The following is a 72,089-nucleotide window of genomic DNA, read 5'->3' on the forward strand; positions in this document are numbered from 1 at the left end:
CGCAGGTCATCAATCACCGCTTGTACCTTCTGGAGATGAGTTTCCCAGTCCATGCTGTAAATTACGATGTCTGTTATGAAAGGCAATTCAGTAACACAATGTACATAGCGATCAGAGCACATACAGTGATCTGACAATAACCCAAAATAATAGAACGAGCTCTGAGACGTGGAAACTCTGTAGACCGCAATTCCTGATCCTCTCCAAACACAACTAGAGGCAGCTGTGGATTGCGCCTAACGCTCCCTATGCAACTCGGCACAGCCTGAGAAACTAACTAGCCTGAAGATAGAAAAATAAACCTACCTTGCCTCAGAGAAATACCCCAAAGGAAAAGGCAGCCCCCCACATATAATAACTGTGAGTAAGATGAAAAGACAAACGTAGGGATGAAATAGATTCAGCAAAGTGAGGCCCGATATTCTAGACAGAACGAGGATAGGAAAGATAACTTTGCGGTCTACACAAAACCCTAAAGAAAACCACGCAAAGGGGGCAAAAAGACCCTCCGTACTGAACTAACGGCACGGAGGTACACCCTTTGCGTCCCAGAGCTTCCAGCAAAACAAATAGACAAGCTGGACAGAAAAAATAGCAACAAATAGCAAAGAAGCACTTAGCTATGCAGAGCAGCAGGCCACAGGAATGATCCAAAGAAACACAAGTCCAACACTGGAACATTGACAGGAAGCATGGATCAAAGCATCAGGTGGAGTTAAGTAGAGAAGCAGCTAACGACCTCACCAGATCACCTGAGGGAGGAAACTCAGAAGCTGCAGTACCACTTTCCTCCACAAACGGAAGCTCCCAGAGAGAATCAGCCGAAGTACCACTTGTGACCACAGGAGTGAACTCTGCCACAGAATTCACAACAGTACCCCCCCCTTGAGGAGGGGTCACCGAACCCTCACCAGAGCCCCCAGGCCGACCAGGATGAGCCACATGAAAGGCACAAACAAGATCGGGAGCATGGACATCAGAGGCAAAAACCCAGGAATTATCTTCCTGAGCATAACCCTTCCATTTAACCAGATACTGGAGTTTCCGTCTTGAAACACGAGAATCCAAAATCTTCTCCACAATATACTCCAATTCCCCCTCCACCAAAACCGGGGCAGGAGGCTCAACAGATGGGACCATAGGTGCCACGTATCTCCGCAACAATGACCTATGGAATACGTTATGTATGGAAAAAGAATCTGGAAGGGTCAGACGAAAAGACACAGGATTAAGAACCTCAGAAATCCTATACGGACCAATAAAACGAGGTTTAAACTTAGGAGAGGAAACCTTCATAGGAATATGACGAGAAGATAACCAAACCAGATCCCCAACACGAAGTCGGGGACCCACACAGCGTCTGCGATTAGCGAAAAGTTGAGCCTTCTCCTGGGACAAGGTCAAATTGTCCACTACCTGAGTCCAAATCTGCTGCAACCTGTCCACCACAGTATCCACACCAGGACAGTCCGAAGACTCAACCTGTCCTGAAGAGAAACGAGGATGGAACCCAAAATTGCAGAAAAACGGCGAAACCAAGGTAGCCGAGCTGGCCCGATTATTAAGGGCGAACTCAGCCAAAGGCAAAAAGGACACCCAGTCATCCTGATCAGCAGAAACAAAGCATCTCAGATATGTTTCCAAGGTCTGATTGGTTCGTTCGGTCTGGCCATTAGTCTGAGGATGGAAAGCCGAGGAAAAAGACAAGTCAATGCCCATCCTACCACAAAAGGCTCGCCAAAACCTCGAAACAAACTGGGAACCTCTGTCAGAAGCAATATTCTCTGGAATGCCATGCAAACGAACCACATGCTGGAAGAACAAAGGCACCAAATCAGAGGAGGAAGGCAATTTAGACAAGGGTACCAGATGGACCATCTTAGAAAAGCGATCACAGACCACCCAAATGACTGACATCTTTTGAGAAACGGGAAGGTCAGAAATAAAATCCATAGAGATATGTGTCCAAGGCCTCTTCGGGACCGGCAAGGGCAAAAGCAACCCACTGGCACGAGAACAGCAGGGCTTAGCCCGAGCACAAATCCCACAGGACTGCACAAAAGTACGCACATCCCGCGACAGAGAGGGCCACCAAAAGGATCTAGCCACTAACTCTCTGGTACCAAAGATTCCAGGATGACCAGCCAACACCGAACAATGAAGTTCAGAGATAACTCTATTCGTCCACCTATCAGGGACAAACAGTTTCTCCGCTGGGCAATGATCAGGTTTATTAGCCTGAAATTTTTGCAGCACCCGCCGCAAATCAGGGGAGATGGCAGACACAATTACTCCTTCCTTGAGGATACCCGCCGGCTCAGATAAACCCGGAGAGTCGGGCACAAAACTCCTAGACAGAGCACCGCCTTCACATTTTTAGAGCCCGGAAGGTACGAAATCACAAAGTCAAAACGGGCAAAAAACAACGACCAACGAGCTTGTCTAGGATTCAAGCGCTTGGCAGACTCGAGATAAGTCAAGTTCTTATGATCAGTCAATACCACCACGCGATGCTTAGCTCCTTCAAGCCAATGACGCCACTCCTCGAATGCCCACTTCATGGCCAGCAACTCTCAGTTGCCCACATCATAATTTCGCTCAGCAGGCGAAAACTTCCTGGAAAAGAAAGCGCATGGTTTCATCACTGAGCAACCAGAACCTCTCTGTGACAAAACAGCCCCTGCTCCAATCTCAGAAGCATCAACCTCGACCTGGAACGGAAGAGAAACATCTGGTTGACACAACACAGGGGCAGAAGAAAAACGACGCTTCAACTCTTGAAAAGCTTCCACAGCAGCAGAAGACCAATTGACCAAATCAGCACCCTTCTTGGTCAAATCGGTCAATGGTTTGGCAACACTAGAAAAATTGCAGATGAAGCGACGATAAAAATTAGCAAAGCCCAGGAACTTTTGCAGACTTTTCAGAGATGTCAGCTGAGTCCAATCATGGATGCCTTGGACCTTAACCGGATCCATCTCGATAGTAGAAGGGGAAAAGATGAACCCCAAAAATGAAACCTTCTGCACACCAAAGAGACACTTTGATCCCTTCACAAACAAAGAATTAGCACGCAGGACCTGAAAAACCGTTCTGACCTGCTTCACATGAGACTCCCAATCATCCGAGAAGATCAAAATGTCATCCAAGTACACAATCAGGAATTTATCCAGGTACTCACGGAAGATGTCATGCATAAAGGATTGAAACACTGATGGAGCATTGGCAAGTCCGAACGGCATCACTAGATACTCAAAATGACCCTCGGGCGTATTAAATGCAGTTTTCCATTCATCGCCTTGCCTGATTCTCACCAGATTATACGCACCACGAAGATCTATCTTAGTGAACCAACTAGCCCCCTTAATCCGAGCAAACAAATCAGATAACAATGGCAAGGGGTACTGAAATTTAACAGTGATCTTATTAAGAAGGCGGTAATCTATACACGGTCTCAGCGAACCATCCTTCTTGGCTACAAAAAAGAACCCTGCTCCTAATGGCGACAATGACGGGCGAATATGCCCCTTCTCCAGGGATTCCTTCACATAACTGCGCATAGCGGTGTGCTCAGGCACGGATAAATTAAACAGTCGACCTATTGAGAATTTACTACCAGGAATCAAATTGATAGCACAATCACAATCCCTATGCGGAGGTAGGGCATCGGACTTGGGCTCATCAAATACATCCCGGTAATCAGACAAGAACTCTGGAACCTCAGAAGGGGTGAATGACGAAATTGACAGAAATGGAACATCACCATGTACCCCCTGACAACCCCAGCTGGACACCGACATGGATTTCCAATCTAATACTGGATTATGGGCTTGTAGCCATGGCAACCCCAACACGACCACATCATGCAGATTATGCAACACCAGAAAGCGAACAACCTCCTGATGTGCAGGAGCCATGCACATGGTCAGCTGGGTCCAGTATTGAGGCTTATTCTTGGCCAAAGGTGTAGCTTCAATTCCTCTCAATGGAATAGGACACTGCAAGGGCTCCAATAAAAACCCACAACGTTTAGCATAATCCAAGTCCATCAAATTCAGGGCAGCGCCTGAATCCACAAACGCCATGACAGAATACGACAACAAGGAGCATATCAAGGTAACGGACAGAAGAAATTTTGACTGTACAGTACCAATGGCGGCAGACCTAGCGAACCGCTTAGTGCGCTTAGGACAATCAGAGATAGCATGAGTGGAATCACCACAGTAGAAACACAGCCCATTCAGACGTCTGTGTTCTTGCCGTTCAACTCTGATCATAGTCCCATCGCACTGCATAGGCTCAGGTTTAATCTCAGGTAATACCGCCAAATGGTACACAGATTTACGCTCACGCAAGCGTCGACCGATCTGAATGGCCAAAGACATAAACTCATTCAAACCAGCGGGCATAGGAAATCCCACCATGACATCCTTAATGGCTTCAGAGAGACCCTTTCTGAAAATGGCTGCAAGCGCAGATTCATTCCATTGAGTGAGCACGGACCGTTTTCTAAATTTCTGGCAATATAGCTCTATCTCATCCTGAGCCTGACAAAGAGCCAGCAAATTTTTTTCTGCCTGATCTACTGAATTAGGCTCATCGTACAGCAATCCAAGCGCCAGGAAAAACGCATCGATATCACTCAATGCAGGATCTCCTGACGCAAGAGAAAATGCCCAGTCCTCAGGGTCGCCACGCAAAAAAGAAATGACGATCCTAACCTGTTGCGCTGGGTCACCAGAGGAGCGAGGTTTCAAAGCCAGAAACAGTTTACAATTATTCTTGAAACTCAGAAATTTAGTTCTATCTCCAAAAAACAAATCTGGAATAGGAATTCTCGGTTCTAACAAAGAATTCTGAACCACAAAATTTTTAATATCTTGAACTCTTGCCGTGAGCTGATCTACACATGAAGACAGACCTTTAATGTCCATTGTAACACCTGTGTCCTGAACCACCCAAATGTCTAGGGGAAAAAAAAGACAAATCACAGTGCAAAGGAAAAAAAATGGTCTCAGAACTTCTTTTTTCCCTCTATTGAGAATCATTAGTACTTTAGGCTTCCTGTACTGTTATGAAAGGCAATTCAGTAACACAATGTACATAGCGATCAGAGCACATACAGTGATCTGACAATAACCCAAAATAATAGAACGAGCTCTGAGACGTGGAAACTCTGTAGACCGCAATTCCTGATCCTCTCCAAACACAACTAGAGGCAGCTGTGGATTGCGCCTAACGCTCCCTATGCAACTCGGCACAGCCTGAGAAACTAACTAGCCTGAAGATAGAAAAATAAACCTACCTTGCCTCAGAGAAATACCCCAAAGGAAAAGGCAGCCCCCCACATATAATAACTGTGAGTAAGATGAAAAGACAAACATAGGGATGAAATAGATTCAGCAAAGTGAGGCCCGATATTCTAGACAGAACGAGGATAGGAAAGATAACTTTGCGGTCTACACAAAACCCTAAAGAAAACCACGCAAAGGGGGCAAAATGACCCTCCGTACCGAACTAACGGCACGGAGGTACACCCTTTGCGTCCCAGAGCTTCCAGCAAAACAAATAGACAAGCTGGACAGAAAAAATAGCAACAAATAGCAAAGAAGCACTTAGCTATGCAGAGCAGCAGGCCACAGGAATGATCCAGAGAAACACAAGTCCAACACTGGAACATTGACAGGAAGCATGGATCAAAGCATCAGGTGGAGTTAAGTAGAGAAGCAGCTAACGACCTCACCAGATCACCTGAGGGAGGAAACTCAGAAGCTGCAGTACCACTTTCCTCCACAAACGGAAGCTCCCAGAGAGAATCAGCCGAAGTACCACTTGTGACCACAGGAGTGAACTCTGCCACAGAATTCACAACAGATGTCATCCAGGTAGGCAGAAGCGTGCTGTCTGTGAGGCCTCAAGACTCGATCCATCAATCTCTGGAACGTTGCGGGAGCTCCGTGAAGTCCAAACGGCATATAGACATACTGGAACAGACCTTCCGGTGTAGCAAATGCCGTCTTCTCTCTGGCCGCCTCGGCCAGAGGAATCTGCCAGTACCCCTTTGTTAAATCCAGGGTCGTAATGTATCGAGCTTTACCAAGCTGGTCGATCAACTCATCGACCCGGGGCATAGGGTACACATCAAATTTAGAAACCGCATTCAGTTTCCTAAAGTCATTACAAAACCGGATGGAGCCATCCGGTTTAGGTATCAACACAATTGGACTGGACCAGGCGCTGTGCGACTCCTCAATGACTCCTAAGTCCAACATTGCCATCACTTCCCGGGAGACGGCTTCACGGCGGGCTTCCGGAATCCGGTAGGGCTTCACATGAACAGTGACGCCAGGCTCTGTGACAATCTCATGTTTCACCAACTTAGTCCGGCCAGGTTTTTCGGAGAAAAACTGTCGGTTCTGTAACAAAAATTGCTTAACCTCAGATTTTTGTCGTTCTGAGAGAGTCTCGGCAACCTGCTCCTCCGGTATGGTAGGTGAACAAACCGGACGGGGCAGATCCGCCGTTAGGGCAGAGCGGTCTTTCCAGGATTTTATCAGATTCACATGATAAATCTGTTCCGGTTTTCTCTTACCCGGCTGGTACACTTTATAGTTCACTTCACCAACTCTTTCTCGGACCTCAAATGGGCCCTGCCATTTCGCCAGGAATTTACTATCCACCGTAGGGATTATTACCAACACCCTATCGCCGGGTGCAAACGTACGGACCTTAGCGCCTCTTTCATAACTTTGCCTCTGGGCTCCCTGGGCCTGTAACATATGGTCCCTAACAATGGGCATGACAGCGGCAATACGATCCTGCATTTGTGTTACATGGTCGATCACTGTTTTAAAGGGAGTGATTTGACCTTCCCAGGTTTCTTTTGCGATGTCCAGCAGTCCCCGGGGTCGACGGGCGTACAACAGTTCGAAAGGCGAAAACCCTGTGGAAGACTGGGGAACTTCCCTAATGGCAAACAGCAAATAGGGTAACAAGTAATCCCAGTTCTTCCCATCTTTGTCTATCGCCTTCCGGAGCATCTGTTTTAAGGTTTTGTTGAACCGCACAACCAGGCCATCTGTTTGAGGGTGATAGACAGACGTACGCAACGGGTCTATTTGTAAGAGCCTGCAGAGCTCCTTCATTACCCTCGACATAAAGGGAGTCCCCTGGTCGGTGAGTATCTGTTTTGGAATTCCCACCCGACTAAACACTTGTACCAATTCCTTGGCGATCGTTTTGGTAGCTGTGTTACGCAAAGGGACGGCTTCCGGGTAACGAGTGGCATAGTCCACGATGACAAGGATATGTTGGTGCCCACGTGCGGATCGGGGAAGGGGCCCAACCAAATCCATCCCAATTCTCTCAAAAGGGACCCCAATGATAGGAAGGGGTACCAAAGGGCTACGGAACCAAGATTTAGGGGCCGCAATTTGGCACTCTGGACAGGACTCACAATAGTTACGCACATCATAATGTATTCCAGGCCACACAAAACAATGCAATATCCTCTCTGTGGTTTTCTGTACCCCAGATGTCCCCCCATTATATGTCCGTGGGCCAAATCCAGTACCTTCCACCGATAAGGTTTGGGTACCACTAACCGTTGCACTGTGTCTTCCCCTTTTTTTTCTATCTGGTAGAGCAAATCATTTTCAAGAACCATATACAGGTACGCTAGCCTAGTGTCAGGTTCTACGGGTACCCCATCTATCATTTTTACATTTTTCCTAGCCGGAGTCAGGGTAGGATCTTTCATTTGCTTGCTGTGGAAGTCATCCACCTGGACCCCCAAATCTGGCAGGCAGGGTGCCGGATGGCTATCTGCCACCGCCTCTCGCTGGGGTTCCTCAGTTTCCTCCGTTTCCCCCGCCATGACGGAAAAGGGGTACGGAAGGTTAGATTCACTAACCTCCCCAGCAACATCTTCCTGTGGGGTCTCCTCTAGGGACTCGGGACCTCCAGATGGCATGGGAGAAGATTCACGGGTACAGCTACCGTGAAGGAGCAACTGATTCTCCCACAACTGCCAGAAGTAGGGAAAATCCCTGCCCAGGATTACATCCTGTAACAATGTGGGAACGAGTCCCACTTTGTGCTGCACTGACCCATAGGGAGTAGAAATCCATATGACCGCTGTTAAGTATGAGCAGGTGTCACCATGCACACACGTTACAGAAAACTTGTCAGACGGACCAGATGGAAGTGCCACCAGACTAGCTTTCACCAGAGTCACCACGCTTCCAGAGTCTAGTAATGCCACAACATTTTTTTCCATTAATAGATAATTCACACAGGTGTTTCGCTGTATCATTTTGACCCGCATTCACACTCACTAGCTGTGTAACCAAAGACATGCGTTTTTTAGAGTCTATAACGTCGCACTGCATGGGTTCAGCGGTAACAGGACAGTTCGCAGAAACATGACCCTTCTCATGGCAGCGGAAACACCTAACAGGTCCCCTACTGAGACCACCGTCCAATACTCTTGGTCTCGGAGTGCGAGCAGTCCCGGGCTCCTCCCCCACAGTTTTAAGCGATTTTCCGGTTCCACGAGGAGGAGGCACAGACCGGGGGTTGGCGGTGTCGTCGGGAAGTCCTTCTGCCAAGGAATAACGCTCGACCAACTCCACAAGTTGATCCACTGTCGTGGGATTTCCTTGGCTTACCCACCTTTTCAGCGCTGGGGGTAGTACTCTCAGGTACTCGTCCAGGACAACCTGCTGGATTATTTCGGGTATTGTCAGTACCTCGGGTTGCAGCCATTTCTTTGTCAAGTAGCTCAGGTCGAACATCTGAGACCGCGCCGGTTTATCTTGCAGGTATGTCGACTGATGTACCCTCTGTGCCCGGACAGCTGTCATCACACCGAGCCGGGCCAGGATCTCAGCTTTCAGCTTCTCAAAGTCCTGAGCGACCTCTGGGTCCAAATCATGGTAAGCTTTTTGGGCCTTGCCGGAGAGAAACGGGGCAATCAAATCGGCCCACCGTGCCTTCGGCCACTTCTCTCTCAATGCCGTCCGCTCAAACGTTGTCAGGTATGCCTCGACGTCATCTTCTGCAGTCAGCTTTTGCCAGTATCGACTCACATGGATCCTTCTGGACTCTGCTTCCGGGTCTGCATCAGGCATGCTCACCAGGCGCTGCGCCACCTGTTGGAGAAGTTGGCGGTCTGCAACCGTCATGTCGACTATCTCTTTCAGCTGTGCGGCCATCAAGCGATTAGCTTCGTGCTGTGCGGCAGTGGCCTGCTGCTGTACGGCAGTGGACTGTACTAAGGCTTTTACCACGTCTTCCATGCTGTCGCCTGTGCCACGGTATGCCCGCATTCTCCACCACAATGTGACGCAACAGTCTGGGATCGCCTTTGCTGGGGTCAAAGGCCACGTGGTTTGTGCATTTAATGTGAGGCATACAGCAGGTTTCTCAGCAAGCTGACCTCAGGTCAGATTTATTAACGTGAAAGCAACATGGAAAAACAAAACATAAAAATAAATCCTAGCCTGTCCGGCACTAACTAAACCAACACGTTGCTATCTCAACAGCTGGGGGGGCTTCTCCCACCCAGCTAACATTACACAATTCCTGAACACAGCTCTCACTCACGTTTGTCTCACACAGACAGGCAATCTGTGTGCCCCAGGCTGACGCTGGAAGCCCCCAGCTGGTCATCTTTTATTCCTGCACTTATTAACCCATTAGCACCCTGAAGATACTGAGTGGCCTAATTCACATAGGACAAACACCTGGGCGAGATATACCTGCCTCCAACTACCACACCAGCATGAGTCTTACACAACAAAGAAAGCATCATCAAAGTGCTGTAGAGTTCTGAAGTGGCCAGAAATGAGTCCAGATCTAAATTCCATTGAACACCTGAGGAGAGATATTTTTGGGAGAAGGCATCTTTCAAATATGTGAGACCTGGAGCAGTTTGCAAAAGAAGTGTAGTCCAAAATTCTGTGAGATGGAAGAATCTCATTGATGGTTAAATAAAGCGATTGATTGCAGTTATTTATTCCAAATGGTGTGCAACCAAATAGTAAGTTGAGGTTGCCAACAATTTAATTTGGCCTATTTTGTGTGAAATTCTTTCCAATTTTCCGTTTTTCTCTGTTTTTTTTTTTTGCATTGTCCCAATACACACAAAGGAAATAAATCTGCATGTACAAAAACATGTGTACCGTAATCGCAATAATTTTCTGGGAGAAATATTTAATTTTCTCTAACAATTTCAAGGGTGCCAACACTTTTGGTCATGACTATATATGGGAAGCTGTTGGGTCATTATACTGTCTCTTGAGGTACTGAAGGAACAACACAATGTAACATAGTAACATAGTTATTAAAGTTGAAGGAAGACTTTAAGTCCATCTAGCTCAACCCATAGCCTAACCTAACATGCCTTAACATGTTGATCCAGAGGAAGGCAAAAAGAATGTGGCAAATAGTAAGCTCCACACTAGGGAAAAAAATTCCTTCCCGACTCCACATAGGGCAATCAGACTAGTTCCCTGGATCAACGCCCTATCAAGGAATCCAGTATATATACCAATGTGTATAGGGGTACTCAGGGGACATCATACTGTATAAGGGGGGATGGAGGGGTCATCATACTATATACAGAGGTTTTGGATCCATCATACCATATGTAAGAGCTGTCATGAACATCATAATATATATTGAAGCTGCGGGGTTATTATACTATATATAGGGGCTTTAGGGACATCATAATGTATATAAGGAGCTGTTGGACCATCATCTATATATATAATTGTGTAAGGGTTTTTCCGTCTGTCTGTCTTTCTGTCTGTCTGTCTGTCTGTCCTGGAAATCCCACGTCTCGGCCTCGATCGATCAGCGACGGGCACAGCATCGACGTAGAAATCCCGCATCTCTGATTGGTCGAGGCTTGGTGGCCTCGACCAATCAGCGACGGGCACAGCGACGATGATGTCATAAAGGACGTAGACATCCCGCGAATCTGATTGGTCGAAGCCGCCAGGCCTCGACCAATCAGCAATGGGCACAGCGACGATGATGTCATAATGGTTGCCATGGCGACGATGATGTCATAAAGGTTGCCTCGACCAATCAGCGACGGGCACAGTCTGCCGCGAATTCTGGAATCATCATTGTCCATATACTACGGGGACATGCATATTCTAGAATACCCGATGCGTTAGAATCGGGCCACAATCTAGTACTGTATATTGGCTGTGAGACTTTTATAATGTATATGTGGTGGTAAGACTTGTCATGGACATCATGCTGTATAGAGGGCCTGTGGGGCCATCATACTAGATACAGAGGCTGTTTTGACTATCATACTGAATATAGAAGCTGTGGGGGCATCATACTATATTTAAAGAGCTGTAGGGACATTATAATGTATATAAGGAGCTGTAGAGAGATTATCTATATATATAATTGTCTAAGGGTTTTTCTGTCTGTCTGTCTGTCTGTCTGTCCTGGAAATCCCGCGTCTCTCCAATCAGCGACGGGCACAGCATGGCGACTATGATGTCATAAAGGTTGCCTCGACCAATCAGCGACGGGCACCGTCTGCCGCGAATTCGCCTCGACCAATCAGCGACGGTCACAGTATCGATGTAGATGTCATAATGGTTGCCATGGCGACGATGATGTCATAAAGGTGGCCTCGACCAATCAGCCACGGGCACAGTCTGCCGCGAATTCTGGAATCATCATTGTCCATATACTACGTGGACATGCATATTCTAGAATACCCGATGCGTTAGAATCGGGCCACAATCTAGTATTATATCATTGTACATTATGCCATCCCACAATATAATCCTGGGACTAGAACCAGTGTGATGTTCCATGTCGATGCCGGCTCATTCAAATGACCTCATTGATGGCATGGCAAGGTTGTAAGTGGGTGTACCTCTGTGTATTGTGCTCAAGCTTGATATTGATTAAATTAAGATTTTTTGAATGATTTGTTCTCATTTTTGTTTACAACTTTCATTTCATGTCTAGCAATCCTGTGTTTTCCATAACTCAATGACTTTTCTATCTTAGTTTTGAAATTTTAGTGTTAAGGAGTATAGACACACTCACTTTTCTTTGGCCTTCCACATTCTATTCTAAAAGCAATAATTGTTTGATTTGCAATTTTTGTTTTTAGCTCAATGATACATGTGTGCAGTGGCGCAACTTGAAGCTCATGGATCCCAATACAAAAACTACAACGGGGCCCCCAATAATTACAAGTATTTAATAGTATTGGTCTTTTCATATAAGCTAAAGGGATTTTTTGGACCCTTTAGGCTCCAGGACCCTTGTTTGATTGCAACCCCATGGATCTATTTGTGTTTTATAGATATGTTGTTAATAGATTTACCCATATTTTTGCTTATTGACAATTTGGAACAAAAAGAAAAAGATTTGTTTGCTACAAGCTTAGGCATATCAAACGTGTACTATTCTGTTTTTATCATTGTCATTGGGGCCTGACAATAAATTAATTGGCTTCATATAAATATCTATATTTGAGACAAAGAAATTAGATTGCTGGGTAGGGCTGATATGAGTATCGACAATATCTGTATAGAGTTGCTTTCTTCACTTTATTTTTATCCTACACAATAAAATAAGTATTGCATAAATCCTCACACAAGCTGAAAAAGGAAACATATTTGGATCAATTGAGTGGAATTTTTTAGCAGTAAGGTAAGTCATTCATCAAATCTAATTTACAAATGTTTTTGCTTATTTCATATGATTTTAAAAATACAACAATAAAGAATACAACACTAAATTTATGAAAAATCTCTGTCTGATTTATAAATGAAGAAACATAGTGCCCATGGTATTGAAATTGATATTTGATCCATCATGAATATACACAAATGTGGACAAGCCCTAATTACAACATTCCCAAAGGTACACTTTTTCCTACAGCTGCAATTTTGAATTTATGCCAGGAGTAGGGAACTCAATACTGCGTAATAAAATGGTTCGCTAACAAGAAAATGAATCACAAATGCATGGCTGAAAACATGACAATTATGTCCAGTTACCTAAAATATGTAGCATGTAGTTAGTGTCAAACAGTAGGTCAGGTAACAAAGTCAAAAACAAATATAACCTTTAGAAGGTGCTTTTTCTTTGTAGAGACCCTCGTAGTGTAGAAAATATTATAGGCAATCCATTGTAAATAAAAAAATATGTGGACTAGCTTATCTTTCTCTAGTGCACTTATAAGTCATTGTGTGACAGCCTTGAAGCAAAACTAGGAATACTGTAACAGTGAAACCAGAAACAGCACAGTTTAGTTTTTGCTCCTCATTAGTACAAAGTATGGTTATAGATGGTTGGCTGAGATACCTTTAAAGAAGTTGTTGGAATGTGTTCTTTGACCTTGTGGAGACCAAGCTGGTGTAGCGAGTCTTCAGTTAAATTATTCCCAATCGGGCAAAATAGCTCCTCAGGAAGTACCAAAACCAGTGCCACCTTTAGGTAACTTACCTGCAACTCAAGGTTCAACCATTAGTGGAGACTTGAGATATGACTAGTAATATCAACAATACTATAGACACTCATCTCTAGACAGGACTCTTAAGGTACCTTCACACATAACGATATCGTTAACTATATCGTTACTTTTTGTGACGTAGCAACGATATCGTTAAGGAAATCGTTATGTGTGACAGCGACCAATGATCAGGCCCCTGCTGGGAGATCGTTGGTCGCTGAACAAAGTCCAGAACTTTATTTTGTCGCTGGATCTCCCGTGGACATCGCTGGATCGGCGTGTGTGACACCGATCCAGCGATGTCTTCACTGGTAACCAGGGTAAACATCGGGTAACTAAGCGCAGGGCTGCGCTTAGTAACCCGATGTTTACCCTGGTTACCAGCGTAAAAGTAAAAAAAAACAAACACTACATACTTACCTACCGCTGTCTGTCCCCGGCGCTGTGCTCTGCACTCCTCCTGTACTGGCTGTGAGCGTCGGTCAGCCGGAAAGCAGAGCGGTGACGTCACCGCTCTGCTTTCTGGCCGCTGTGCTCACAGTCAGTGCAGGAGGAGTGCAGAGAAGCACAGCGCCGGGGACAGACAGCGGTAGGTAAGTATGTAGTGTTTGTTTTTTTTTACTTTTACGCTGGTAACCAGGGTAAACATCGGGTTACTAAGCGCGGCCCTGCGCTTAGTAACCCGATGTTTACCCTGGTTACCTGGGGACTTCGGGATCGTTGGTCGCTGGAGAGCTGTCTGTGTGACAGCTCTCCAGCGACCAAACAGCGACGCTGCAGCGATCCGGATCGTTGTCGGTATCGCTGCAGCGTCGCTTAATGTGAAGGGGCCTTTAGTGTTTTTGCTCCATATTAGAGCATGAAGACACTTCTTACACTAACCAGAGCTGATGGAATGCAGAGATAACAGTAGCTCCTAGGCTTTGGTGCCCGAGGTAGATAAATGATTCATCTTCTATATTGCTAACAGTTGTGATGGAGCACAAAGTAGCTGGCTCCATCACTTACCCCAGCAGGCCGCGGGCATCCCTTCTGCCTGCGATCTGCTGTAGGACAGCATCAACAGGGGTCATTGGCAGTGAAATGTTATCACTTCATCGTGCCACCAGCATCCACTGTGAGAATGGATAGAAGAGGAGACAGACGCTGCAGAGGACGAAGTGTCTGGGTTAGGAAATTATAGGGATTTTTTAAAATTTTTTGTGGGGTTGTGGGGGACTATCACACTATATGGGGTGTTCTAACTTGGACCATCATAGTATATAAGGGGCTGTGGATTGGACCACCATGCTATATAGTATACTGTTGGGGGGACCATCATACTACATAGGGACTTTTGGAACATGATACTATATGGGGAACTGTGAGGTTGACCATCACACTATATAAGGGGCTATGAGGTCATCTATCATAATTAGTGATGAGTGAATACTTACTCGAGATTTCCCGAGCACGCGCGGGTGTCCTCCGAGTATTTTATAGTGCTCGGAGATTTTTTTTTCTTCACCGCAGCTGAATGATTTACAGCTATTAGCCAGCTTGATTACATATGGGGATTCCCTAGCAAACAGGCAACCACCACAAGTACTTAGCCTGGCTAATAGCTGTAAATCATTCAGCTGAGGCAATAAAAACGAAATCTCCAAGCACTAAAAAATACTCAGAGGACACTGGAGCGTGCTCGGGAAATCTCGTGTAACGAGAACGAGTATATTTGCTCATCACTAATCATAATATATGGAGGTCTGTTGGGGTACCATCATACTATAAAGGGGGCTGTTGAAGGGACCATCATACTATATGGGGGCTGTTACAAGAACACTCACAAAGGCACAGATATTACTTGCTTATATTATAAAGGATATAAATATATACAGTATATATATACACACATATATGCGTATATATCTCTTCTATTGTGCCAGTGAGAGAAAAAAGAAAAAAGTGGAACCCACTTAACCTATGTGTATAACACCAAAGATGAGCAGTGGATAAACAAGGGACCCAGTCGAGAATAAAGGTGATGTTTAAAATTTACATTTTATTTTAATGAAATATGGTAATCAATAATCCACAATAAAAATAAAAATAAAATACTACATACAAACTGCGCACGTATGCTGGACCAAAAAGAACGTGCCAATTACATAAATATATATAGGCAAAATTAATACAGAAAAACCCCTGAAGGTAAAATGAATATAATATATTTCATAAAAAATCCATATGCTGTGTAAAAACGAAAAATGGGGAGGAAGAGGTAAAAAACGTGTAAAATATAAAAGGAATTATTTCCACATATAGGAAAGTGAGACCTAAAAAATATATATATAAAAAACACATAAGCCACAAAAAGTGCACAGTGTCAGATAATCAATAGATTAATAATAATAGTGTAATTTAAAGTGGGGGTCCGCTGGCCCAAAAAGGGTCATTACACCTCCAGAGCACATAAAGTGAACAAGTGTGGAGCGCTCCCAGACACAGGGCCACAAGTCACTCGGTACCGGTCCCTTCTCCTTCGGTTCTGCGGTTGTCACGGTGGCTGGACCCGGTCGTGACCCTGCTAAGGGGCGTCCAATGAAGGTGGTAGTACAGTCTGTCAGGGGTTCGTGACGCCACCTGTGGTGTTAGGTCAGGGTGACCGACGCTGCTTAGGGGTCCGCTGGGATGATGGAATGGCAGCTGGATGGTGTACCTTCCCACAGGTGAAGTATATCCCCAGGGCTTCCCAGTAAGGTGGATGGTGATGGTGTGAGGTGCAGGCAATAACGAGGACACAAGGTTGCAGTCTCTTTACCTTTTTACTGAAGGCTTCAATATACTCAGTCCAGAGCACGTTCATCCAGGCTATCAGAGACTGGCCGGTCCGATGGGCACATCCAGAGTTTCCTTCGCAGATGGAAATTGTTGCCTACCAATAACGCCTGTGTGTTGTAGTCCTACCCTGCTGAGCATTCGGAATAGTCCTCACAACTGCTGCTCTCATTCGATCGTTCTCTACAGCTTTCTCTCTCTCTCGTTCTTTGGTTCCAGATGTTGCTAGTTTCTAACGTCCCCCAGATATGTTATGGCTAGGACGCCACTCGTTTGACAGGAAGGCTTGGAGGTCTTCCGGGACCCTAGAGACGCCCCTCTCCCAATGTTGCCCAATATGTCTTCGTAGGTGTAGAAGGTAGACAGCCAACCTATGATTAACTGTCCAGCGGAATTTGAAGTAAGGCCTGAAGTCAGTTACTCCTACGGTGATCCGGCCACCGACTACGCGCCTCAGTAAGATGTTGCCTTCCTCTCTCGGCACGACTCTTACTGGCTCTCCTTTGTCCTGATTTTGCTTACACGTTTCCACAATATCCTTCCCTTCGTGTCTCTCTCTTAGGATACCGCCGCAAGGTGTGCAGGCGTGGTTCCGTTACGTTCTGTTCTGTTCGCTAGGCACCTGCCAGGTTCCCACGCCTGACAGGGACCCCCCTGTGCCTTCTCCCTGCAACACCCCCTGCCACGGGATGTTGCCTGGTTCCAACCCAGTCAGCTTCTGACTAACTTCCTCCCCAGCCCCTAGTTTTACCAGTGTGAGGAGTGGCCCAATAAATAAAGCCTTTTTCTCCCCCTAGTGGCCGGAGTGTGAAGTGTAATGTATTCTGGTGATACCTGGTCAGGAGAACTCTTTTGTGCCATCAGACGTACCGCTGCTCCCCTTAGCAGCAGAGTGCCATACTGCAACGACCAGGTCTCTGGGGCGCTGCAAGTGCATATATTGAAAAACAATAGGGATCGTTTACACAATGAATAGGGTATACCTTTCAGGGGTTAATAGGTCCAGTAGTACGTGCGCCCCGACGCGCGTTTCGGAATGAGTCCTTCGTCAGGGGGTACGTACACTGTCCTAGATGGCCATATTTATACTAATACTAATTAGCGCCAATGTCCACCGTCCGGGTGTTCACGGTGTGTGCGCCGCCAGGAGGTCCCGGAAGTCCGTGATGTCCACATCATGTGATCGGACGCACGGCATTATAGTCCGGCGTTGCCTAGATCACAGACGCGGTGAGTCAGGACTATGAGACGCAAGCGGCGCATGCACACAACCAAGGACCCGACATTAGACGGAAGGGGGCAAATGAAAGTGCGAAAGGAACTTGAACAGTTTCATACAGAAACATGACCCTGGAGTATGGAATACATATAATCATACAGGGGCAAATACATATGCGATCTGGACCATACATGGTAAGAGAGAATATATATATATATATATATATATTATTATTATTATTATTATATATATATATATATATATATATATATATATATACCCCGAACAGAAGAACATATATATATATAAGAGGATAACATAAATAAATAATAACTAAATAAAAATAATATATTAATATACACATGAACATCAATGATAATAATAAATGCATAATCAATAAATACATACAAATAATCATATATATGTGTGTATAACTGTTAGTATACTATATATCTCAATACACATGTAATGTAAGCATACAATATATAATAAAAATAAATACAGATGAAATTAATATAGCAGACTTAATAAAAAATAATAATACTAACACAGACATAAAAATAATAATAAATGATTAAATAATAATAATGAAAATAAAAATATATAAAAATAAATCATAAATAAAAAGTAAAAAATAATAATAAATAATAAGTAATAATTATAAAAATAAATAAAATAATGAATGAAAAATAATAATAAAAAATATATAAAAAAGAAAAAGAAAAAGAAATAAATAAAAATAAATATAGAAAATAAATGATAATAAAAGTTAAAGAAAATAATCAAAAAATAAATAATAATATGTCACATTGGAAATGCATATAACATTAATTTGCTGCTGATGAGTAGTCCAAATTGGGGTACCAAAATTCAACAATTGGATCCTCGTAAAGTTCCCTTCATCTTGGAACCTTATAGGAATAAATTCAAGTATAAAGATAAAGCACCCTATAAAAATAAAAGAATACGAATTAAAAGAACAGTATAAAAACATTAAAAAGGTGGATATAAAAGGTGGATCTAAAATTAACAAGGGCAATTTACATATATATTAAAGGAAAGGGGCAAAACTCAAATTTTCATTCAATCCCCTAGGGGTAACAGTATCTAACGTCCAAATCCATTTGGTCTCCTTCTGCAATAATTGTGTGATAATTCTACCACCACGTTCGTTTTGCTCAACCATGTCAATCCCCATCACTTTTAAAAGGGAGGAGTCACATCCATGATGTAATTTAAAATGTTTAGGGATGGTCTTCAATAGGGCAATATCCTCAATTTCTTTTGCTGCTTCTATCCCTAAGACATGCTCTCGTACTCTAATTTTAAATTGACGAGTAGTCATTCCGACATAAATCAATGAACAGGGACACGTGGCATAATATATTACGGCCTTTGAAGTACAAGTTATGGTGTGTTTGATATTGAAAATAGTTGTCCCCATAGAGTTACAAAAGTTCTGACTCCTTACTACATTGGGACAGGCTACGCACTTGCCACAAGCTCTACAGCAAGATAAAGGTTTTGAATTAGATAAAAAAGAAGGGACAGTGGAATTATGGGCATAGTGACTCCTGACAAGATGGTCCTTGAGGTTCCTAGATCTTCTAAAGGTAATACTTGGTTTATTGCCAATATATTGGCATAGGACAGGGTCAGCCTGAAGGATTGCCCAAGATTTAGTTAAGCATAACCTCATCCTCTCAGTTTGGCCATGGTATCTCGTAATGTACCTAACCATATTGTCATTTTTAGGTGTCTTTGTTTGATACAAGGCCTGATGTCGAGTTGTGTGTTTGGCGCGAAGATATGCCTTTTTGACAGAATGTCTACTATAGCCGCGATCCCAACATTTTTGTTTTAGCCCCATGGCCTGTCTTTCGAAATCCTCCTCGCTAGAGCAGATTCTATGGAGTCTTAAGAATTGACCAATAGGAATGGAGCAAATCATAGAGGGCGGATGTGATGAAGTTGCGTGAAGGAATGAATTTGTTGCCGTTGGCTTACAGAATAAATCTGTACGAAGGCAGTTATCCTCACCTCTAATGACCTTGACATCAAGGAAATCAATCGAGCTCCTTCCATATTTATAAGTTAAATGTATATTTTTTTAATTCTGATTGAGTGAGGTCATAAACGTTTGAAGTGAATCGGCTGAACCCTGCCAAATTAAAAATATGTCGTCAATAAATCACACCCAGAATGGGATGCGATCAATTGATGGTACATCAGCAGAGAAAAGGTCCTTCTCCCACAGCCCAAGGAAAAGATTTGCGTAAGCCGGCGCAAATGACGCCCCCATTGCTGTGCCCTGGAGCTGCAGGTAGAAGGACCCTTTAAATAGAAAAAAATTATGAATGAGTGAAAACTGAAGGAGTTCAATGGTAAACTGGTTCATGGATGTAAGTGAGGATGATGATGACAGAAAATATTGTACAGCTCCAATTCCATCGCTATGCCTTATGCTCGTATAGAGTGACTCCACTTCACAAGTAACCAACAGTGTATCCTGGTATATGTGGAGTCCGTCAATCTTTTTGAGGAATTTGTTGGTATCCTTTAATATATATGTAAATTGCCCATCTATCTATCTAGATAGCGGACCCCACAGCAGCGTCGGTCACCCTGACCTAACACCACAGGTGGCGTCACGAACCCCTGACAGACTGTACTACCACCTTCATTGGACGCCCCTTAGCAGGGTCACGACCGGGTCCAGCCACCGTGACAACCGCAGAACCAAAGGAGAAGGGACCGGTACCGAGTGACTTGTGGCCCTGTGTCTGGGAGCGCTCCACACTTGTTCACTTTATGTGCTCTGGAGGTGTAATGACCCTTTTTGGGCCAGCGGACCCCCACTTTAAATTACACTATTATTATTAATCTATTGATTTTCTGACACTGTGCACTTTTTGTGGCTTATGTGTTTTTTATATATATATTTTTTAGTCCTCACTTTCCTATATGTGGAAATAATTCCTTTTATATTTTACACGTTTTTTACCTCTTCCTCCCCATTTTTCGTTTTTACACAGCATATGGATTTTTTATGAAATATATTATATTCATTTTACCTTCAGGGGTTTTTCTGTATTAATTTTGCCTATATATATTTATGTAATTGGCACGTTCTTTTTGGTCCAGCATACGTGCGCAGTTTGTATGTAGTATTTTATTTTTATTTTTCTTGTGGATTATTGATTACCATATTTCATTAAAATAAAATGTAAATTTTAAACATCACCTATCTTCTCGACTGGGTCCCTTGTTTATCCACTGCTCATCTTTGGTGTTATACATATATGGGGGCTGTAAATTGGCCATCATACTATTTACGTGGCTGTGATGTGGACCATCATACTATATTGGGGCTATGAGGCTAAACATCATACTAGATGGAATGTTGTTGTGGGTACCATCATACTGTATAGGAGCTGTGAGGTGTACCATCCTAATATATGGGTGGGTTGTTGGGGGGCCATGATACTATACAGGGGGGTGTTGGAGGGACCATCATACCATATGTGGGTTATGAGGTGGACCATTATACTATATGGGGCAGATGGAGGAATCATCATACTATATGGGGGGCTGTGATGTGGACCATCATAATATAGGGGGCTGAGGGTCAACTGACATACAGTATTGGGGCTATGGGAGATCTCCATAGTGTATGAGGGATCTATCATACTGTGGAGAGACCATCTTACTGTGTAGGGTGGTTGTGGTGAACATCATACTGTGTGGGGTGGCTTTGGTGGACATTGTACTGTTTGGAGGTCTATGAGATATGTTATAATATGTTGGGAGTGTGGTGACCATCATACTGTATGGGATGGTTATGGGGTTCCTCATACTGTATTGGAGAGTTTGGTGGATATCACACTTTATATAGGGGCCTGTGATAGACATCATATTGTGTGGGGGTCTGTGGTGCCTTTCATACTGTATATGTATATGTGGTGGATACCATACTGTATGGGAAGCTATGGTGACAATCTTACTATATGGAGTGCTATGGGGCATCATACTTTGTGCAAGGTTTGTGAGGCAATAATACTGTGCTAGACACTGCAGGAGCGATTACACTCCTGTCAATGTGAGCCAGCTGACAGGGAGAGCAGTAACTGGTGTGACTGCTCTCCAAATAATCTGGATCGACGTGGGACAGGGATATGGTTGATTATTACTTTCTGTTTTTCCAGGGGAGATGGGCATATGTGGATTAGGTGTAAGGTGAGTATTATGGGTGTTTATTATTTTATGTTTTTAACATGTGACATGGGCTTCAATGGATTAGCTGTAAGGTAACTATAACTGAGATTTTTTATTTTAACTTCAAATAAAAGAGTCTGTGTCATTGTTTCAATTACATGATTTTATTCTGGCTGTGTCTTTATCCCATTACTAACTATGGGGTTAGTAATGGGGGTCTGTCTTATAGATGCCTCTCCATTAATAACCTGTTAGCTTGATGCCAGCTGCAATAAAACAGCTGACATCAACCCAACAATCATTACCCCACTTGCCACCACACCAGAGCCAGTGGGAAGAGGCGGGCAAAGCTCCAGAATTGGCACATCTAATAAATGCGCCTTTTTTGGGGGCAAATGTGGGCAGCTAGCTTTAGGCTGGAGGTGGCAATATACATTGCCCCTTACTAGTCTGAGAATAACAGCCCATAGCTTTTTGCTTTAGCTTGGCTGGCTGTCAAAAATTGGGGACCCATCTATTCTTATGAATTCTCTCATCAGCAATGCCTGTTCCTGCTGTTGTCATGGACAGCAGATGTAGGCTGATGTGAGTAGTACTCTCTCATCTACCAACGCCTGTGACAGGCAGTAATCTTTTTACCACTGATCACAGCTGCTTGCTCATGCTGTCATCTGACGGTGTTGGAGCCATAGCTCTCTTACTAGCAGTAATGATCTTATCGTCGATCAGAGCCTGTGTTTGCCTCTCTGTTATGCAGATGACAGTGTGGCAAACAATGGATGTTCAGGCTCCCCATTCATCTGAATGAGGTCCGAGTACCATTCTGGTACCCTAACCATACATTTTTTAGATGTTCGTCCGGACCCGAACATCCACGGGTACGCCCATCACTATCAAGGGGACGAAAACATGATTATATTATAGTTAATATGAAAAAATCAATTAGCATAAGGACCCTTCTATGAAGCTCTGACCATACAGGATAATACGATGTAAGACACCGAATATATAAGGAGGACCCCTACCCAAGTTTCAAAATAAAGTGCAATGTGTATTAGCACCAATACCCACCAACACTTGCCATCAATAAAGTGTAATATGGTTGACCACCAATGCCCAGCACCCTATCTCGTGTTTTGTGTATTTGTTACATCAAGTGACCCTCCTGTTTTTCAAAAAAGAAACAAGCATGCAGCCAAATAAGTGAAACATTGATTGAATAAGGGTCTCTATTAGTGATGAGCGAGTATACTCGTTGCTCGGTTTTCCCAAGTACGCTCAGGTGGTCTCCGATTATTTGTTAGTGCTCAGAGATTTGTTTTTTCTAGACGAAGCTGCATGATTTACAGCTGCTAGCCAGCCTGAGTACATGTGGAGGTTGCCTGGTTGCTAGGGAATCCCCACATGCATTCAAGCTGTCTAGCACTCGCAATCGCAAATCATGCAGCTGCAGCAAGAAAAACTAAATCTCCGAGCACTAACAAATACTCGGAGACCACCAGAGCGTGAGCGGGAAAACCCAAGCAATGAGTATACTCGCTCATCACTAGTCTCTATACTTGCTTCATACTGCTCTCAGATGGGGAGCAAAACCAGGTGACAGATTACACTGGTCAACGCAATTTTTCTGGCAAAAGGTTTTAAAACATATTTTAAGTCAATATTGGCTGCTGATTACGAATATGAACTCCGTTTTTGGCTATCACATCACGATTTCGAAATATTTTACATTTTTGATAAAAATTACTCCTATCTAATGTTTTATGATAAAAACACATGTTTTTCAATAATACATTGTATATTTTTAATATGAATGACAAAAATTACAAAGTCTATGTACAGCAAATCAAATATACTTGCAGAATTAAACTACAAAATATAAAAACACATATATATGGCTCACAGATGAATGACAAATGGCAGTTATTTGAACTTTCTTTTCTTGGCTGATCTGTGATGTACAGCTTCTGGGTTGTCTCTCATCAAGCTCCAGCAATAGTCAGCCATCATATGTGAGTCCCACCGGCCTTGATACCGTTCTTCCATTGTTTTAATGTCCTGGTGAAAACGCTCCCCTTGTTCCTCGCTCACATCCCCAAGGTTCTCTGGAAAAAAAAGTCCAAATGGCTGTGTAAATAGTGGATCTTGATACTCATTCTACATCCAAGATTTTGTAGACTCATTAGTAGCTCTTCCACAATCTCTTCATAGTTGTCTGCTTTCTTATTCCCTAGAAAATTCTGCACCACATTACAAAATGCATTCCAAGCTCTTTCTTCTGTCTCATTCATTGATGTGATAAAATTTGGGTCTCTCATAAGTGTTCTTATTTGAGGTCCATCAAATATTCCAGCCTTTTTCTTCTCTTCACTAAGACCAGGAAAAGTTGAACATATATAGATAAAGCATTCTCCACTGTGATTGAGAGCTTTGACGAACTGCTTCACCAATCCAAGTTTTATGTGTAAGGGAGGAAAGACAATGTCCTTCCTATCCACTAGAGGATCATCGATGACATTCTTATCGCCAGATGCCAAACTCTGTCGCTGAGGCCATTCAGTTTTCACCCAATGCTCTGCTGTAGCTCTCCTGTCGCAGTAGCACAGAAAACAAGGGTGTTATCATAACAAATGGGAGTTATGCATGTTCAAAGAAAACAAAGATATTCTCACATTGATTGGGAGCCTAAATGAAAACTAAATTTACCTTAGTGAACTGTATAAACCGGCACTTTTCATACACTACTTATATTTATCATGGAATTCATGAAAATGGGTTATATACCTATAGTGCAAAATTGTGATGTGATAGAGAAATTATACGATCAGATTTGAATTCAGCACCCTCAAATTAGTCTAAAACTGTTCTTAAAGTCCATGCCAGAAATTTTTTTTTGTAGACCAGTGTAATCTTTAATGGGTAAATGCTGTGTAAAAGGGAGAGGAAATGAACCCACCACAAAACTACCTGTCATTTTATAAAAATCCAGTACCTTAAAAAAGTTTGCCGAAAATATGGTAAACTTACTCAGGTTTGATATTTGGTGATATGTTTCGCTTTCATTACCACTCCTACTGTGGGCTCATGAGGATAGATAGATAGATAGATAGATAGATAGATAGATAGATAGATAGATAGATAGATAGAATGATAAATAGATAGATAGATAGATAGATAGATAGATAGATAGATAGATAGATAGATAGATAGATAGATAGATAGAAAGATATGAGATAGATAGAAAGATATGAGATAGATAGATAGATATGAAATAAATAGATATGAGATGGATAGATAAATAGATAGATAGATAGATAGATAGATAGATAGATAGATAGATAGATAGATAGATAGATAGAATGATAAATAGATAGATAGATATGGGATAGATAGAAAGATAGGAGATAGATAGAAAGATATGAGATAGATAGATAGATATGAAATAAATAGATATGAGATAGATAGATAGATAGATAGATAGATAGATAGATAGATAGATAGAGAGATAGATAGATAGATAGATAGATATGAGATAGATAGATAGATAGATAGATAGATATGAGATAGATAGATAGATAGATATGAGATAGATAGATAGATAGATATGAGATAGATAGATAGATATGAAATAGATAGATAGATAGATAGATAGATAGATAGATAGATCGATATGAGATAGATAGATAGAATGATAAATAGATAGATAGATATGGGATAGATAGAAATATATGAGATAGATAGATAGATAGATATGAGATAGATAGATAGATAGATATGAGATAGATAGATAGATAGATAGATAGATAGATAGATAGATAGATAGATAGATAGATAGATAGATAGATATGAAATAAATAGATATGAGATGGATAGATAGATAGATGATAGATAGATAATAGATTTGAGATAGATAGATAGATATGGGATAGATAGATAGATAGATAGATAGATAGATAGATAGATATGAGATAGATAGATAGATAGATAGATATGAGATAGATAGATAGATAGATAGATAGATAGATATGGGATAGATAGATAGATAGATAGATAGATAGATAGATAGATAGATATGAGATAGATAGATATGGGATAGATAGATAGATAGATAGATAGATATGGGATATATAGATATGAGATAGATAGATAGATAGATATGAGATAGATAGATAGATAGATAGATAGATAGATAGATAGATAGATATGAGATAGATAGATAGATAGATATGGGATAGATAGATAGATAGATAGATATGAGATAGATAGATATGAGATAGATAGATATGAGATAGATAGATAGATAGATAGATAGATAGATAGCTATGAGATAGATAGATAGATAGATATGGGATAGATAGATAGATAGATATGAGATAGATAGATAGATAGATAGATAGATAGATATGAGATAGATAGATAGATAGATAGATAGATAGATATGAGATAGATAGATAGATAGATAGATAGATAGATAGATAGATATGGGATAGATAGATAGATAGATAGATAGATAGATAGATAGATAGATAGATAGATATGAGATAGATAGATAGATAGCTATGAGATAGATAGATAGATAGATAGATATGAGATAGATAGATAGATAGATATGAGATAGATAGATAGCTCCGCCCACCATTCCCAGGAGTAAGCTGCATTTGACATGAGCTCCTGAAATTTAAGCAATTTATACCTTGTAATGGGCAACCTGTAAGACGAAACTTGGAAAATACGTGCTCCATGGAAGGCAAAAGCGAGCAGGACTAAAATACACCCAAGAAAGAAAAATATAAACCAGGATAAAAGAGGAATTTCGATGATAAGGAAGATCTACCCCCTGCACAGGATTCAAGCGGCAGAGCATATGAAAGCTGGAAGACCCCAGAGCTAAACACCAAGAGGTAAGGCCATCTCTCTGCATCTCAAACCCTTTAGCATTGAACTCTATAGAATCAAAACCTATAGAATCTCCCCAGAAAACAAGCACAATATAAAATAAGCAACATGGAAAGAAATAATATTTTGGATAATGAAAATCCCAGCACTATAGCTAAGCCCCCTATAGAGGTCAGTGCCTCAGCTCCAGCAGATGGCAGGGTCTCAGGCGTCAAGGAGATAACATATCCCAGAGATCACAGGAGCTTGAGAGAAAAAAAGGCCATAAAACATTCCATCATCAAAGAGGAACCAGAAACTCTCTTTGCAGACTTTACTAAGAAAGAGAATAGAAAAGCAAATTATCTCTTCTATAGTGAGCAGCCTGAGGCATGGCACACAGCCTTGTGCAAATACTATAAAAACATTCTAAAAAATGGCATCAACAGGGGCCGACAAATCAGAGTAAAAGACCCACAAAACAAGGATATCTCACTCACCATCAATCTATACCACTCTGGCATAATAGTCATACAGGGCAATGAGGACAACCTCGAGGCATTTGAGGAAATCTTCCCTCATATCAAACTCAAGGCTCAAAAATATAAAATAGTAAAGCCAGCACGTAGAAAGAGTGATGGGCCCACACGTACAAAAAAGACCACCAGGGACCCCCCTGCAGCCCAAAGCCCTAATAATGCACTCCCCTCATTGGACACCCTCAGAGAATGCCTGTCCCAGCTGGAGAGGGACTTCACACTGCTTAAGGAACAGATCCAAAGACAGACAAATGACCCAACAGATGCAGAGATAACCAAACTGAGGTGTGTACTGGACTCAGCGGTGCAGGAAATCAAACATGAACTATATGAACTACGGCAAGAAAATGCTAAATTAAAAGGAGAAATAGAAAACCTAAAGAGCCAGACACCACCCCTAACACAGGAGGGGGACCCAGGGAAGGAGACAGGTGAAGACACAATGAGAGCTAACAGCCAAACCACCACTAACTTAAATAACTGCCTATATATTGAGGGCAAAAGAGAAAATAACCAAGAACCACAGGATGGGCCAGACCCAAGCACCAAACAAACCCCAAGTCTAGAACAAAAGCAGACCACAACAACAGGACAGAGCAACAAGAAGAACGTAAACAGAATCTCCCATAGGAGCAGCCAACCAACATGTCCGGATATAGTCCTGATTATAGACTCCAACGGAAAATACCTCAATACAAGGCGACTCTTCCCAGGAAAAAAGGTCTCCAAAATCCGCTGCTCAACTATAGAACAAGCAAAGGCCGTAATTGACAATCCATATTTCACCAACCCAAACCACATCATCATACATACTGGCACCAACAATCTCCAGGACCAACACCAGCAGGTAGCAGGACAATTGTGTCAGCTGGCAGAGACCACACAACAGAAGTTCCCCAGCAGCAAGATCATCCTGTCATCTCTGCTGCCAAGAAAAGATTCCTTCCAATACATCACCCAAGACGTCAACAGAGAACTAATAGCCAAGATCAATACGATGCTAGACATCACCCTGGCACAACATCCCATCATAAACCTCCACCACCTGTATGATGACAAACATCTTAACAACCAAGGAGTCAGCCTTCTTGCCAAAGAACTTAAAGACATTGTACTCAACAGAGTCCCTGGACCAAGAACCCATACAAACCGAAAACCTATAGGAAGAGCACCAACTAACAGACCTAATATGGAATATGCTCAACGAACTGAAAACTGCAACCTGTATGGAAAACCAGTCTATGAGAGACACAAACCATGGAAGACACCACCCTCCCCACACAGAGTGAAACAGAGCAGTGAGCTGGCAGAAATAAAGACCATGATCAGCTCCATATGCAAGAAACTCACGCGACTGGACCAATTGCCTACAACAAGTTCACCAGTCAGCAACCCAAGATGTCCTATGCAGGACAGCCCATTACAAGGTATACAGCTACACAATGTCAACTCTAATCATTAGTAGCTGGAACATCCAGGGCCTGAACACCTCAGCCTTTGGATACAAGACAAATGACCCAGACTTTAACCAAAGACTGAAAGACATTGATATACAGATCCTCCTTGAAACATGGACTAAGGCCAATAATGAATCCTATGTCCCCATCGGATACAGGGAATTCTCTGTCTCCGCCCTGAAAAACAAAAACATCAAACAGGGCCGGAGCTCAGGAGGAATATTAGTATGGTACAAAGAAGAGCTCCATGAACATATCAGAGCAGTGAAGAGAGGAGACAGCCATATCTGGATAAGAATAAGCCGCTCCATCCTCACATCCGTGGCCGACATCTACCTCTGTGCAGTGTACGTAGCACCTCCAGAGTCTCCATACTTCAACCCAGACAGCTTTGAGACCCTAAAGACTGAAGCTGCCCATTTCCAGACTCTTGGGAACGTTCTCATCTACGGAGACCTCAACGCAAGAACGGGAAGAGAAAGAGACTACCTGACCACTGATGGAAACATCTATATACTTGGAGCAGATACCGACTGTGACAACCCAGTGCACACCGACAGGAACAGCTATGATTGCACAGTTAATAAAAGTGGCAGAACGCTGTTGAACCTATGCCGAAGCCTTGGACTTCGTATCCTCAATGGCCGCACCAAGGGAGACTCACTGGGAAGACATACCCTAAACTCCCATGTGGGCAGCAGTGTGATAGACTATGCCATCACAGATATGGACCCTACAAATATTGGCGCCCTTATAGTCACCCCACAAACACATCTGTCAGACCATAACCAACTGCTCCTATACATCAAATCCACAAAGAAATCACCCTCACAAACCCCGCAAAAGACCGGCCTCTTTAGCCTGCCACCATCCTTCAAATGGTCCAAGATGTCGGCCCCAAAATACAAAGATGCCATCAACAGACCAGAGATCAAGGAGAAGCTCCAATGTTTCCATAATAACGTGTATGAACTCAACCCAGAAGGAGTACACCTAGCGGTAAGAGACCTTAACGACATTCTATGTGCCATGGCAGAAATGTCTGACCTGAAAAGAATCATCAACAAGAGACCGAGTAAACAAAATCCCAACAACTGGTTTGACAAAGAATGCAAGACCATACGGAAGGCCCTAAGAATGGCCTCAAATAAAAAACACAGAGACCCCAATAACCCCACTCTGAGAGAAGCCTACCACACCGTACAACGAAATTACAAAGCCATCCTCAGAAAGAAAAAGCAAAACGACATCTCTACCAAACTCCTCCAACTCCAAGATGCCCTTGAAGACAACAAATTTTGGGAACTGTGGAATCACCTTGGATCCAACCAGAAAAGCAACAGCCTCCACATCCAGAGCGGCAACATCTGGCTCCAGTACTTCAAGGACCTCTACAATGACATCCCAAGTGAAGACCTGAACCTGGCACAAAAAGAGCTTGTGAAAAAACTGAAAGATATGGAGGAAAAGTTCAAAGATTTCCAAAATCCTCTGGATACACCAATCACACTGACAGAAATAACAGAAAGGATCACACAGATAAAAGGTAAAAAAGCCAGTGGTCCAGATGGGATCCTCCCAGAAATGCTGAAATACAGCCCTCCAGACATCCAGGCTGCGATAACAAAACTATTTAATATTGTACTGCAGGCCGGCTGCTTCCCCAAAAACTGGAACCAAGGCCTCATAACCCCTATACACAAAAATGGGGACAAGTACGACCCAGCAAACTACCGAGGGATATGTGTCAGCAGCAACCTGGGTAAACTCTTCAACTGCATCCTGAACAAGAGGATCCTCACCTTCCTCACCGAGCACAACGTCCTCAGCAAGAGCCAAGCAGGGTTCATGCCAAACCACCGCACCACTGACCACATCTACACTCTGCACAGCCTCATCAAGAGCCACGTCCACAATACAAAGAACGGGAAGATATACGCTTGTTTTGTGGACTTCAAGAAGGCCTTCGACTCAGTGTGGCACCCAGGACTATTCCTAAAATTGCTGGGGAGCGGAATAGGAGGCAAAACATATGATGTCATCCGAAGCTCCTACACAGAGAACAGTTGTAGTGTGAAGGTCAACGGAAGGAGGACAGCCTATTTCCAACAAAGTCGAGGAGTGAGACAGGGCTGCAGCCTCAGTCCAACGCTCTTTAACATCTACATCAACGAGCTGGCAGTGGCCCTAGAGTCCTCCTCAGCACCAGGACTCACCCTCCATGACACCCAGGTGAAATTTCTGCTGTATGCAGATGACCTCGTGCTGTTATCACCAACTGAGAAAGGCCTCCAAGATCATCTGAAAATCCTAGAGACCTTCAGCAGCACATGGGCACTGCCAATCAACGAGAAAAAAACTAATATCATGGTGTTCCAGAAAAGAAAGCAGAAACCCACTGGCAATCCTACCTTTATGATAGACAACCGTCCACTTACTGAAACCAACAGATACACCTACCTGGGCCTAGAACTCAGCCAGTCAGGGAGCTTCAAGCAAGCCATAGAGTCACTAAAAGACAAGGCATCCAAAGCCTTCTATGCCATCAGAAGGCGTCTGTACCACCTCAAGGCACCAGTAACCGTATGGCTAAAAATTTTTGACTCCATCATTGCCCCAATTCTTCTATACGGTAGTGAGGTCTGGGGCCCAGTCTCATACCCAAACTGGTCAAAGTGGGACGCTGGGCCGACAGAAATATTCCACCTAGAGTTCTGCAAGCATCTTCTCCAAGTCCATCGGATCACATCAAATAGCGCCTGCCGAGCAGAGCTGGGCAGATTCCCACTACACATCGCAATAAAGAAGAAGGCACTGTCATTCAAGGCTCATCTACAAAGTAGCAGTCCCAGCTCCTACCATCACAAAGCCTTCCTACACCAGGAAGCCTCAGGAAGCCTCCCAAGGAAAAGTACCCAAAGCCAGTCTGACCAAGCCATCAACCTCCATGGCCTGACAAAAGGTGAAATCCAGAAAATGGTACACAAAGTCAAAGAGGAATATCTCAGCATCTGGAGGAACGACATAAACAAATCCCAGAAACTGACAATATACCGGAATCTACAGAGGGAGTACAAACTGGCCCCATATCTAGAGAAACTAGAAAACTCCAAAGATCGACAGATCCTGAGCCGGTACAGACTGAGCGCCCACAGCCTACTCATCGAATCCGGGCGGCACCGACAGAACTACAAGCCTCGAGAGAACAGACTCTGCCAGCAGTGCCCCCAGGAGGCCGTGGAGGATGAGGCCCACTTCCTGCTGAGGTGCCCCAAATACTCCGCAGTGAGGGACACTCACTTCAAGAGACTGTCTGATCTCCTCCCAGATTTCACCTCCAAGGAGGAGGAAGAGAAACTGCCGATAATACTGGGGGAAGAGGAAAGTGCAGTGGCCGTAGCAGCGGAATATGTCAGTGCCTGCCACAGACTAAGAGGAGCCTGATATGTCATGGACTCCCGTACCCCAACACTGGACATATCCCTATCCCCCGACTAAAGAGCCCGATATGTCATGGACTCCTATACCCCACCCTGGAAACATTCCCTATCCTCTAAAAGGAATTTGATATTCCCTGGACCTCTATATGCCCCCCCTCCCCCACCCCCGTATTTTTACCATATGCTTTGGCAATGCTAACATGTACTTAGTCCTGCCAATAAAGCTCATTTGAATTTGAATTTGAATTTGATAGCTATGAGATAGATAGATAGATAGATAGATAGATAGATAGATAGATAGATAGATATGAGATAGATAGATATGAGATAGATAGATAGATAGATAGATAGATAGATAGATAGATAGATATGGGATAGATAGATAGATAGATAGATAGATAGATAGATAGATAGATAGATATGAGATAGATAGATATGAGATAGATAGATAGATAGATAGATAGATAGATAGATAGATAGCTATGAGATAGATAGATAGATATGAGATAGATAGATATGAGATAGATAGATAGATAGATAGATAGATAGATAGATATGAGATAGATAGATAGATATGAGATAGATAGATATGAGATAGATAGATAGATAGATAGATAGATAGATAGATAGATAGATAGATAGATAGATAGATAGCTATGAGATAGATAGATAGATAGATAGATATGAGATAGATAGATAGATAGCTATGAGATAGATAGATAGATAGATAGATAGATAGATAGATAGATAGATAGATAGATATGAAATAAATAGATATGAGATGGATAGATAGATAGATGATAGATAGATAGATAATAGATTTGAGATAGATAGATAGATAGATATGGGATAGATAGATAGATAGATAGATAGATATGAGATAGATAGATAGATATGAGATAGATAGATAGATAGATATGAGATAGATAGATAGATAGATAGATAGATAGATAGATAGATAGATAGATAGATAGATATGGGATAGATAGATAGATAGATAGATATGAGGTAGATAGATATGGGATATATAGATAGATAGATAGATATGAGATAGATAGATAGATAGATAGATAGATAGATAGATATGAGATAGATAGATAGATATGGGATAGATAGATAGATAGATAGATAGATAGATAGATAGATAGATAGATAGATATGAGATAGATAGATATGAGATAGATAGATATGAGATAGACAGATAGATAGATCTATCTATCTATCTAAAAGAGCCCGATATCTCATGGACTCCTATACCCCACCCTGGAAACATCCCCTATCCTCTAAAAGAAATTTGATATTCCCTGGACCTCTATATGCCCCCCCTCCCCCACCCCCGTATTTTTACCATATGCTTTGGCAATGCTAACATGTACTTAGTCCTGCCAATAAAGCTCATTTGAATTTGAATTTGAATTTGAATTTGATAGATAGCTATGAGATAGATAGATAGATACGCTTGTTTTGTGGACTTCAAGAAGGCCTTCGACTCAGTGTGGCACCCAGGACTATTCCTAAAATTGCTGGGGAGCGGAATAGGAGGCAAAACATATGATGTCATCCGAAGCTCCTACACAGAGAACAGTTGCAGTGTGAAGGTCAACGGAAGGAGGACAGCCTATTTCCAACAAAGTCGAGGAGTGAGACAGGGCTGCAGCCTCAGTCCAACGCTCTTTAACATCTACATCAACGAGCTGGCAGTGGCCCTAGAGTCCTCCTCAGCACCAGGACTCACCCTCCATGACACCCAGGTGAAATTTCTGCTGTATGCAGATGACCTCGTGCTGTTATCACCAACTGAGAAAGGCCTCCAAGATCATCTGAAAATCCTAGAGACCTTCAGCAGCACATGGGCACTGCCAATCAACGAGAAAAAAACTAATATCATGGTGTTCCAGAAAAGAAAGCAGAAACCCACTGGCAATCCTACCTTTATGATAGACAACTGTCCACTTACTGAAACCAACAGGTACACCTACCTGGGCCTAGAACTCAGCCAGTCAGGGAGCTTCAAGCTAGCCATAGAGTCACTAAAAGACAAGGCATTCAAAGCCTTTTATGCCATCAGAAGGCGTCTGTACCACCTCAAGGCACCAGTAACCGTATGGCTAAAAATTTTTGACTCCATCATTGCCCCAATTCTTCTATACGGTAGTGAGGTCTAGGGCCCAGTCTCATACCCAAACTGGTCAAAGTGGGACGCTGGGCCGACAGAAATATTCCACCTAGAGTTCTGCAAGCATCTTCTCCAAGTCCATCGGAGCACATCAAATAGCGCCTGCCGAGCAGAGCTGGGCAGATTCCCACTACACATCGCAATAAAGAAGAAGGCGCTGTCATTCAAGGCTCATCTACAAAGTAGCAGTCCCAGCTCCTACCATCACAAAGCCTTACTACACCAGGAAGCCTCAGGAAGCCTCCCAAGGAAAAGTACCCAAAGCCAGTCTGACCAAGCCATCAACCCCCATGGCCTGACAAAAGGTGAAATCCAGAAAATGGTACACAAAGTCAAAGAGGAATATCTCAGCATCTGGAGGAACGACATAAACAAATCCCAGAAACTGACAATATACCGGAATCTACAGAGGGAGTACAAACTGGCCCCATATCTAGAGAAACTAGAAAACCCCAAAGATCGACAGATCCTGAGCCGGTACAGACTGAGCGCCCACAGCCTACTCATCGAATCCGGGCGGCACCGACAGAACTACAAGCCTCGAGAGAACAGACTCTGCCAGCAGTGCCCCCAGGAGGCCGTGGAGGATGAGGCCCACTTCCTGCTGAGGTGCCCCAAATACTCCGCAGTGAGGGACACTCACTTCAAGAGGCTGTCTGATCTCCTCCCAGATTTCACCTCCAAGGAGGAGGAAGAGAAACTGCTGATAATACTGGGGGAAGAGGAAAGTGCAGTGGCCGTAGCAGCGGAATATGTCAGTGCCTGCCACAGACTAAGAGGAGCCTGATATGTCATGGACTCCCGTACCCCAACACTGGACATATCCCTATCCCCCGACTAAAGAGCCCGATATGTCATGGACTCCTATACCCCACCCTGGAAACATCCCCTATCCTCTAAAAGGAATTTGATATTCCCTGGACCTCTATATGCACCCCCTCCCCCACCCCCGTATTTTTACCATATGCTTTGGCAATGCTAACATGTACTTAGTCCTGCCAATAAAGCTCATTTGAATTTGAACTTGAATTTGATAGATAGATAGATAGATAGATATGGGATAGATAGATAGATAGATAGATATGGGATATATAGATATGAGATAGATAGATAGATAGATATGAGATAGATAGATAGATAGATAGATAGATAGATATGAGATAGATAGATAGATAGATAGATAGATATGGGATAGATAGATAGATAGATAGATATGAGATAGATAGATATGAGATAGATAGATAGATAGCTATGAGATAGATAGATAGATAGATAGATAGATATGAGATAGATAGATAGATAGATAGATAGATATGGGATAGATAGATAGATAGATAGATAGATAGATAGATAGATAGATAGATAGATATGGGATAGATAGATAGATAGATAGTAACATAGTAACATAGTAACATAGTTAGTAAGGCCGAAAAAAGCCATTTGTCCATCCAGTTCAGCCTATATTCCGTCATAATAAATACCCAGATCTACGTCCTTCTACAGAACCTAATAATTGTATGATACAATATTGTTCTGCTCCAGGAAGACATCCAGGCCTCTCTTGAACCCCTCGACTGAGTTCGCCATCACCACCTCCTCAGGCAAGCAATTCCAGATTCTCACTGCCCTAACAGTAAAGAATCCTCTTCTATGTTGGTGGAAAAACCTTCTCTCCTCCAGACGCAAAGAATGCCCCCTTGTGCCCGTCACCTTCCTTGGTATAAACAGATAGATAGATAGATTGATAGATAGATAGATAGATATGAGATAGATAGATATGAGATAGATAGATAGATAGATAGATAGATAGATAGATAGATAGATATGGGATAGATAGATATGAGATAGATAGATAGATAGATATGAGATAGATAGATATGAGATAGATAGATAGATAGATAGATAGATAGATAGATAGATAGATAGATAGATAGATAGCTATGAGATAGATAGATAGATATGAGATAGATAGATATGAGATAGATAGATAGATAGATATGAGATAGATAGATAGATATGAGATAGATAGATATGAGATAGATAGATAGATAGATAGATAGATAGATAGATAGCTATGAGATAGATAGATAGATAGATATGAGATAGATAGATATGAGATAGATAGATAGATAGATAGATATGGGATAGATAGATAGATAGATAGATAGATAGATAGATAGATATGGGATAGATAGATATGAGATAGATAGATAGATAGATAGATAGATATGAGATAGATAGATATGAGATAGATAGATAGATAGATAGCTATGAGATAGATAGATAGATAGATAGATAGATAGATAGATATGAGATAGATAGATATGAGATAGATAGATAGATAGATAGATAGATAGATAGATAGATAGATATGGGATAGATAGATAGATAGATAGATAGATAGATAGATATGAGATAGATAGATAGATAGATATGAGATAGATAGATAGATAGATGTGAGATAGATAGATATGAGATAGATAGATAGATAGATAGATAGATAGATAGATAGATATGGGATAGATAGATAGATAGATAGATAGATATGAGATAGATAGATAGATAGATAGATAGATAGATAGATATGAGATAGATAGATATGAGATAGATAGATAGATAGATATAGGATAGATAGATAGATAGATAGATAGATAGATAGATAGATAGATAGATAGATAGATAGATAGATAGATAGATAGATAGATAGATATGGGATAGATAGATATGAGATAGATAGATAGATATGAGATAGATAGATATGAGATAGATAGATAGATAGATATGAGATAGATAGATATGAGATAGATAGATATGAGATAGATAGATAGCTATGAGATAGATAGATAGTGTAAGGATTTCACTCACTCAGCTGCGACGGCTGGCACTCAGGAGACGTGTTCCTTTAAAGTTCACTGGGTTTATTGCTTCATAAACCATGTGGCAAATAACAGAAAGCAAAATGGGCCTTTGGTTCAGGCAAAGAAAAGCAAGTGTCCAGTTCATCCGGCTCAGTCCTGAAGCCGTAACACACTCAGGAGGGTTTCACCTCCACACATATCTGCTGTGTAAAGGATTAGCCAGTCTTATAAAGAGCTAACCCCACCCAGTAACCCATCACATGATTAGCCATGTGGTCTGACATTACCACAGGTCCTGAAACACATATACAAGATTATGTGCAAGAAAGGAATACTCCGGGCTACATTACAGCAATCAGGCACTTATGTGGCACATACCTCCCATCGACCACAAACCCTTTAGCCATGCTACATACCTCCCCCCTCTGCCTAAAGCCGTGGGGCTTGGCACTTTCCCCCACTAAACAAGGGATTCTCGATAGGGCATCCGCATTACCGTGCAGCTTTCCGGCCCTATGTTCCACATGGAAACTGAAGTCCTGCAGGGCTAAGAACCAACGGGTGACTCTAGCATTTCTTCCTTTCGTTTCTCTCATCCACCTAAGCGGGGCATGGTCAGATACCAGTCTAAATTTACGTCCCAGCAGATAGTACCGCAATGTGTCCACTGCCCATTTTATGGCCAAGCACTCCTTCTCAACGACTGAGTAGTTCTTTTCAGATGAGGACAGCTTCCTACTCAGATAGAGAACAGGATGCTCCTCCCCATGTAGTTCTTGGGAAAGGACTGCTCCCACCCCAACATCTGAGGCATCTGTCTGAAGAATAAACTCTTTCTTGAAGTTTGGGGCCATCAGAACGGGTTGCTTACACAAAGCGTTTTTCATTTCTTGGAAGGCTGACTCTGTTTCTTCGGACCACTTAACCATTACTGATTTTGTCCCTTTTAGCAGGTCAGTCAGAGGCGCAGCCATCGTGGCGAAGTTTGGGATAAACCTCCTGTAATATCCCACGATTCCCAGGAAGGCTTTAACTTGTTTCTTGGAAACTGGTTTTGGCCATGTTTGGATTGCCTCCACTTTATTGATTTGGGGTTTTATTTCTCCATGACCCACTATGTATCCAAGGTACTTAGCTTCTTCTTTACCCAAGGCGCACTTCTTCGGGTTTATAGTAAATCCGGCCTCTCTTATAGCATCCAACACCGCTTGGACTTTCTCCAGATGACTCTCCCAGTCCGGGCTAAAGATGACGATATCATCTAGGTACGCAGCAGCGTAGGCCTTATGGGGTGCAAGGACTCTATCCATAGCCCTCTGGAAGGTCGCCGGAGCTCCCTGTAGGCCAAACGGCATCCGGGCATATTGGAAGCATCCATCAGGTGTCGAAAAGGCCGTCTTCTCCTTGGCTTCCTGTGCCATGGGGATCTGCCAATACCCCTTTGTCAAATCCAAGGTGGATATATATCTGGCGTGCCCAAGCCTTTCGATGAGCTCATCAATACGGGGCATGGGATAAGCGTCGAACTTGGAGACTTCATTCAACTTCCGATAGTCGTTGCAAAACCTCCACTCTCCATCAGGTTTTGGGACCAGGACAATTGGGCTCGACCAACCGCTCTTGGATTCCTCAATGACCCCAAGCCTCAACATATGCTCCACTTCCTTGGAGATAACTTCTCGACGAGCCTCAGGAATACGATAAGGTTTCACATTCACCCGCACATGTGGCTCTGTTAGGACCTCGTGCTCTATGACCTTCGTGTATCCTGGCAATTCTGAAAACAGGTCCCTGTTTTTCTGGAGTAACTCCCGGCACTGCTGTTTCTGGGTCTTTGATAGCGTCTCTGCTATAGTAACCGCTCCAACCTCACCTTCTGGGTTGCTTAACAATGATGGAGTTGCTGTCGGCTCTCTATCTTGCCATGGCTTGATGAGGTTGACATGGTAAACTTGGAATGGTTTCCGTCTTCCTGGTTGGTGAATTTTATAATTTACCTCACCAAGTTTCTCGACAACCTCATATGGCCCTTGCCATTTGGCCAAGAACTTGCTTTCCACCGTTGGAACTAACACAAGAACTCGGTCTCCCGGATTGAACTGCCTCACTCTTGCAGACCGGTTGTAGACCCTGGCTTGAGCTTCTTGTGCTTGGAGAAGGTGTTCTTTCACGATAGGCATCACCTTTGCAATCCTCTGCTGCATCAGGGCCACATGCTCAATGACGCTTCTGTGGGGTGTGACTTCGGCCTCCCAGGTTTCCTTGGCTATATCCAGGAGTCCTCGTGGATGTCGGCCATATAGAAGCTCAAACGGTGAGAACCCTGTGGAGGCCTGTGGAACTTCACGAATGGAAAACATCAGATAGGGTAAGAGACAATCCCAGTCTCTACCGTCTTTCTCTATAGCTTTTCTCAGCATGCTCTTTAGGGTCTTGTTAAACCTCTCAACAAGGCCATCTGACTGGGGATGGTACACCGAGGTCCTCAACTGGGAGATCTTCAGGGCTTTGCATAACTCCCTCATCACCTTGCTCATGAAAGGTGTACCCTGGTCAGTCAGGATCTCCTTTGGCAGACCTGTCCGGGAAAAGACATGGACCAACTCGCGGGCTATGCTTTTTGAGGAAGAATTTCTCAAGGGAATTGCCTCAGGATAGCGTGTGGCATAGTCCAGGATGACTAATATATACTGATGGCCCCGAGCTGATTTAACTAAGGGACCGACCAAGTCCATGGCAATTCTCTCGAACGGTACCTCAATAATGGGCAGTGGCACAAGGGGGTTCCGGAAATGAGGAGTAGGAGCAGTTAGCTGACATGTAGGGCAGGATCTGCAATAGTTCACTATTTCCCGGTGACACCCAGGCCAATAGAACCTCTGCACAACCCGTTCCTGCGTTTTTTCCACCCCCAGGTGTCCACCCAAGATGTGTGAATGGGCCATGTCCAACACTTTCCGTCTATACGGACCCGGCACTATCAACTGCTCTACCAACTCCTCCCGTATTTTCGTGACACGGTACAACAACTCCCCCCTCAACAGAAAATGGGGAAATCTTGTGTCTGCCCCCGGCTCCTGTACCACCCCGTCAATAACTGACATTATTAAAGGCTTCCCTCAGAGTGGGGTCCCTATGTTGGGCAGTCCCAAAATTTTCACCGGTAACTTCTAACTCCAGAATGTCAGATGTAGGGGATACTTCCTCCTCATCCCCAACCAGAACACAAAAAGGAAAACTGTCTGCCTCTGGGTGTGGTGATACCCTTCCAGGGTTCACTGGTTCCCTGCCAGGGAGCTCAGAACCATTTCCCCACAAATCCCAAAACAAACAGAAATCCCGGCCAATAATTATAGGGTGCAACAAGTCCTGAACCACGCCGACTATGTGGGACTCAGTGCCACATGCCGTTTCAATGTCCACCCTGGCCATAGGGTAGTCCTTTGCATCACCATGTATGCAGCGCACTCCGACCTTCTTTCCTGGGAGCAGGTGGAGAGGAAAAGTGGCCCTCACCAGGGTCACTAGGCTCCCCGAGTCTAATAGTGCCGTTACTGCTCGACCGTTCACCTTTACGGGACACGCTTGAGGTCCCTCGTTGGATGGAGAGTTCACACTACAGGCTGGATACGCATAGTATGAACAACGGCGTCCCATGCTGCAGTCCATCTGCTCAGTGGTTTGGGAACAACGGGCAGCTATATGTCCTGGCTTGTGGCACCTCCAACAAATAATATCACCCGTGGGGACCTTGGGCACCACCTCCCCCGCCCTTTGTGACCTTGGACGCACCACCCCTTTTTGGGACTCAGCTGCCTTCTGGGACCCCCAGTACGGCATGGGCTGCCTCCCGAAGGAGCCTTCCAACCCTTGGTATCTCTCAACCAGTCCGATCAGCTCGTCGGCATTCTGGGGATCACCCTGGGCAACCCAAGACTGTATAGGCCTCGGGAGGGAATGGACAAACCGATCCATCATCACCCGTTCTACCATCTGTGCAGGCGCAGAGGATTCTGGCTGCAGCCATTTCTGGACCAGGTGCAACAGATCAAACATTTGGGAACGAGGTGGTTTGTCCCGGTGATAGCCCCAGGAGTGAACTCGCTGTGCCCTGACAGTCAGTGTCACCCCCAAACGTGCGAGAATCTCGGCTTTCAATTTGTGATACTCTTTGGCATCCTGCAAGGTCAAATCATAGTACGCCTTCTGGGGTTCTCCCGTCAGGTATGGCGCAAGTACCTCTGCCCACTGCTCTGGCGGAAGTTTTTCCCTCTCAGCGACCCTCTCAAACACCGTCAGGAAGGCCTCAACATCATCCCCGGGAGTCATTTTCTGCAATGCGCGTCTTACCGTCTTCCGGACGTGAGTGTCATCAGCCAAACCTGGGGTTGGGGCGCTCGCCTTGCCCTGGATGGCGGTTGCCAGAAGCTGCATCTGCTGCTGATGCTCCTGCTGGCTCTGCTGCATCTGCTGCCGTTGCTCCTGCTGACTCTGCCGTTGCTCCTGCTGACTCTGCCGTTGCTCCTGCTGGCTCTGTTGTATCTGCTGCATCAACAGCCTGTTGGTCTCTTGCTGCCTTTGCTCCTGCTGTGACTGCATCTGGACCAAGTGTTTCAGCAGGTCCTCCATTTTCTCCGGCAATGCTTGCTGGCATGCAACAGCCTTGACCCAGGACATTCAAAAATAAACTCACGTCTCCGCTGGGAACGCTGCTCGCACGTCTCCACCAATTGTAAGGATTTCACTCACTCAGCTGCGACGGCTGACACTCAGGAGACGTGTTCCTTTAAAGTTCACTGGGTTTATTGCTTCATAAACCATGTGGCAAATAACAGAAAGCAAAATGGGCCTTTGGTTCAGGCAAAGAAAAGCAAGTGTCCAGTTCATCCGGCTCAGTCCTGAAGCCGTAACACACTCAGGAGGGTTTCACCTCCACACATATCTGCTGTGTAAAGGATTAGCCAGTCTTATAAAGAGCTAACCCCACCCAGTAACCCATCACATGATTAGCCATGTGGTCTGACATTACCACAGGTCCTGAAACACATATACAAGATTATGTGCAAGAAAGGAATACTCCGGGCTACATTACAGCAATCAGGCACTTATGTGGCACATACCTCCCATCGACCACAAACCCTTTAGCCATGCTACATACCTCCCCCCTCTGCCTAAAGCCGTGGGGCTTGGCACTTTCCCCCACTAAACAAGGGATTCTCGATAGGGCATCCGCATTACCGTGCAGCTTTCCGGCCCTATGTTCCACATGGAAACTGAAGTCCTGCAGGGCTAAGAACCAACGGGTGACTCTAGCATTTCTTCCTTTCGTTTCTCTCATCCACCTAAGCGGGGCATGGTCAGATACCAGTCTAAATTTACGTCCCAGCAGATAGTACCGCAATGTGTCCACTGCCCATTTTATGGCCAAGCACTCCTTCTCAACGACTGAGTAGTTCTTTTCAGATGAGGACAGCTTCCTACTCAGATAGAGAACAGGATGCTCCTCCCCATGTAGTTCTTGGGAAAGGACTGCTCCCACCCCAACATCTGAGGCATCTGTCTGAAGAATAAACTCTTTCTTGAAGTTTGGGGCCATCAGAACGGGTTGCTTACACAAAGCGTTTTTCATTTCTTGGAAGGCTGACTCTGTTTCTTCGGACCACTTAACCATTACTGATTTTGTCCCTTTTAGCAGGTCAGTCAGAGGCGCAGCCATCGTGGCGAAGTTTGGGATAAACCTCCTGTAATATCCCACGATTCCCAGGAAGGCTTTAACTTGTTTCTTGGAAACTGGTTTTGGCCATGTTTGGATTGCCTCCACTTTATTGATTTGGGGTTTTATTTCTCCATGACCCACTATGTATCCAAGGTACTTAGCTTCTTCTTTACCCAAGGCGCACTTCTTCGGGTTTATAGTAAATCCGGCCTCTCTTATAGCATCCAACACCGCTTGGACTTTCTCCAGATGACTCTCCCAGTCCGGGCTAAAGATGACGATATCATCTAGGTACGCAGCAGCGTAGGCCTTATGGGGTGCAAGGACTCTATCCATAGCCCTCTGGAAGGTCGCCGGAGCTCCCTGTAGGCCAAACGGCATCCGGGCATATTGGAAGCATCCATCAGGTGTCGAAAAGGCCGTCTTCTCCTTGGCTTCCTGTGCCATGGGGATCTGCCAATACCCCTTTGTCAAATCCAAGGTGGATATATATCTGGCGTGCCCAAGCCTTTCGATGAGCTCATCAATACGGGGCATGGGATAAGCGTCGAACTTGGAGACTTCATTCAACTTCCGATAGTCGTTGCAAAACCTCCACTCTCCATCAGGTTTTGGGACCAGGACAATTGGGCTCGACCAACCGCTCTTGGATTCCTCAATGACCCCAAGCCTCAACATATGCTCCACTTCCTTGGAGATAACTTCTCGACGAGCCTCAGGAATACGATAAGGTTTCACATTCACCCGCACATGTGGCTCTGTTAGGACCTCGTGCTCTATGACCTTCGTGTATCCTGGCAATTCTGAAAACAGGTCCCTGTTTTTCTGGAGTAACTCCCGGCACTGCTGTTTCTGGGTCTTTGATAGCGTCTCTGCTATAGTAACCGCTCCAACCTCACCTTCTGGGTTGCTTAACAATGATGGAGTTGCTGTCGGCTCTCTATCTTGCCATGGCTTGATGAGGTTGACATGGTAAACTTGGAATGGTTTCCGTCTTCCTGGTTGGTGAATTTTATAATTTACCTCACCAAGTTTCTCGACAACCTCATATGGCCCTTGCCATTTGGCCAAGAACTTGCTTTCCACCGTTGGAACTAACACAAGAACTCGGTCTCCCGGATTGAACTGCCTCACTCTTGCAGACCGGTTGTAGACCCTGGCTTGAGCTTCTTGTGCTTGGAGAAGGTGTTCTTTCACGATAGGCATCACCTTTGCAATCCTCTGCTGCATCAGGGCCACATGCTCAATGACGCTTCTGTGGGGTGTGACTTCGGCCTCCCAGGTTTCCTTGGCTATATCCAGGAGTCCTCGTGGATGTCGGCCATATAGAAGCTCAAACGGTGAGAACCCTGTGGAGGCCTGTGGAACTTCACGAATGGAAAACATCAGATAGGGTAAGAGACAATCCCAGTCTCTACCGTCTTTCTCTATAGCTTTTCTCAGCATGCTCTTTAGGGTCTTGTTAAACCTCTCAACAAGGCCATCTGACTGGGGATGGTACACCGAGGTCCTCAACTGGGAGATCTTCAGGGCTTTGCATAACTCCCTCATCACCTTGCTCATGAAAGGTGTACCCTGGTCAGTCAGGATCTCCTTTGGCAGACCTGTCCGGGAAAAGACATGGACCAACTCGCGGGCTATGCTTTTTGAGGAAGAATTTCTCAAGGGAATTGCCTCAGGATAGCGTGTGGCATAGTCCAGGATGACTAATATATACTGATGGCCCCGAGCTGATTTAACTAAGGGACCGACCAAGTCCATGGCAATTCTCTCGAACGGTACCTCAATAATGGGCAGTGGCACAAGGGGGTTCCGGAAATGAGGAGTAGGAGCAGTTAGCTGACATGTAGGGCAGGATCTGCAATAGTTCACTATTTCCCGGTGACACCCAGGCCAATAGAACCTCTGCACAACCCGTTCCTGCGTTTTTTCCACCCCCAGGTGTCCACCCAAGATGTGTGAATGGGCCATGTCCAACACTTTCCGTCTATACGGACCCGGCACTATCAACTGCTCTACCAACTCCTCCCGTATTTTCGTGACACGGTACAACAACTCCCCCCTCAACAGAAAATGGGGAAATCTTGTGTCTGCCCCCGGCTCCTGTACCACCCCGTCAATAACTGACATTATTAAAGGCTTCCCTCAGAGTGGGGTCCCTATGTTGGGCAGTCCCAAAATTTTCACCGGTAACTTCTAACTCCAGAATGTCAGATGTAGGGGATACTTCCTCCTCATCCCCAACCAGAACACAAAAAGGAAAACTGTCTGCCTCTGGGTGTGGTGATACCCTTCCAGGGTTCACTGGTTCCCTGCCAGGGAGCTCAGAACCATTTCCCCACAAATCCCAAAACAAACAGAAATCCCGGCCAATAATTATAGGGTGCAACAAGTCCTGAACCACGCCGACTATGTGGGACTCAGTGCCACATGCCGTTTCAATGTCCACCCTGGCCATAGGGTAGTCCTTTGCATCACCATGTATGCAGCGCACTCCGACCTTCTTTCCTGGGAGCAGGTGGAGAGGAAAAGTGGCCCTCACCAGGGTCACTAGGCTCCCCGAGTCTAATAGTGCCGTTACTGCTCGACCGTTCACCTTTACGGGACACGCTTGAGGTCCCTCGTTGGATGGAGAGTTCACACTACAGGCTGGATACGCATAGTATGAACAACGGCGTCCCATGCTGCAGTCCATCTGCTCAGTGGTTTGGGAACAACGGGCAGCTATATGTCCTGGCTTGTGGCACCTCCAACAAATAATATCACCCGTGGGGACCTTGGGCACCACCTCCCCCGCCCTTTGTGACCTTGGACGCACCACCCCTTTTTGGGACTCAGCTGCCTTCTGGGACCCCCAGTACGGCATGGGCTGCCTCCCGAAGGAGCCTTCCAACCCTTGGTATCTCTCAACCAGTCCGATCAGCTCGTCGGCATTCTGGGGATCACCCTGGGCAACCCAAGACTGTATAGGCCTCGGGAGGGAATGGACAAACCGATCCATCATCACCCGTTCTACCATCTGTGCAGGCGCAGAGGATTCTGGCTGCAGCCATTTCTGGACCAGGTGCAACAGATCAAACATTTGGGAACGAGGTGGTTTGTCCCGGTGATAGCCCCAGGAGTGAACTCGCTGTGCCCTGACAGTCAGTGTCACCCCCAAACGTGCGAGAATCTCGGCTTTCAATTTGTGATACTCTTTGGCATCCTGCAAGGTCAAATCATAGTACGCCTTCTGGGGTTCTCCCGTCAGGTATGGCGCAAGTACCTCTGCCCACTGCTCTGGCGGAAGTTTTTCCCTCTCAGCGACCCTCTCAAACACCGTCAGGAAGGCCTCAACATCATCCCCGGGAGTCATTTTCTGCAATGCGCGTCTTACCGTCTTCCGGACGTGAGTGTCATCAGCCAAACCTGGGGTTGGGGCGCTCGCCTTGCCCTGGATGGCGGTTGCCAGAAGCTGCATCTGCTGCTGATGCTCCTGCTGGCTCTGCTGCATCTGCTGCCGTTGCTCCTGCTGACTCTGCCGTTGCTCCTGCTGACTCTGCCGTTGCTCCTGCTGGCTCTGTTGTATCTGCTGCATCAACAGCCTGTTGGTCTCTTGCTGCCTTTGCTCCTGCTGTGACTGCATCTGGACCAAGTGTTTCAGCAGGTCCTCCATTTTCTCCGGCAATGCTTGCTGGCATGCAACAGCCTTGACCCAAGACATTCAAAAATAAACTCACGTCTCCGCTGGGAACGCTGCTCGCACGTCTCCACCAATTGTAAGGATTTCACTCACTCAGCTGCGACGGCTGACACTCAGGAGACGTGTTCCTTTAAAGTTCACTGGGTTTATTGCTTCATAAACCATGTGGCAAATAACAGAAAGCAAAATGGGCCTTTGGTTCAGGCAAAGAAAAGCAAGTGTCCAGTTCATCCGGCTCAGTCCTGAAGCCGTAACACACTCAGGAGGGTTTCACCTCCACACATATCTGCTGTGTAAAGGATTAGCCAGTCTTATAAAGAGCTAACCCCACCCAGTAACCCATCACATGATTAGCCATGTGGTCTGACATTACCACAGGTCCTGAAACACATATACAAGATTATGTGCAAGAAAGGAATACTCCGGGCTACATTACAGCAATCAGGCACTTATGTGGCACATACCTCCCATCGACCACAAACCCTTTAGCCATGCTACAATAGATAGATAGATAGATAGATAGATAGATAGATAGATAGATATGAGATAGATAGATATGAGATAGATAGATAGATATGAGATAGATAGATAGATATGAGATAGATAGATATGAGATAGATAGATAGATAGATAGATAGATAGATAGATAGATATGGGATAGATAGATAGATAGATAGATAGATAGATAGATAGATAGATATGGGATAGATAGATATGAGATAGATAGATAGATAGATAGATATGAGATAGATAGATATGAGATAGATAGATAGATAGATAGATAGATAGATAGATAGATAGCTATGAGATAGATAGATAGATAGATAGATAGATAGATAGATATGAGATAGATAGATAGATAGATAGATATGAGATAGATAGATATGAGATAGATAGATAGATAGATAGATCGATAGATATGGGATAGATAGATAGATAGATAGATAGAAAGATAGATAGATAGATAGATAGATAGATAGATAGATAGGTCTCCATACTTCAACCCAGACAGCTTTGAGACCCTAAAGACTGAAGCTGCCCATTTCCAGACTCTTGGGAACGTTCTCATCTACGGAGACCTCAACGCAAGAACGGGAAGAGAAAGAGACTACCTGACCACTGATGGAAACATCTATATACTTGGAGCAGATACCGACTGTGACAACCCAGTGCACACCGACAGGAACAGCTATGATTGCACAGTTAATAAAAGTGGCAGAACGCTGTTGAACCTATGCCGAAGCCTTGGACTTCGTATCCTCAATGGCCGCACCAAGGGAGACTCACTGGGAAGACATACCCTAAACTCCCATGTGGGCAGCAGTGTGATAGACTATGCCATCACAGATATGGACCCTACAAATATTGGCGCCCTTATAGTCACCCCACAAACACATCTGTCAGAACATAACCAACTGCTCCTATACATCAAATCCACAAAGAAATCACCCTCACAAACCCCGCAAAAGACCGGCCTCTTTAGCCTGCCACCATCCTTCAAATGGTCCAAGATGTCGGCCCCAAAATACAAAGATGCCATCAACAGACCAGAGATCAAGGAGAAGCTCCAATGTTTCCATAATAACGTGTATGAACTCAACCCAGAAGGAGTACACCTAGCGGTAAGAGACCTTAACGACATTCTATATGCCATGGCAGAAATGTCTGACCTGAAAAGAATCATCAACAAGAGACCGAGTAAACAAAATCCCAACAACTGGTTTGACAAAGAATGCAAGACCATACGGAAGGCCCTAAGAATGGCCTCAAATAAAAAACACAGAGACCCCAATAACCCCACTCTGAGAGAAGCCTACCACACCATACAACGAAATTACAAAGCCATCCTCAGAAAGAAAAAGCAAAACAACATCTCTACCAAACTCCTCCAACTCCAAGATGCCCTTGAAGACAACAAATTTTGGGAACTGTGGAATCACCTTGGATCCAACCAGAAAAGCAACAGCCTCCACATCCAGAGCGGCAACATCTGGCTCCAGTACATCAAGGACCTCTACAATGACATCCCAAGTGAAGACCTGAACCTGGCACAAAAAGAGCTTGTGAAAAAACTGAAAGATATGGAGGAAAAGTTCAAAGATTTCCAAAATCCTCTGGATACACCAATCACACTGACAGAAATAACAGAAAGGATCACACAGATAAAAGGTAAAAAAGCCAGTGGTCCAGATGGGATCCTCCCAGAAATGCTGAAATACAGCCCTCCAGACATCCAGGCTGCGATAACAAAACTATTTAATATTGTACTGCAGGCCGGCTGCTTCCCCAAAAACTGGAACCAAGGCCTCATAACCCCTATACACAAAAATGGGGACAAGTACGACCCAGCAAACTACCGAGGGATATGTGTCAGCAGCAACCTGGGTAAACTCTTCAACTGCATCCTGAACAAGAGGATCCTCACCTTCCTCACCGAGCACAACGTCCTCAGCAAGAGCCAAGCAGGGTTCATGCCAAACCACCGCACCACTGACCACATCTACACTCTGCACAGCCTCATCAAGAGCCACGTCCACAATACAAAGAACGGGAAGATATACGCTTGTTTTGTGGACTTCAAGAAGGCCTTCGACTCAGTGTGGCACCCAGGACTATTCCTAAAATTGCTGGGGAGCGGAATAGGAGGCAAAACATATGATGTCATCCGAAGCTCCTACACAGAGAACAGTTGCAGTGTGAAGGTCAACGGAAGGAGGACAGCCTATTTCCAACAAAGTCGAGGAGTGAGACAGGGCTGCAGCCTCAGTCCAACGCTCTTTAACATCTACATCAACGAGCTGGCAGTGGCCCTAGAGTCCTCCTCAGCACCAGGACTCACCCTCCATGACACCCAGGTGAAATTTCTGCTGTATGCAGATGACCTCGTGCTGTTATCACCAACTGAGAAAGGCCTCCAAGATCATCTGAAAATCCTAGAGACAGAAATAACAGAAAGGATCACACAGATAAAAGGTAAAAAAGCCAGTGGTCCAGATGGGATCCTCCCAGAAATGCTGAAATACAGCCCTCCAGACATCCAGGCTGCGATAACAAAACTATTTAATATTGTACTGCAGGCCGGCTGCTTCCCCAAAAACTGGAACCAAGGCCTCATAACCCCTATACACAAAAATGGGGACAAGTACGACCCAGCAAACTACCGAGGGATATGTGTCAGCAGCAACCTGGGTAAACTCTTCAACTGCATCCTGAACAAGAGGATCCTCACCTTCCTCACCGAGCACAACGTCCTCAGCAAGAGCCAAGCAGGGTTCATGCCAAACCACCGCACCACTGACCACATCTACACTCTGTACAGCCTCATCAAGAGCCACGTCCACAATACAAAGAACGGGAAGATATACGCTTGTTTTGTGGACTTCAAGAAGGCCTTCGACTCAGTGTGGCACCCAGGACTATTCCTAAAATTGCTGGGGAGCGGAATAGGAGGCAAAACATATGATGTCATCCGAAGCTCCTACACAGAGAACAGTTGCAGTGTGAAGGTCAACGGAAGGAGGACAGCCTATTTCCAACAAAGTCGAGGAGTGAGACAGGGCTGCAGCCTCAGTCCAACGCTCTTTAACATCTACATCAACGAACTGGCAGTGGCCCTAGAGTCCTCCTCAGCACCAGGACTCACCCTCCATGACACCCAGGTGAAATTTCTGCTGTATGCAGATGACCTCGTGCTGTTATCACCAACTGAGAAAGGCCTCCAAGATCATCTGAAAATCCTAGAGACCTTCAGCAGCACATGGGCACTGCCAATCAACGAGAAAAAAACTAATATCATGGTGTTCCAGAAAAGAAAGCAGAAACCCACTGGCAATCCTACCTTTATGATAGACAACCGTCCACTTACTGAAACCAACAGGTACACCTACCTGGGCCTAGAACTCAGCCAGTCAGGGAGCTTCAAGCTAGCCATAGAGTCACTAAAAGACAAGGCATCCAAAGCCTTCTATGCCATCAGAAGGCGTCTGTACCACCTCAAGGCACCAGTAACCGTATGGCTAAAAATTTTTGACTCCATCATTGCCCCAATTCTTCTATACGGTAGTGAGGTCTGGGGCCCAGTCTCATACCCAAACTGGTCAAAGTGGGACGCTGGGCCGACAGAAATATTCCACCTAGAGTTCTGCAAGCATCTTCTCCAAGTCCATCGGAGCACATCAAATAGCGCCTGCCGAGCAGAGCTGGGCAGATTCCCACTACACATCGCAATAAAGAAGAAGGCGCTGTCATTCAAGGCTCATCTACAAAGTAGCAGTCCCAGCTCCTACCATCACAAAGCCTTACTACACCAGGAAGCCTCAGGAAGCCTCCCAAGGAAAAGTACCCAAAGCCACTCTGACCAAGCCATCAACCTCCATGGCCTGACAAAAGGTGAAATCCAGAAAATGGTACACAAAGTCAAAGAGGAATATCTCAGCATCTGGAGGAACGACATAAACAAATCCCAGAAACTGACAATATACCGGAATCTACAGAGGGAGTACAAACTGGCCCCATATCTAGAGAAACTAGAAAACCCCAAAGATCGACAGATCCTGAGCCGGTACAGACTGAGCGCCCACAGCCTACTCATCGAATCCGGGCGGCACCGACAGAACTACAAGCCTCGAGAGAACAGACTCTGCCAGCAGTGCCCCCAGGAGGCCGTGGAGGATGAGGCCCACTTCCTGCTGAGGTGCCCCAAATACTCCGCAGTGAGGGACACTCACTTCAAGAGGCTGTCTGATCTCCTCCCAGATTTCACCTCCAAGGAGGAGGAAGAGAAACTGCTGATAATACTGGGGGAAGAGGAAAGTGCAGTGGCCGTAGCAGCGGAATATGTCAGTGCCTGCCACAGACTAAGAGGAGCCTGATATGTCATGGACTCCCGTACCCCAACACTGGACATATCCCTATCCCCCGACTAAAGAGCCCGATATGTCATGGACTCCTATACCCCACCCTGGAAACATCCCCTATCCTCTAAAAGGAATTTGATATTCCCTGGACCTCTATATGCCCCCCCTCCCCCACCCCCGTATTTTTACCATATGCTTTGGCAATGCTAACATGTACTTAGTCCTGCCAATAAAGCTCATTTGAATTTGAATTTGAATTTGATAGATAGATAGATATGGGATAGATAGATATGGGATACATAGATAGATAGATAGATAGATAGATAGATAGATAGATAGATAGATAGATAGATAGATAGATAGATAGATAGATATGGCATATATATATAGATAGAAAGATAGATAGATAGATAGATAGATAGATAGATAGATGGATAGATAGAACATACATAAACTTACGGTAAGTAATGGAATCCCGGACCTTATTAGCCCATATATTTGAGCCTTTTACAAGCATATATGTGGCGATGTTTCAGTCCAATATATATTTTTTGTAGGTACAATAAATACAAAGATAATTTTTTTGCAGTTCCTTTAAATCATACAGTTTAGGGCTGGACAGATATTGTATTTTCATAAATTAACTGAAAAAGAGCAGTACTGCCATAGAAAGATAAAAATAAAAGTCATTGCAGACATCGACCAGACCCAGCAATAGGACGCTTGTGTTCCTAGCTTCAGTGTGTAGATATTCCTGTTCCACTTCACCATTAGTTCCACTCAATAGCCATATTTCATCCCGCGGAGCAGTTGCGGCACTGTCATCTAGAAATCAGATTATTTTGTTAAACATTCTCAGGTGTTCTAATACCATGGGAATAGAGAGACCTGCTCAAAAGACTTCCATGTCTTAATCCTTTTGCCTACAAAACACACATTGATCTATTTTGTAAACCTCCTGCTGGACACATGAATTGTTAACCAGTGTTTGCTTTAAAGCAAGGCCCCGGTGACAGGCGCTGAATGGCAGGATTATGATGTCACATCAGTAATTATATTGTAAACATGGGATATAGTGGAAAGAAGACATGAAAAGGAACTGCAAATGTTGTTGCTAAGCAGCAGCGAATACAGTGCGTAACATAAAACCCCAAATTTTCCTGCACAGATGTCCTGCTTGCACTTATGCCAATGGAAGTTTCAGTTTCAATTTATTTGGTTTTATTTGGCCACTTAGCGGAGCTGATTGTTAACAATAAGCAAGCCATCAAAATATCACTTATATCATGATTGATTCCCATGCTCTTCTTTATGATCCATGTGTCGCATTGGGCATTTGGGAAACTCGTTGAGCTCCCATCATGTCAAGGAGATGGACTCACTTTTCCCCGATACTAAGCATTTTAAACTAGTAATTTATAGCTGGAAAAGTGAATCTTTTTACATCTCTCCCAGTCGTATTTAATACCTGCCCAGCTGAAGCACTCCGAACACTTGCCATCCACATCTACACACATTACCGTGCTGAAGCTATTTCTTGTATGAAAGGCAAACTATAAATTAGGGTGGTCTCATCAAGGATTAGCTGGGTCTGGACTGAATTAAACCTGGTTGCATTGTTAGATGGATATGTATTTTTCCATGATTTGATTTTTTTAAGTATCTGTTATAGCATACAGGCTTTGCTGTTTCTGGAGTTGCACTAACACAGACCATGTTTCAGCTGCTTTTAACAAGTGAACTTGCCTAACTTAATATATTTTTTCTAATTTGGCCTTGACTCAAGGAAAATCTATATATCTGATTTCGCATGTTATACATGCTAACGTCACCAACACATCTCTTGGCTGTGCGGTGGGGCAACAGAAGTGTGTTGTGCTATCATATGTCACATAGCATGACTGGAAGGTATGACGGCATTTCCACAGTATGTTACAACATTACTTGATTTAAAATGTATGGGTAATTGTTTTATCCCAATCATATTTCTCTACAAATATACTGTAGATATATACACTGCTCAAAAAAGTAAAGGGAACACTTAAACAAGATAATATAACCCCAAGTAAATCAAACTTCTGTGTAATCAAACTGTTCACTTAGGAAGCAAAACCATTTGACAATCAATTTCACATGCTGTTGTGCAAATAGAATAGACAACAGGTGGACATTATTGGCAATTATCAAGACACCCTCATTAACCCCTTTACCCCAAGGGTGGTTTGCACGTTATGGACCGGGCCAATTTTTACAATTCTGACCACTGTCCCTTTATGAGGTTATAACTCTGGAACGCTTCAACGGATCCAGGTGATTCTGACATTGTTTTCTCGTGACATATTGTACTTCATGATAGTGGTAAAATATCTTTGATATTACCTGCATTTATTTGTGAAAAAAATGGAAACATGGCGAAAATTTTGAAAATTTTGCAATTTTCCAACTTTGAATTTTTATGCAATTAAATCACAGAGATATGTCACACAAAATACTTAATAAGTAACATTTCCCACATGTCTACTTTACATCAGCACAATTTTGGAACCAAAATTTTTTTTGTTAGGGAGTTATAAGGGTTAAAATTTGACCAGCAATTTCTCATTTTTACAACACCATTTTATTTTAGGGACCACATCTCATTTGAAGTCATTTTGAGGGGTCTATATGATAGAAAATACCCAAGTGTGACACCATTCTAAAAGCTGCACCCCTCAAGGTTCTCAAAACCACATTCAAGAAGTTTATTAACCCTTCAGGTGTTTCACAGGAATTTTTGGAATATTTAAATAAAAATTAACATTTAACTTTTTTTCACAAAAATTTACTTCAGCTCCAATTTGTTTTATTTTGCCAAGAGTTACAGGAGAAAATGGACCCCAAACCTTGTTGTAAAATTTGTCCTGAGTACGCCGATACCCCATAAGTGGAGGTAAACCACTGTTTGGGCGCATGACAGAGCTTGGAAGCGAAGGAGCGCCATTTGACTTTTTAATGCAAAATTGACTGGAATTGAGATGGGATGCCATGTTGCGTTTGGAGAGCCACTGATGTGCCTAAACATTGAAACCCCCCACAAGTGACACCATTTTGGAAAGTAGACCCCCTAAGGAACTTATCTAGAGGTGTGGTGAGCACTTTGACCCACCAAGTGCTTCACAGAAGTTTATAATGCAGAACCGTAAAAATAAAAAATATTTTTTTTTTCACAAAAATTATATTTTCGCCCCCAATTTTTTATTTTCCCAATGGTAAGAGAAGAAATTGGAACCAAAAAGTTGTTGCACAATTTGTCCTGAGTACTCTGATACCCCATATGTGGGGGTAAACCACTGTTTGGGCGCATGGGAGACCTCGGAAGGGAAGGAGCGCCGTTTGACCTTTCAATGCAAAATTGATAGGAATTGAGATGGGACGCCATGTTGCGTTTGAAGAGCCACTGATGTGCCTAAACATTGAAACCCCCCACAAGTGACAACATTTTGGAAAGTAGACCCCCTAAGGAACTTATCTAGAGGTGTGGTGAGCACTTTGGCCCACCGAGTGCTTCACAGAAGTTTATAATACAGAACCGTAAAAATAAAAAATCATTTTTGTGAAAAAAAAATGATCTTTTCGCCCCCAATTTTTTATTTTCCCACTGGTAAGAGAAGAAATTGGAACCAAAAAGTTGTACAATTTGTCCTGAGTACACCGATACCCCATATGTGGGGGTAAACCACTGTTTTGGCACATGGGAGAGCTCGGAAGGGAAGGAGCGCCGTTTGACTTTTCAATGCAAAATTCACAGGAATTGAGATGAGACGCCATGTTGCGTTTGGAGAGCCACTGATGTGCCTAAATATTGAAACCCCCCACAAGTGACACCATTTTGGAAAGTAGACTCCCTAAGGAACTTATCTAGATGTGTGGTGAGCACTTTGACCCACCAAGAGCTTCACAGAAGTTTATAATGCAGAGCCATAAAAATAAAACAAAAATTTTTTACCACAAATATTATTTTTTAGCCCCCAGTTTTGTATTTTCCCGAGGGTAACAGGAGAAATTGGACCCCAAAATTTGTTCTGCAATTCGTCCTGAGTGTACTGATACCCCATATGTGGGGGGGAACCACCGTTTGGGCGCATGGGAAGGCTCGGAAGGGAAGGAGCGCCATTTGAAATACAGACTTAGATGGAATGGTCTGCAGGCGTCACATTGCGTTTGCAGAGCCCCTAATCTACCTAAACAGTAGAAACCCCCCACAAGTGACCCCATATTGGAAACTAGACCCCCCAAGGAACTTATCTAGATGTGTTGTGAGAACTTTGATCCCCCAAGTGTTTCACTACAGTTTCTAATGCAGAGCCGTGAAAATAAAAAAAAACATTCCCCCCAAAATTATTTTTTAGCCCCCAGTTTTGTATTTTCTCGAGGGTAACAGGAGAAATTGGACCCCAACATTTGTTGTCCAATTTGTCCTGAGTGCGCTGATGCCAAATATGTGGGGAGGAACCACCGTTTGGGTGCATGGGAGGGCTCGGAAGGGAACGAGCGCCATTTGGAATGCAGACTTAGATGGAATGGTCTGCAGGCGTCACATTACGTTTGCAGAGCCCCTAACGTACCTAAACAGTAGAAACCCCCCACAAGTGACCCCATATTGGAAACTATACCCCCCCACGAACTTATCTAGATGTGTTGTGAGAACTTTGAGCCCCCAAGTGTTTTACTACAGTTTATAACGCAGAGCCGTGAAAATTAAAAAATCTTTTTTTTTCCCACAAAACTTATTTTTTAGCCCCCAGTTTTGTATTTTCCCAAGGGTAACAGGAGAAATTGCACCCCAAAAGTTGTTGTCCAATTTGTCCTGAGTACGCTGATACCCCATATGTTGGGGTAAACTCCTGTTTGGGCACACGGGAGAGCTCGGAAGGGAAGGAGCACTGTTTTACTTTTTCAACGCAGAATTGGCTGGAATTGAGATCGGACGCCATGTCGCGTTTGGAGAGCCCCTGATGTGTATAAACAGTGGAAACCCCCCAATTATAACTGAAACCCTAATCCAAACACACCCCTAACCCTAATTCCAACGGTAACCCTAACCACACCTCTAACCCAGACACACCCCTAACCCTAATCCCAACCCTATTCCCAACCGCAAATGTAATCCAAACCCTAACCCTAACTTTAGCCCCAACCCTAACTGTAGCCTTAACCCTAACTGTAGCCTTAACCCTAACTGTAGCCTTAACCCTAACTGTAGCCTTTACCCTAACTGTAGCCTTTACCCTAACTGTAACCTTAACCCTAGCCCTAACCCTAGCCCTAACCATAACCCTAGCCCTAACCCTAGCCCTAACCCTAGCCCTAACCCAAGCCCTAGTCCTAACCCTAGCCCTAACCCTAGCCCTAACCCTAGCCCTAACCCTAACCCTAGCCCTAACCCTAACCCTAGCCCTAACCCTAACCCTAGCCCTAGCCCTAGCCCTAACCCTAATGGGAAAATGGAAATAAATACATTTTTTAAATGTTTTTTATTGTTCCCTAACTAAGGGGTTAATGAAGGGGGTTTGATTTACTTTTATAGCGGGTTTTTTAGCGGATTTTTATGATTGGCAGCTGTCACTCACTGAAAGACGCTTTTTATTGCAAAAAATATTTTTTGCGTTACCACATTTTGAAAGCTATAATTTTTCCATATGTGAGTCCACAGAGTCATGTGAGGTCTTGTTTTTTGCGGGACGAGTTGACGTTTTTATTGGTAACACATTCGGGTGCGTGACATTTTTTGATCGCTTTTAATTCCGATTTTTGTGAGGCAGAATTAGCAAAAACCAGCTATTCATGAATTTCTTTTGGGGGAGGCGTTTATACCGTTCCGCGTTTGGTAAAATTGATAAAGCAGTTTTATTCTTCGGGTCAGTACGATTACAGCGACATCTCATTTATATCATTTTTTTTATGTCTTGGCGCTTTTATACGATAAAAACTATTTTATAGTCGCTTTATTCTGAAGACTATAACTTTTTTAATTTTTTGCTGATGTTGCTGTATGGTGGCTCGTTTTTTGCGGGACAAGATGACGCTTTCAGCGGTACCATGGTTATTTATATCTGTCTTTTTGATCGCGTGTTATTCCACTTTTTGTTCGGCGGTATGATAATAAAGCGTTGTTTTTTGCCTCGTTTTTTTTTTTTTTTCCTTACGGTGTTTACTGAAGGGGTTAACTAGTGGGCCAGTTTTATAGGTCATAGTAACATAGTAACATAGTAACATAGTTAGTAAGGCCGAAAAAAGACATTTGTCCATCCAGTTCAGCCTATATTCCATCATAATAAATAAATACCCAGATCTACGTCCTTCTACAGAACCTAATAATTGTATGATACAATATTGTTCTGCTCCAGGAAGACATCCAGGCCTCTCTTGAACCCCTCGACTGAGTTCGCCATCACCACCTCCTCAGGCAAGCAATTCCAGATTCTCACTGCCCTAACAGTAAAGAATCCTCTTCTATGTTGGTGGAAAAACCTTCTCTTCTCCAGACGCAAAGAATGCCCCCTTGTGCCCGTCACCTTCCTTGGTATAAACAGATCCTCAGCGAGATATTTGTATTGTCCCCTTATATACTTATACATGGTTATTAGATCGCCCCTCAGTCGTCTTTTTTCTAGACTAAATAATCCTAATTTCGCTAATCTATCTGGGTATTGTAGTTCTCCCATCCCCTTTATTAATTTTGTTGCCCTCCTTTGTACTCTCTCTAGTTCCATTATATCCTTCCTGAGCACCGGTGCCCAAAACTGGACACAGTACTCCATGTGCGGTCTAACTAGGGATTTGTACAGAGGCAGTATAATGCTCTCATCATGTGTATCCAGACCTCTTTTAATGCACCCCATGATCCTGTTTGCCTTGGCAGCTGCTGCCTGGCACTGGCTGCTCCAGGTAAGTTTATCATTAACTAGGATCCCCAAGTCCTTCTCCCTGTCAGATTTACCCAGTGGTTTCCCGTTCAGTGTGTAATGGTGATATTGATTCCCTCTTCCCATGTGTATAACCTTACATTTATCATTGTTAAACCTCATCTGCCACCTCTCAGCCCAAGTTTCCAACTTATCCAGATCCATCTGTAGCAGAATACTATCTTCTCTTGTATTAACTGCTTTACATAGTTTTGTATCATCTGCAAATATCGATATTTTACTGTGTAAACCTTCTACCAGATCATTAATGAATATGTTGAAGAGAACAGGTCCCAATACTGACCCCTGCGGTACCCCACTGGTCACAGCGACCCAGTTAGAGACTATACCATTTATAACCACCCTCTGCTTTCTATCACTAAGCCAGTTACTAACCCATTTACACACATTTTCCCCCAGACCAAGCATTCTCATTTTGTGTACCAACCTCTTGTGCGGCACGGTATCAAACGCTTTGGAAAAATCGAGATATACCACGTCCAATGACTCACCGTGGTCCAGCCTATAGCTTACCTCTTCATAAAAACTGATTAGATTGGTTTGACAGGAGCGATTTCTCATAAACCCATGCTGATATGGAGTTAAACAGTTATTCTCATTGAGATAATCCAGAATAACATCCCTCAGAAACCCTTCAAATATTTTACCAACAATAGAGGTTAGACTTACTGGCCTATAATTTCCAGGTTCACTTTTAGAGCCCTTTTTGAATATTGGCACCACATTTGCTATGCGCCAGTCCTGCGGAACAGACCCTGTCGCTATAGAGTCACTAAAAATAAGAAATAATGGTTTATCTATTACATTACTTAGTTCTCTTAGTACTCGTGGGTGTATGCCATCCGGACCCGGAGATTTATCTATTTTAATCTTATTTAGCCGGTTTTGCACCTCTTCTTGGGTTAGATTGGTGACCCTTAATATAGGGTTTTCATTGTTTCTTGGGATTTCACCTAGCATTTCATTTTCCACCGTGAATACCGTGGAGAAGAAGGTGTTTAATATGTTAGCTTTTTCCTCGTCATCTACAACCATTCTTTCCTCACTATTTTTTAAGGGGCCTACATTTTCAGTTTTTATTCTTTTACTATTGATATAGTTGAAGAACAGTTTGGGATTAGTTTTACTCTCCTTAGCAATGTGCTTCTCTGTTTCCTTTTTGGCAGCTTTAATTAGTTTTTTAGATAAAGTATTTTTCTCCCTATAGTTTTTTAGAGCTTCAATGGTGCCATCCTGCTTTAGTAGTGCAAATGCTTTCTTTTTACTGTTAATTGCCTGTCTTACTTCTTTGTTTAGCCACATTGGGTTTTTCCTATTTCTAGTCCTTTTATTCCCACAAGGTATAAACCGCTTACACTGCCTATTTAGGATGTTCTTAAACATTTCCCATTTATTATCTGTATTCTCATTTCTGAGGATATTGTCCCAGTCTACCAGATTAAGGGCATCTCTAAGCTGTTCAAACTTTGCCTTCCTAAAGTTCAATGTTTTTGTGACTCCCTGACAAGTCCCCCTAGTGAAAGACAGGTGAAACTGCACAATATTGTGGTCGCTATTTCCTAAATGCCCAACCACCTGCAGATTTGTTATTCTGTCAGGTCTATTAGATAGTATTACGTCTAAAAGTGCTGCTCCTCTGGTTGGATTCTGCACCAATTGTGAAAGATAATTTTTCTTGGTTATTAGCAGAAACCTGTTGCCTTTATGGGTTTCACAGGTTTCTGTTTCCCAGTTAATATCCGGGTAGTTAAAGTCCCCCATAACCAGGACCTCATTATGGGTTGCAGCTTCATCTATCTGCTTTAGAAGTAGACTTTCCATGCTTTCTGTTATATTTGGGGGTTTGTAACAGACCCCAATGAGAATTTTGTTACCATTTTTCCCTCCATGAATTTCAACCCATATGGACTCGACATCCTCATTCCCTTCGCTAATATCCTCCCTTAAAGTGGACTTTAGACAAGACTTTACATAGAGACAAACCCCTCCTCCTCTCCGATTTTTACGATCCTTTCTAAACAGACTGTAACCCTGTAAGTTAACTGCCCAGTCATAGCTTTCATCTAACCATGTCTCGGTTATTCCCACTATGTCAAAGTTACCTGTAGATATTTCTGCTTCTAGTTCTTCCATCTTGTTTGTCAGGCTTCTGGCGTTTGCGAGCATGCAGTTTAGAGGATTTTGTTTTGTTCCAATCTCCTCACTGTGGATTGTTTTAGAAATGTTCTTACCTCCCTTCTGAGTATGTTTTCCTGGGTCGTCTTTGTTTGAGTCTAATGTTTTTCTTCCCGTCCCCTCTTCTTCTAGTTTAACGCCCTCCTGATGAGTGTAGCGAGTCTTCTGGCGAATGTGTGTTTCCCAGGTTTGTTGAGGTGTAGTCCGTCTCTGGCGAGGAGTCCATCATACCAGTAATTCACACCGTGGTCCAGGAATCCGAATCCTTGTTGTCTGCACCATCGTCTTAGCCAGTTGTTTGCATCAAGGATCCTGTTCCATCTCCTGGTGCCATGCCCGTCTACTGGAAGGATAGAAGAAAAAACTACCTGTGCATCCAGTTCCTTTACTTTCTTCCCCAACTCTTCAAAGTCCTTGCAGATTGTCGGTAGGTCCTTCCTTGCCGTGTCATTGGTGCCAACATGTATCAGAAGAAATGGGTGGACGTCCTTGGAGCTGAAGAGCTTTGGTATCCTATCGGTCACATCCTTGATCATCGCACCTGGAAGGCAGCATACTTCTCTTGCAGTTATGTCCGGTCTGCAGATGGCTGCTTCTGTGCCTCTCAGTAGTGAGTCTCCCACCACCACCACTCTTCGTTGCTTCTTGGCTGTACTTTTTGCTGTCACTTGTTGCTGTGTGCCCTTTTCTTTTTTGCTTGCTGGTATTGCTTCATTCTTAGGTGTGCCATCTTCATCCTCTACAAAGATTTGATATCGATTCTTCAGTTGTGTGGTTGGTGATTTCTCCATGGTCTTCTTGCTTCTTTTGGTCACATGCTTCCACTCATCTGCTTTTGGAGGTTCTCTGACACTTTTTGCACCTTCTGTGACCAGTAGAGATGCTTCTGTTCTGTCTAGAAAGTCTTCATTCTCTTTGATGAGTTTCAAAGTTGCTATTCTTTCTTCCAGACCCCGCACCTTTTCTTCTAAAAGGGCCACTAGTCTACACTTCTGACAGGTGAAATTGGATTCTTCTTCTGGTCGATCTGTGAACATGTAGCACATGCTGCAGCTCACCATGTAGGTTGTCACATCTGCCATGTTGCTCCTAGATCCTGCTGACTTGCTGTGTGTTTTCCTCCTTGTGTAATCTACTCAGCCAAGCTCTCTTGCAATAATGTCCTACAGGCAAAAATACGGCGCGCGGTTTGGTGATGCTTTCGAAGCAGCTGGTCCCGGCTGTACCCGGTACCCGGGTACCCGGCTGGTTGGGTCGTTACGGACGCGGCGATACTAAATATGTGTACTTTTATTGTTTTGTTTTTTTTATTTAGATATAGAAATGTATTTATGGGAATAATATTTTTTTTTTTTCATTATTTAGGATTTTTTTTTTTTTTTTACACACTTGTAAAAAATTTTTTTTACCTTTTTACTTTGTCCCAGGGGGGGACAATACAGATCGGTGATCTGCCAGTTTGCACAGCACTCTGACAGATCACCGATCTGTCAAACAGCGCTGCAGCGTTACCAAGTGCCTGCTCTAAGCAGGCACTTGGTAAGCCACCTCCCTCCCTGCAGGACCCGGATCCGCGGCCATCTTGGATCCGGGATTTGCTGCAGGGAGGAAGGTAGGAGACCCCCGGAGCAACGCGATCACATCGCGTTGCTGCGGGGGTCTAAGGGAAGCACGCAGGGAGCCCCCTCAATGCGCGATGCTTCCCTGCACCTCCGGCACATCGCGATCATGTTTGATCGCGGTGTGCCGGGGGTTAATGTGCCGGGGGTGGTCCGTGACCGCTCCTGGCACATAGTGCCGGATGTCAGCTGCGATAAGCAGCTGACACCCGGCCGCGATCGGGCGTGCTCCCCCCGTGAGCGCGGCCGATCGCCTATGACGTACTATTCCGTCCTTGGGAAGTAAAGCCCACCCCACATGGACGGAATAGTATGTCTAATGGCAGAAAGGGGTTAAAGGAGTGGTTCTGCAGGTGGGGACCACAGACCACATCTCAGTACTAATGCTTTCTGCCTGATGTTTTGGTCACTTTTGAATGTTGGTTGTGCTTTCACACTAGTGGTAGCATGCGACAGACTCTACAACCCACAAAAGAGGCTCAGGTAGTGCAGCTCATCCAGGATGTCACATCAATGCGAGCTGTGGCAAGAAGGCTTGCTGTGTCTGTCAGCGTAGTGTCCAGAGACTGGAGACGCTACCAGAAGACAGGCCAGTACACCAGGAGATGTGGAGAGGGCCATAGGAGAGCAACAACCCAGCAGCAGGACCGTAGCCTCCACCTTTGTGAAAGGAGGAACAGGAGGAGCACTGCCAGAGCCCTGCAAAATGACCTCCAGCAGGCCACAAATGTGCATGTGTCTGCACAAACAGTTAGAAACCGACTCCATGAGGATGGCCTGTGTGCCCGACGTCCACAGATGGGAGTTGTGCTCACAGCCCAACACGATGAAGGATGCTTGACATTTGCCACAGAACACCAGGATTGGCAAATTCACCACTGGCGCCCTGTGCTCTTCACAGATGAAGGCACGTTCACATTGAGCACACGTGACAGACGTGACAGAGTCTGGAGATGCCGTGGAGAGTGATCTGCTGCCTGCACATCCTTCAGCATGACCGGTTTGGTAGTCGGTCAGTAATGGTGTGGGGTGGCATTTCTTTGGAGGGCTGCACAGCCTTCCAAGTGCATGCCAGAGGTAGCCTGACTGCCATTATGTACCGAGATGAGATCCTCAGACCCCTCGTGAGACCATATGCTGGTGCGGTTGGCCCTGGGTTCCTCCTAATGCAGGACTATGCCAGACCTCATGTGGCTGGAGTGTGTTAGCAGTTCCTGCAAGATGAAGGCATTGAAGCTATGGACTGTTCCTCCCGTTCCCCAGACCTGATTCTGATTGAGCACATCTGGGACATCATGTTTCGTTCCATTCACCAATGTCACGTTGCACTACAAACTGTCCAGGAGTTGGCTGATGCTTTAGTCTAGGTCTGGGAGGAGATCCCTCAGGAGACCATCCGCCTCATCAGGAGCATGCCCAGGCGTTGTACAGTAGGGAGGTGATACAGGCACATGGAGGCCACACACAATACTGAGCATCTTTTCCTTGTCATCAGTAGGGTTGAGCGACTTTTGTTTTTATAAAATCGGGTCGGATTTCACGAAACTCGACTTTTTCAAAAGTCGGGTCGAGTGAAATCGGCCAATCCTATAGAAAAGTCGGGGTCGGGGTCGGCCGAAACACGAAACCCAATGCAGTGCATTGGATTTCTAATGGTTCCCAGGGTCTGAAGGAGAGGAAACTCTCCTTCAGGCCCTGCGATCCATATTAATGTGTAAAATAAAGAATACAAATAAAAAATATTGCTATACTCACCCTCGGACGCGCCCTGGTTGTAACCGGGAGCCTTCCTTCCTAAGAATCAGCGCTTGTAGGACCTTTCGATGACGTTGCGGCTTGTGATTGGTCGCGTGAGCGGTCACATGGGCGTCACGCGACCAATCAGACGCCGTGACGTCATCGAAAGGTCCTTCAAGCGCTGATTCTTAGGAAGGAAGGCTGCGGGTTACAACCAGGGCGCGTCCGAGGGTGAGTATATACCTATTAGGAATATACTCACCCTCGTACGGGCCCTGGTTGTAACCTGCAGCCTTCCATCCTAAGAATCAGCGTTGAAGGACCTTTCGATGACGTCACGGCTTCTGATTGGTCGCGTGAGCGGTCACATGGGCGTCACGCGACCAATCAGAAGCCGTGACGTCATCGAAAGGTCCTTCAAGCGCTGATTCTTAGGAAGGAAGGCTCCCGGTTACAACCAGGGCGCGTCCGAGGGTGAGTATAGCAATATTTTTTATTTTTATTCTTTATTTTACACTTAAATCTGAATTCCGATACCAATTCCCGATATCTTAAACATATTGGGAATCGGTATCGGAATTCCGATTCCAGATTCAGAAGATCGCTGACTTCATGGCCGACCCCACACAGGGGTTGGGTCGGGTTTCATGAAACCCGACTTTGCCAAAAGTCGGCGACTTCTGAAAATGGCCGACCCGTTTCACTCAACCCTAGTCATGAGGCATTTCCACAGAAGTTGGATCAGCCTATAATTTGATTTTCCATCTTGATTTTGAGTATCATTCCAAATCCAGACCTCCATGGAATATTTATTTTGATTTACATTGATAATTGTGTGTTTTATTGTTCTGAACACATTCCACTTGGAATAAATAAAAATTTGCATAGTACACAGTACAGACCAAAACTTTGGACACACCTTCTCATTTAAACATTTTTCTGTATTTTCATAACTATGAAAATTGTACATTCACACTGAAGGCATCAAAACTATGAATTAACACATGTGGAATTATATACTTAGCAAAAAAGTGTGAAACAACGGAAATTATGTCTTTTATTCTAGGTTCTTCAAAGTAGCCACCTTTTGCTTTGATGACTGCTTTGCACACTCTTGGCATTCTCTTAAAAAGTTTCAAGAGGTAGTCACCGGGAATGGTCTTCCAAAAATCTTGAAGGAGTTCCCAGAGATGCTTAGCACTTGTTGGCCCTTTTGCCTTCACTCTGCGGTCCAGCTCACCCCAAACTATCACGATTGGGTTCAGGTCTGGTGACTGTGGAGGCCAGGTCATCTGGCGTAGCACCACATCACTATCCTTCTTGGCAAAATAGCCCTTACACAGCCTGGAGGTGTGTTTGGGGTCATTGTCCTGTTGAAAAATTAATGATGGTCCAACTAAATGCAAACCGGATGGAATAGCATGCCGCTGCAAGATGCTGTGGTAGCCATGCTGGTTCAGTATGCCTTCAATTTTGAATAAATCACCAACAGTGTCACCAGCAAATCACCCCCACACCATCACACCTCCTCCTTCATGCTTCACGGTGGGAACCAGGCATGTAGAGTCCATCCGTTCACTTTTTCTGCGTCGCACAAAGACACGGTGGTTGGAACCAAAGATCTCAAATTTGGACTTATCAGGCCAAAGTACAGATTTCTACTGGTCTAATGTCCATTCCTTGTGTTCTTTAGCCCAAACAAGTCTCTTCTACTTGTTGCCTGTCATTAGCAGTGGTTTCCTAGCAGCTATTTTACCATGAAGGCCTGCTGCACAAAGTCTCCTCTTAACAGTTGTTGTAGAGATGTGTCTGCTGCTAGAACTCTGTGTGGCATTGACCTGCTCTCTAATCTGAGCTGCTGTTAACCTGCGATTTCTGAGGCTGGTGACTCGGATAAACTTATCCTCAGAAGCAGAGGTGACTCTTGGTCTTCCTTTCCTGGGGCGGTCCACATGTGAGCCAGTTTCTTTGCAGCCCTTGATGGTTTTTGCAACTGCACTTGGGGACACTTTCAAAGTTTTCACAATTTTTCGGACTGACTGACCTTCATTTCTTAAAGTAATGATGGCCACTCATTTTTCTTTACTTAGCTGCTTTTTTCTTGTCATAATACAAATTCTAACAGTCTATTCAGTAGGACTATCAACTGTGTAGCCACCAGACTTCTGCGCAACACAACTGATGGTCCCAACCCCATTTATAAGGCAAGAAATCCCACTTATTAAACCTGACAGGGCACACCTGTTAAGTGAAAACCATTTCTGGTGACTACATCTTGAAGCTCATCAAGAGACTGCCAAGAGTGTGCAAAGCTGTCATCAAAGCAAAAGGTGGCTACTTTGAAGAACCTAGAATATGACATATTTTTAATTGTTTCACACTTTTTTGTTAAGTATATAATTCCTCATGTGTTAATTCATAGTTTTGATGACTTCAGTGTGAATTTACAATTTTCATAGACATGAAAATATGAAAATACAGAAAAATCTTTAAATGAGAAGGTGTGTCCAAACTTTTGGTCTGTACTGTATATATATATATATATATATGTATATATATATATATATATATATAGTGGTGCAGTAACCCATGTTTCAGCCAGGGGGTGCTGTGTGTGTGCTTCAGGATGCGCTTGGAGGCATAATTATGGTGATTAGACAAAGTCCGGCAGGATTGTAAATGGCCGGTATGTGTCGCAAAGGTGCTCTGCGCTGTAAGCTCAAAATGATATGGTTATGCTGGGACTTATAGTTCCACAAGAGTTTGTTGTTTTTACTTATATGGGTGGGCTTATAGGGTCAGTTGGTGAGCTGGTGGGACTGGCTAACGACACACACTCTCATCTAGGGGAGTGGTTACAACCATGTAATGTTACTGAGGTCTGGTCACATGGTCAGAGTGTATGAATTTGTTTGGTCCATGTGCAAGGTCCTGGACGGTCGGTGTTGGAAGCGCCTGTGAGTGGAGTCTTCCTGGAAGCACCTGAGAGACCGTGGACCTGGATGGTCAGTATTGGAGTCTCCTGTGAGAGGAGATGTCCTGGAAGCACCTAGAGAGACTGTGGACCTGAATGCTCAGGGTGCTGGATTGTCCTAGTATGGACTTGAGTCCTGCAAGCACCTGGTGAGAGTGTGAGTCCTGGATTCGTCAGGGTGTTGGATTGTCCTAAGATGGACTGGAGTCCTGCAAGCTTCTGGTGAGACCATGGACTGATGGCCTGTGTGTTGCAAGTGCCTGTGATTGGACTTCCCTTGAAGCGCATGGAGAGGCTGCATCTACAGAGCCTGAGACGGTTTCTGTGTTGAGGAAGCTACAGTTGCTACTGTGGGTCTGGACTATCCTAGGTGCCCTGGTTGCAAGGACGGTGATTCCAGTGAGGCAGCTTTCCCCTGTGAACCAGCACTGGCAGGAATCAATGTGTGGAGCCGAAGCTCCCATGTAAAACAACTGAAATTATGTTTTATACTCTAGGTTCTTCAAAGTAGCCACCTTTTGCTTTGATGACTGCTTTGCACACTCTTGGCATTCTCTTGATGAGCTTAAAGAGGTAGTCACTGGGAATGGTTTTCACTTCACACGTGTGCCCTGCCAGGTTTAATAAGTGGGATTTCTTGCCTTATAAATGGGGTTGGGACCATCACTTGTGTTATGCAGAAGTCTGGTGGATACCCAGCTGATAGTCCTACTGAATAGACTGTTAGAATTTGTATTTTGGCTAGTGTTGAGCATTCCGATACCGCAAGTATCGGGTATCGGCCGATACTTGCGGTATCGGAATTCCGATACCGAGATCCGATACTTTTGTGGTATCGGGTATCGGTATCGGATCAATAGGGATGTGTAAAATAAAGAATTAAAATAAAAAATATTGATATGCTCACCTCTCCGGCGGCCCCTGGACATCACGCTGGTAACCGGCCAGCTTCCTTGTTTAAAATGAGCGCCTTCAGGACCTGCGAATGACGTCGCGGCTTCTGATTGGTCGCGTGCCGCCCATGTGCCCGGCACGCGACCAATCAGAAGCCGCGATGTAATTCTCATTCACAAAACTCCTAATTCTAGGAATTAAGGACCTGCGAATGACGTCGCGGCTTCTGATTGGTCGCGTGCCGGTCACATGGGCGGCGCGCGACCAATCAGAAGCCGTGACGTCATTCGCAGGTCCTGAAGGCGCTCATTTTAAACAAAAAAGCCGGCCGGTTACCAGCGTGAAGTCCAGGGGCCGCCGGAGAGGTGAGCATATCAATATTTTTTATTTTAATTCTTTATTTTACACATCCCTATGGATCCCAGGGCCTGAAGGAGAGTTTCCTCTCCTTCAGACCCTGGGAACCATGAGAATACCTTCCGATACTTGATGTCCCATTGACTTGTATTGGTATCGGATATCGGTATCGGCGATATCCGATATTTTTCGGGTATCGGCCGATACTATCCGATACCGATACTTTCAAGTATCGGACAGTATCGCTCAACACTAATTATGGCAAGAAAAGAAAAACGAGTGGACATCATTACTTTAAGAAATGAAGGTCAGTCCGAAAAATTGGGAAAACTTTGAAACTGTCCCCAAATGCAGTGACAAAAGCCATCAAGCGCTACAAAGAAACTGGCTCACATGAGGACCGCCCCAGGAATGGAAGACCAAGAGTCACCTCTGCTTCTGAGGATAAGTAGTAGCAGACACATCTCTACAACAACTGTTAAGAGGAGACTTTGTGCAGCAGTCCTTCATGGTAAAATAGCTGCTAGAAAACCACTGCTAAAGACAGGCAACAAGCAGAAGATACTTGTTTGGGCTAAAGAACACAAGGAATGGACATTAGACCAGTGGAAATCTGTGCTTTGGTCTGATGAGTCCAAATTTGAGATCTTTGGTTCCAACTACCGTGTCGTTTTGCGACGCAGAAAAGGTGAACGGATGGACTCTACATGCCTGGCTCCCACCGTGAAGCATGGAGGAGGAGGTGTGATGGTGTGGAGGTGCTTTGCTGGTGACACCGTTGGGAATTTATTCAAAATTGAAGGCATACTGAACCAGCATGGCTACCACAGCATCTTGCAGCAAAATTCTATTCCATCCGGTTTGCGTTTAGTTGGACCATCATTTATTTTTCAACAGGACAATGACTCCAAACACACCTCCAGGCTGTGTAAGGCTATTTGACCATGAATGAGAGTGATGGGGTGCTACGCCAGGTGACCTGACCTCCCCGGTCACCAGACCTGAACCCAATTGAGATGGTTTGGGGTGAGCTGGACCGCAGAAGATAAAAGGTCCAACAAGTGCTAAGCATCTCTGGGAACTCCTTCAAGATTGTTGGAAGACCATTACCGGTGACTACCTCTTGAAGCTCATCAAGAGAATGCCAAGAGTGTGCAAAGCAGCCATCAAAGCAAAAGGTGGCTACTTTGAAGAACCTAGAATATAAGACATCATTTCAGTTGTTTCACACTTTTTTGTTAAGTATATACCATATATACTCAAGTATAAGCCAACCCGAGTAAAAGCCGAGACCCCTAATTTTGCCACAAAAAACTGGGAAAACTTAATGACTCGAGTATAAGCCTAGGGTGGAAAATGCAGTAGCTACTGGTAAATTTCAAAACTAAAAATAGATACCAATAAAAGTTAAATAAATTGAGATATCAGTAGTTTAAATGTTTTTGAATATCCATATTGAATCAGGAGCCCCATATAATGCTCCATACAGTTCATGATGGGCCCTACAAGATGCTCCATATTAAAATATGCCCCATATAATGCTTCGTAGAGATATTTGCCCCATATAATGCTGCACAAATGTTGTTTATGCCCCCTAAGATGCTCCATAGACACATTTGCCCGGTATAATGCTCCACAAATGCAGATTATGGCCCCATAAGATGCTCCATACAGATATTTGCCCCATACAATGGTGCACATAGCCCCATAAGATGCTCCATAGAGATATTTGCCCCATATAATGCTGCACATGGACCCATACAGATATTTGCTCCATATAATGCTGCACATGGCCCCATACAGATATTTGCCTCCATATAATGCTGCACATGGCCCAATACAGATATTTGCCCCATATAATGCTACACATGGCCCCATACAGATATTTGCCCCACATAATGCTGCACATGGCCCCATATAATGCTGCACATGGCCCCATACAGATATTTGCCCATATAATGCTGTACATGGCCCCATACAGATATTTGCACCATATAATGCTGCACAAGGCCCCATAAAATATTTGCACCATATAATGCTGCACAAGGCCCCATAAGATATTTGCCTCATATAAATGCTGCACATGGCCACATAAGATGCTCCATACAGATATTTGCCCCATAAGGTGCTCCATACAGACATTTGCCCCATATGCTGTTGCTGTGATTAAAAAAAAAAATCACATACTCACCTCTCAGCCACTTGCTATATTCACCTGCTCCACGTTCCACCGACGGCAGAGGGGGGCATGCACACTAATCGCATCACCGCGCCCTCTGACCTGATCGTCACTGCAGAGGACGGGGAAGATGCAGCAGCGGCTGTCGGTGGAACGGGGAACAGGTGAATATCGCGCACTGCATTATACTCACCTGCTCCTGGCGCGGTGCAGTCCCTGGTTCTCCGGCGCCAGCAGCTTCTTCCTGTATTGAGTGGTCACATGGTACCGCTCATTACAGTAGTGAATATGCGGCTCCACCCCTATGAAAAACACAAAGAAAAAACCCAAAACAAAGTCCAATGATAAGGTAAATATAACAGAATTTATTAAATTTATTAAAAAAAAAAAAAAATATATATATATATATATATATATATATTCATGTCTATGTATATATGCCATGAAAGCAGTGTAATTCATAATAATAATAATAAGCAGAAATACCAGAAAATGTATAGATTAATAAAGTGCATGTGCATAATTCATGAGGTGGCAAGAAAAAACAATGGCAAAAAACAATGATAAAAAGGTAATGTATCTAAGTGGTGCCAGTGTAATACAAACCAATGTGCTGTAAACTAGACAAGGTAGAAAAGAGCCACCTGGTATTTACCTGCTGTAGATCAATGAATATTATACTGTATATACAATTGAAATCAGAAGTTTATATACACTATATAAATAGACATATATGCATGTTTTTCTCAATATCTGACATGAAATCAGAATAAACCTTTCCTGTTTTAGGTCAATTAGAAATACTGCAATTATTATTATTTGTAAATGCCAGAATAATGAGAGAGAAAATGCTTTAAGGCATTTTTATTGCTTACTACAAAGTCAAAAGTTTACATACATTTCATTAGTATTTGGTACCATTGCCCTTAATCTGAATTACTTGAGTCAAACATTTGGGATGTCTTTCCACAAGCTTCTCACAGCAGTTGGTCGGAATTCAGGCCCATTCCTCTTGACACAACTGGTTTAACTGATCCAGGTTTGTAAGTCGCCTTGCTCGCACCTGCCTTTTCAGCTTTGCCCATAAATTTCAATAGGATTGAGATCAGGGCTTTGTGATGGCCTCTCCAAAACATTGACTTTGTTATCCTTAAGCCACTTTGTTACCATTTTGTCAGTATGCTTTGGGTCTTTGTCCATTTGGAAGACCCATTTCCTCCCAAAATTTAACTTCCATACAGATGTCTTGAAATGCTTCAGTATTGCCACATAATCTTCTTTTCTCATGATGCCATCTATTTTGTGAAGTGCACCAGTCCCCGCTGAAACAAAACAACCTCACAACATGATTCTGCCACCCCCGTGTTTCCCAGTTGGGATGGTTTTCTTAGGCTTCCAAGCTTCCCCATTTTTCCTCCAAATGTAACAATGATCCTTATGCCCAAAAAGTTTAACTTTAGTTTCATTAGACCGCAGTACATATCTCCAAAAATTAAGAGACTGGAACAGAGACTGCCAGAGTCAAAACTAAAGAAAGTCAAAACCGCACCCTTTTCTATATAGATAGAAGGTCTCAGCGGACACAAGGGCGCATGTCCAAAACAAGGGAGCCCATCCCGGACAGTACCAAGACCATAAAGAACAAAAAGACAGCGCCACAACGGATGATGAAAAAATAAGAGCTTACATTTATTCTGCTTCCTGAAGCGACGTTTCGGTCAACAGACCTTTATCAAGGTCTGTGCTTGATAAAGGTCTGTTGACTGAAACGTCACTACAGGAGGCAGAATAAATGTAAGCTCTTATTTTTTCACCATCCGTTGTGGCGCTGTCTT

The sequence above is a fragment of the Ranitomeya imitator genome, chromosome 1 (genome assembly GCF_032444005.1).
Source record: "Ranitomeya imitator isolate aRanImi1 chromosome 1, aRanImi1.pri, whole genome shotgun sequence".
Lineage (NCBI taxonomy): Eukaryota > Metazoa > Chordata > Amphibia > Anura > Dendrobatidae > Ranitomeya > Ranitomeya imitator.